Here is a 70,214-nt window from a genome sequence, read left to right on the forward strand (position 1 = left end):
CTGCCTAAAACCAAGGTGGCTTAACCTACATATAAACAATGCAGATTACACTATAGGTATCGGCTGTAACACATCTATGGTAATAACGATGATTGCGCAAAATCCGCACAATCAGTCCTGTTTCTTTTTACACAATAGCTGCAAGTTACTGCAATTTTGGGTGAAAAAGTCGGCGTTATGATTACACGAGACGGATCGTTTTAAATTAAACCTTCAGCTAATTACTCTTCGTTTAGGTAAACGATTCAGTGAACACATTGGATTAGAAAAACAGAGAAAACGAGGTTAAGTGTGGAAACATTTGTATGAGGCGCTGCGACGAGCCGTTTGTGGATCCTTTCTGTTGCCTAATGTGCTTTGCCATCCTGGTGAATTGTAGGTGCTCACTTGTCCCGTGGGGCATCTCTTTTATGCCCACGACGCCAAAATAAACGCAACAACATTTGCAAAGCATGTTCGCGGTTTCCAGCTAGAGCCGCGATAAACTAAAACAAATAATGTGGGATTTGTCGGCTTGCCAAGCAGGCTGGTAGAGCCAGAATAGGCACCAGCGTAGCCCCTTTTTGTTGGCACGCCGTGGAAAAAAACACCACCGTTACGCCGAAAACCCTTGCGATCCTTGCAGCAGCTGGGAGAAAAGCGATCCGATCAAAACAAACACAAAAGCAGCCCCCTTGCGCATTTACAACCCACCTTAAAGAGAAATAATTTCTTTAAAATACCTTATTACATCGGTAGGATCGTTCTCAAGCGTTCTTTACCATCCTCTTGCTCATCTCACAGCCTTCGGGACGCCATGTTGCAAGCTTATGACGTTAGGCTTCCTCACCCCTGACCCACATTTGAATAGAAACCAGCCCAGAGTGCAGCAGAGAAAACATCCCACTGTGGGAGGGTTTGGCCACTTTCTCAGCCCAGGACCCTTGGCAACTTCACCTGCAAGATGGCAGAGAGAGAGAGAAAGACAGAGGGAGGGGTATTCTGACTGTTTAGGCCTTCTTCTTCCAGCAGCACGACTCCACTGCTGAATGCAGCTCTACGCTGCAAAAAATGTCTGACTTGACAAGTTATGTTGTGCAATGTATTGGCCTGCTTCTCTGAATAGAATAGAAAAATGAAATAAAGCTTATTTTTTATGAGAGGGTGTGAGCGAAACCCGCAGGTTTCGACTGCAGTTTCATCAACATGCAATGAAAGTGTCAGTAGGCCATGACTCGAAATAAAGTGGCAACGTTGATCAGGTTTTCATTTTATGATTTAAAAAACATCAACATCAAGTTTATATCCCAAGCAAATCACATTATCTTGTATGATTTTACCGGGTTTAAATATTTGTTTTTAAAACTCGTTTCATGGATACAGATTATAAGTAATTTTATATTTTTTGCAGTGTGCGCTATGTTTCTCTGCGAGTTCAAGAGTATTCACTAGTAGACTGTGTATGTTCAATATGCAATTATTAAAAGCGTATATTGCATAGATAACTGAATCAACCCTGTTATTTCTGAAATCAGTTTATCAATTGGATTTAAGATGATAATTGCAACTTGAGACTTCAAATTTGAGTTCAAAGACTTAACACATGATTGATGGTCAGATGATTTATAGGTATCAGCAGAAAAGAGGGAGCCATCTCTGGTTTTGGTTCAAACATTGGGCACCAGATGTGCGGAAGTGTGACGATATGTTGGCTCCTCCTCTTAGCCCAGAGGACCCCGACCTGCCCTGAGCCAATAGAAAATCGGATACATGATGGGTTTCACCTACATACCATTTATTGGACACTTATCAGTGAGATTACTTTGATGATGCCACCTGGCTGCAGCTAATAATAGCTTTTCTTGCCCATCGCTTGCCCGCGGTGCTGAAGAGACACAGATGGATCCAGATAGTGTCTCAGTTTAATCTTCCTCGCTTTATGTTTATGGTTCACATTCCATGGATATCGAAGTTATGGCGTTGTGCCAAAGTGCTCTTCTGACACGCTGTGGTGGCCGCGGGAAGTGCATCCTCTGCGGGGGAGCTTGACCCACTGGGGAGAATAATCAAGGTGCTCAGACGCACTGCGTGTGTTTGAGTATTATAAACTCGACCTATAGCTAAGGATCCTTCACAAAAAAATAGCACTGGCTATAAGGCAAACATGTGATAAACCTCATAAGGATATAACGTAAATCAAATGTCTTATAGCCGATGTGAAATGGGAATTTATACAACAAAATCAGACGATTATTTCCTCTCGTGCAAACTTTAAATGACAAACGGTTAACATTCACTGCAGCAAAACAAATCTATTTAAATAAAATGTCAGGAATAATAAAGGCATCGACACACTTAGTGCATATTTCACCTTTAATTGTTTCCAAAAAGTAACCTAATAAATAGAATCGCAAAATGAAGATATTGACAATTAAAATGCACATGGACATGGTAGGAATTACAAAAAGTTGGCACAGTTAAGTTTCAATTATTGACAACCTTTCATTTTTATTTATTTAAATATGTAGTATAACATTCAAACACTCCATACGAGCTGTATAATGTGTAACTTCCATCTCAAGATATTTAGACTACACATTTAACAGAGACCTGAAATGCATTAGTTGCCGTTTGAGAACAACAATTGAAATAATAAGGTGTACAACTCTTGACTTCATGATGAAACATTTCCAACATCTTTCCTAGAAACCCAAAGCCTGAACTTGTCCTCCTGACAGCTGGCATGCATTCACAATGAACAACTCTAACAGGACTTTGATTAGTTAAATTGGCATGGATTTAAAACAACGTTCACTTTGACATCTATTCAACTTGTAAGTACAGATATAGAGAATTTCAAGCAAGATTCAACAAAAAAGAACATGTAAAAACACATAAAAATACAAAACAAAGTCATAAAACATTTGTACTCTGTACTCCCGCAGTGTAACCATGCATAGTGAGCTACATTATATTCGTCAACAAGTCGTGTAAATTATAAATATTGACTAAATATAATGAAGTTTTCTGCAGTAGCCTATCTTTAAAGTGATGCTGGGCTCGGGTGTGATCAAATAACTGCGTAAAAGCGGCTTTAACTATGAAGTAAGGTATCTTTTGATAACACCGGCAGACTCGTCCATCATCATCTCACCCTCCTCCTCCAACAGCAGGGTCTCCACACTCTGGTGAGGAGCGTGGCTCTGAGTACAGAGCACCCTCTGATGTACAGAATGGGGGTCAGAACAGCATTAATTCGGGGCAAAATGCGCAGAGGGTCGGTGCCTTCATTCTTAATTGTATAACAGATTAAACCAAATACATTACAGAGAAAAAAATGACATAATAGAGGAAGCCACGTCGCTAAGAAAAACAGTGCCACCACCAGTATGAGGTACACAGATGATCGCTTTCTGTCTCTCTCCACAGAGAGCGGTTCCCTCTCCAGCTGGAACCTGGCTATGATAAAGAGCCTAATATTCAGCCCTATCATTATAATCACTGTGAATATGTTCCCCACAAGTGTACCCATGCTCGTGACCGTTTTTCGCCACCCCAACTGCGACCAAGTTGTGCACAGCCACGATGAGGAAAGCATAAACCCAGTAGGCAAAGATGATCAGCAAAGTCCTGTTTCGGGCCATGCGCAGGGAGTATTTTAAAGGTGACACCACCGCGTGGTACCTGTCGGCCTGCGCGGCCAGGATGGCCATGTAAGACAGCCCTAGGAATGTGTTTACGATGTAATAGGTTCTCTTGGGCGTATCGTAAGTGTCTCTCACATCGAGAACACCAACATAATAATATGACACTCCGGAGCAGATGTCACTGAGGCAGGTGCTCAGCATGTACATGAAGCGGTTCTCGCTGCGCAGCGCCTTGTTCAGCAGTATGGAGAGTGACACAGACACGTTGAAGAAAATTATAGATGCAGCCAGGAAAATGCTGAAAAGGAACAACAACACATTGCCAAAGCTTGTGAGGGGCAGTACAGGAGACAACCCCTGGCTGCTGTTCGTCATCGGATCCAAGAAAACATGTGCAACAGACTGTCAGCAGAGCAGCTGTGTGACTGCACAGCTCAGGGGCTTTACCTCTGCTCTTACTTATGTAGCAGGGAAGACGTCGACCTGGGTGATGTTAATGTTCATGCAACAATGCAACAAGCTCCTGATACAAACACACAGAGGTCATTGACCTATAGTACAATTGGACTAAATTAATCTTTAAGCTCTTTTTCTTTGTGCATAGATATGTTTATCAGTTTCAAGTTTCCATTATCAACTGTTCTTACTGTCCTCATTTCAGTACTTTAAAATATATATAAAAACAGAACAGCCTCCCTTTGGGTCTGAGGACAGCAGCATCAAAATAGGCCTGTTAGCAAATCACTTTTGGCAATTTAAAAAACACGTTCTCTTTGTAAAGTCTATTGCTGCATGTGTATTCAAAACTTTTTTTAACTTCAGTTTAAGTTGTCGGACTACTCTTAATGTAAAGCACTCTGTCTTTATGAAAGCACTGCAGCCATATGAAATCTGTCAGAAACATTTATTAGGGGACAGCAGCCTCTAAAACGTTGTGCTTCTTCAAATATTAGGACACGATGAAGAAAGAAGAAAAAGATTAGAAACTTGCTATAATCTTTAAACTTTTTTTTTGCAGCGGTTTCAAAAGTTGGGGCTCTTAAAGTATAGGGTTTAATTTGTTGCAGTTTGGGCCATCAAGGAGAAATACCGAACTACCAGTTTTAATAAGAGGAGAACCTGTCTGTACACAAAGCTTGTCTAACAGTTGCTTAAACCCTAACAGGAATAATTGTGATTTAAATAGGGTTAAGTTGTTGACTGAAGTTTAGGCCTTTTTTGAAAGTGTAAATAAAACACAATATTTTTCAATTAGTAATCACCGCTGCTGGAGATCAATCTTGTCCAATGTTCAAAGTGTTTTCCTGCTGACAGACAGACTTCAGTGAGTCATATCTTTACACTCTACCTCTAGTCCTATTGTCGGGGGCAAGAAAGCATTTTGTTAAATGCGTGTTTGTGTTTAAGATGAATGCATCTCTACCACTCTATCAACTCTTTTAATTACACTGGTTTTCTTGTTTAAGTGTTTGTTTATAATTGATTGTGCTTAAACACAAACTTCATTGGACAATGCAGTGAACCTAAAGTATTTCTACATCATGATATTCACTGTGAGGGCCAATTTATCAAAAGTTTGAATATAACCATAGTTGGAATCCAAACATTAAACAAACTTTTAGAGAATAAGATTAGTGATCACTGCCAACAGCAGAGAGAAGGCTATATAATTGAGAACATGATTTACTGCTCCCTCTAGTGGTTCAATAACACATTGACTTTGGTCAGATATTGTCTGGTGAAAGTTTTTAAAGATCAAATGATTCAATGATTTACAAGCAGGCAGACGTTAATATAATCAAGCAATAAAAACAATCAAATTATTGTACAATCCAATGGGAATTTGATGAAGAGGCCTGATCAATGTTTATTTTATTTAAAACATTCACTAAACCTTTTTGCAAAGTGCACCTGGATTAAAATGCTGTGTCTGTTATGGGTTGAGTTCATGTTGTTATAATCCAAGCTATGTGTGTTATGATTGAAACTCGCACTTCATGTCCATGCAGAGTCATTTAGATGAAAGATGTGCACTCTGCTGTGACCGTTTGTTAATAACTGGAAATAGGGTTACAGATGGTAAAGCAGACATTTAAACAGAATAATTCTGCTGTGTGGTAGGAAGGAAAGGAAGGAAGGTTTATAAGAATTTAGACAATCCTGCAGAGTCGAGAAAAAAGCTGTAGTTTAGACATCTTGGCTAATTTTCAACTGCAGTCCCTGGGCAGTTGCATTGACAGATACAAAAGACACATTAAAACAGGAACAGCAATACTGTACATACTGTATATCAAAGCACATATCATAAAAACACATGAAAAACTTTAAAACAAGGACAACATGACAACAACTCAGTCACATATCATTGTAAAGCTTAGATTATAATCTATCTACCAGTCACATTTTCATTACACTGAGGACAACATCATTTGACCTTTGCCCCTAAAGCTGGAATAAGGCAAATTCTGAATACCTCTGAATATGCCTTTATAACTGACTTCATATTGATCTGATGTGCCTCTAGATATTTACATTATAAACTGTGCAGAAAGGGCTTAAAATCAGAATAAACGTAACTTTGTGCATTTTGTTTCTGGTCGAAAGTTCAGAACTTTGCATTGGATATAAGTGTTGACTGATTGTCCCATGTGTGAGCTGCTCTCACATGTCTTGATGAGCTCGTTTTGTTTCTTGTTGAAGAGCATCAATGTCTATTTAGAAACTAATTAAGTTTACTCTGAAGAGGTAGCAGTGGGGTCAAAATGTAACAAAAATGATCAAAGTATATTCTGAACCACGCAGACCTCAGACTTTAAAGCTGCAGGCCCCACCGAATTGCTATGGAAACCACAGGACGCACAAACAGTGCATCCTGTGACAGGTGATCATCTTATTTTTACCATTACCAAACACCCCAAGGCCTCATTTATTATGTCCATATGTCTGACATGCCTCTGTTCTGTTAACATGTCACTTGTTTATGAAGCCTCTGCCCTTTAGAGATTAGGTCGTTTGCTTAAATGCTGAACACCATTCATCTATAAATGTAATGAATGCTGGTCTTCTGGCGGAGCGCCAGGATGCTCCTCAACGCCACCGTCCCTCTGTCGGTGGATTTCGACACTCCAGAGGACTTCATCATTTTCATCTTCCATATTCTGTTCGCCACAAGCGCCGTGCTGGTCGCCGGCTCTGTGGTCATCGGGATATCCTCCAGCCGGTCTCTGCGAAGCCAGAACCGCTTTATATTCATGCTGAACACGAGCATCAGTGACACTCTGACCGGCTTCTCGGTCTACTACCTCGGCCTCTTCGACGTCCAAGAGGGCTATCCCTCAAGGAATGGGACATACTACATTTTGCCTTCATTTCTTGGTGTTAATGTGTTAACCTTCCTCTTCGCTCAGTTTGATCGGTACTTCGCAGTATGCCATCCATTTTTTTATAATCGCTTCATAACGAGGTCTGTTGTCCATGGCATTTGCGCGTTTTGTTGGATTTACACATACTCTATCCTCACGGTGCAAAACATGGTGCCTATTTCAGAGGCGGCTAAAATAAACGCATTTGGTGTCATGACTCTACAGATCATAGTTCTCATTAAAGTGTTGATGACAATTAAATTATACATCATAGCCAGGCATCACGTGGCAAGAGAGGTGCCCAGTGCAGAGAGAGACAACAAAAAGGAGTCACTGCGCATCATTGTGTTTGTGGTTATTTTCTTCTTGGCTCTGTGGTGTCCATCCTTTGTCAATATAATTGTCAGACAGTTGATTAGGAAAGGTCTGAGGTTTCGGAATGAAGCCACTAACCTGTTCGCCATCATGGCACGCCTGAACGCACTGGTGACCCCGGCTTTGTACATCTGGGGCAGCCCGGCGCTGCGGAAGGCCGTGTGGAGAGTAGTGTGGCGGAGGGTCTGTCCCTGCCAGGAGGGCAAGGTGAGAGTCGGTCTGAAGTAAACTCTATCTGTGATTTCAAATGTCATTATTTAGCTGTAATCTGCGCGTTACGCACCGCTTTAAATCGAATTACTATCTGTTTTGTTTGTCCATTGTTTGTGTGTGGATAACAAATATCATATTTTTTTTAAATAACAACAACTGTCGCTTTCTGTCCGTCCTCCACCCTGTCTCTGTTTTTCAGCATTGGCTTCAACGTTGATGGAGTGACGAACAAATGATGAAGCAGCCAGCATCAACTTCATCATAAAGTATCGTAAGGAGAATGAGTATAATGGCCAGATCACGCGGCTGACATGAAAATGACACGTGCACTTAATCACTTTTGAATGAATGTCAGTGTTCAATCATCGCGTTCTGAAAATGACTGAAACCAAACGTACTTGACAGCTTGTGATATCAAAGGTGAATATGGAGTGCGTGTGTTTGGGATTAGGTGCGGACAGTGTACCACTGCCGCATATTTCGAGGGCAACCCATTACCGTTTGGAGCTAAAACCACATATTGTGATATTTCATTTGGATGTCATTTTTCTCAGAAAGACTTTCAACAGAATAAACTTAAACAGCTGGATAACATTGTTTGTAACAACTGCCTCTATTGTTTTTCTTAAATTTAGAGGAATGTGTTATTTGTATTTTCTGGAAAACTCGTCTTTATCCAGGTGCTAACATTGCGGGTTATTGCAGCCTGTTATTTCCCTGTATCCAGTGTCATACTATCCTATCTTAACCTACTGTTCTTAAAATGTGTTTTTGGATGGTATTTTGATCATGCAACTTTATTTTGCGAATAAAATGGCTAGTTTATCACACGCAGTTAAACATGTTAAATGTCTAAACACTCCGACAATTGTTGTTATTGCTGTTCAATGATACCCGACCACGTTTGCAGCACGAGATGTGAAATTCAGCATACAATAGTTATCAGAAAGGAATTTTACAGATAATTGCCCATTCGACCAGCACAATGGCAGTGAATTTTGTTAACACAAGGGAATTGAATTTGAGCCACATGAAAAATGTTTAAAGATGTCAGACCCACTTCTTCCCTTCAGTCAGGTAGGCCTACATATCTTTGTGGAGGCCTCTGGATCACAACAAACAATGTAAATATGGTTGTTCTGAAATAATATGCTCAACTGTGATAAAGGCTCCAGACCCATATAGGGTACGCATACTTCTGCTTCCGTGCTCCGGGGGATCATTTGTAATGTCTACTGCTGCATGTGTCACGACCGCAGCCCAGGGTGCTGATCCGGGAGCTGTCCTGGGCACTCGTTTAGTTTGGCTTCTTTCGCAATGTTGGAACGGCTCACTGCAATTTAAAGTTTCGTTGGTTTATTTGGATTAGGGAGTGTTTAAACTTGACAGAGACTTTGTTTCAATTGCTCCATCTCCACATATTGCATACACACTTAAAATGTAACACATATTCAATGACCATATCAATGCAAAGTAAACCATTTATTGCTAATTATGTACATCAGAATTCAGACAGCGAAGAGAACGGGAAGCTGCAAGCCTTTCCACGACGGATATTTTACTTTTCAGGGCCCTGGTATTGTGTTTTTTTATACCAACCCTTTCTCCCATCAAACTTTTTGGAGGAAACGTCATGTCTCCTGGATTAGTTCAATATAATTAGGAAACGTTGTTGATTAACATGTCTGTCAAGTTGCAAAATATTGACACAGATTCGGTAAAAGGGAACGTATCTCATTTGTTTTCCACCAAAATATTCTCTGCTGCAATATACGATCTGCTCGTGCAACTGTAGCATTATTGCATGTTTGGTTTGAGTGCGGTAGGCTACATAAATGTTGCACTTCCTTAGCTCAAAAAAAAAACATTCTCAATCTCCAGGCCTGTGGTAATTCTCACCACAAGCGGGAAAACAAATGGATCACGTGGTTACAATTATTATTATTATTGTTATTGTTATTATTGTTATTATTGTTATTATTGTTATTATTATTATTATTATTATTATTATTATTATTATTATTATTATTATTATTATTATTATTGTTATTATTGTTATTATTATTATTATTGTTATTATTATTATTACACCTGTGTTGTTCCAGCTATGTGAAGTCAAAATATCTGCCGTGAAAGAGACACATTATGTAAACTCAACCCTGTAACTGCTTTTTTTTTTGCTCTTTCTAGTGACAATGTAAAATCTTTTAAACCTAAAACTATTTTCATTATAACGCAATACTTTCTGATTCAATGACAATTATATAAATTGATTAAAATTGCAAAAAGAAATAAAGGGCAATTAACGGGATCATAAAAGTATTTATCTTTTGGGATTTTTCTCACATTGTCTTCATCCGTAGTCTTTCTAAATGTCAACACTCCGGGAGGTCATGTCATATTAACCATTCCTAACAAAAACGGTCTCGTTTTAAATAAGTATACAACAAGTTGAGGACCTTTCCAGAAATACCAACTAAATGTTTCAACCTACATAAAAGTGTGCTCTGTAGTATTAAATGCAACACCTACATCAGTCATCTGAATTCTTTCATCAGTTTAGTGTTAAAACTTGTATCAAGGTGGTTTCTGTGCTATTCCAATTTTGGAAGCCTGGCTGATATTTGAACCCTTTTAACTAAACTCTTGAACTACATTCTAAATCTTTGTAAAAACACTAATTTTGAGAACAGTTTACCAAGGACAAGATCAGCAATGGGATTTCTTGCTTAAAGAATGTGTCAGAATGAGGACTTAATTCTACATGTAACAACCCTGATTTTTTAAATGCCTTAAAGCATAAATAGTAGTAGTTTAGTTGTTGTGGAGAGGCTATACTATACAGATGTGACACCCCAAATACACGTATCATGCTGGATCCAAAATTGTTAATTGTCTCATTAAAATGTTGCTCTCCTGGCTGCGCCACCACCGGGAAGATGACACGAATATGCGGGTAGTTTTCTCATTTCTGCCACTTTGGATTTAGTAACGTTACACAGACTACAGCCCCGGTTAACACCAGTGCCCAGTAAACACAGATGATCAGCCTCACATGAAGATTATAAAACAGCAGATGTTTTTTGACAGACTCTCAGAGTTTCAGCAGTTTGGTCGAATTTTGCGTATTATTGCGCACTGACTGACTGACGAGAAGTAATTGCAGTACACAATATAAAGAATCAACTATAATACAACAAATATGCCTGAACTACTACAACTAAAATATAAACATTAGATATTGTAGGGACCCAGTTTAGAGGTGAAATACTGCCTCCTATTTCTTTGGAGCAGGTGTCTCAGAAGTACACATTGAACCTTTAAACAGTTGTTCTGTAATTGTGGTAACATACAGTAACATTGTAAACTATGGTTGTGTGGTTGCAGTGAAGTCAGATCAATTACTATCACAATTTGACCACATCTTAGGCCAAACACAAAAGCATTACCTCTCAATATAATGCAGTGCAGTTCAACACCAACACTAACAACTTTGACCTCAATGCTAAAACATAGAGTTTAATCATCACTTTGTGTCAAAAAACAACACTGAACACCGTAAAAGTAACTTTATGGCAAAGCAGTTGTATTGGATTACATTAGATTGTACAGATGTACTTTTTAAACTGGCCACGAAGTGTAGTTTGGAGTTTTTCTGATTTTTGCCCTGAGGTCCCTATACAGGTTATTGCAGCAATGTGTATCATTTTATACTTTTTTCTTCCATGTTTGATAATATGCATTATCTGTTATTTTTCTTGATTATTTAGTATGTTTGTTTTCTGCAGCTGCTGTTATTATATGGCACATGGGGAAGGAGTTACTGACATTGGATCTGTATTTGTATTGTTTATTTTTATTTAATTATTACAAAGATTTGCACAATGTGTGTATACTGTTCATATACATGATTATAGAGTTTATCAATACACTGAATTTTCTTTTAGGTTTTATCCCATTGTGCCCAAAAATTGAACATGAATTTAAATATTTCAAAAGTTTAAGCCAAAACACTAATATGAAAAGTGAGATTAGGTCAAGCCAAAACACTAATATGAAAAGTGAGATTAGGTCATGCCTCATGGGGAAATACAGTTTTGGTGCACATGGGTAGACGCTTTACAATCAGCTATATAAGGATATTAAATTCAACGAGCGTTTTTGGAACAATGCTTCCCTCCAACATCACAGACTCTGGAGCAGTAGGTATACCTCTCTCGGTAAACTTTGACAGTCCTGTCGATTATCTCATTTTTATTTTTCAACTTTTATTCGCTACAACTGCTGTGCTGGTAGCCGGACCTGTAGTCATTACCATTTTGGCCACACGAGCTCTCCATCTTCAAAACAGGTTTATTTTCATGCTGAACACTTGTATTTGTGATACGCTGGTTGGGCTTTCAGTGTATTATCTCGGTCTGTTTGATGTTCAAGAAGGATTTCCTTCGAGAAATGGAACTTATAATATGCTACCTTCTCTTCTCGGGGTAAACATGATAACATTTTTATTTGCACAATTTGACCGTTATTTGGCCGTTTGTCATCCATTCATGTACACGCGCTATATAACCCGGCCAGCGATTATCTCTTTAAATGTGTGTTGTTGGCTTCACATTTATTCTCAGATGATCATTTTAATTTTCTTGCCACTTTCCGAAGCAAGACGGCTGTATGCTTTCAGTATTGTCAGTTTACAGATCATTGTGGTCACCAAAGTGATCATGACTATCAAACTGTATGTTGTTGTCAGGTACCAGCTGGACAGAGACCCTCCCAGCGCTGAGAGAGAAAGCAACAAGGAATCCTTAAAAATTATCATCTTTGTTGTCATAAGCTTCTTGCTGTTATGGGGCCCATCTTTTGTTAATATCGTCCTCAGACTGCTGTTTGGAAGAGGGCTAATATTTCGGAACGAGGCCACCAATCTTTTTGCTGTTATGGCTCGTCTCAACGCTGTGTGCACACCTGCGGTGTACCTGTGGGGGAGTCCGGCTCTGAGAGAAGCCACGGTGAGGACTGTCTGGGCCAGAGTGTTCCCAAGACGCAAGAGGCGGTAAGAGGCTAAATGGCCCTATATTGCAAAAAAGATGCCATTCCTTTCTCTCAACAGTAAATCTGCAATGAGCAGGGTTGAGTTGGCTCCTGTCCTGTGAAGGGAAATGACAAAGCAAAGCCTCTGATTCACTGACTTAGAAATGTGTTAACCGAGAACTTTTAGCATCTACTGCAAATATTTAACGATATTTGACTGTACACACATTACTAAAGGGGACCGGGAACAAATGCAAAACCTTAGATTCAATTTTCAATGTTGAATCATTGTACAGGTTGCGACAGGTTGTTGTGAACTTGAACTCCGTTCTGTGCTTTATTTAGGCCCTTTTTTCTGTTTGTTTTTACAGTTTAAGATCATTATAATGGGCCTTCTTAAAATATTTTCCTCTAAATAAAAAAGAATGAACACCATTTTTAAGTTAGTATGTGAATTTCTGAATTAACAAAAAACGCGATTTCACCGTACATTATGTAATGTTGTCTATTTATGAGGAGGTCCCTCACTAGTCGTTACACTTCAAGTCTCCTATGAAGGTGTTTGATAATGTAGTTAGGCCTAAATACAAGGGAATATGACATATTAATGATTTAACGAACACACCTTTCCTAGCATCCGAAGTGACCTGGGTATCTTATTAAGTTTAGATTCAGCTTATTATTATTATTATTATTATTATTATTATTATTATTATTATTATTATTATTAGATGTTTATTATATAGATATAGACTACAAAATCAAAATAATTGTTATAGGCCCCGATAATAATTGTGTCTTGCAGCATACGTTGCGTATGAAAACGTTAGAGCCTTGTTCACAATGTTACTGTAGATACTGTATTGATACAAAGAGTCCATGTGAATCCGTATAACAGCCTTACCATGTGATGACGGCCTTACTGTGCCTCGTGTTGTACCAGATGTTAGGGCGATTGACAGAGGTCAGCTCCTGTTGCTGATGTTATGTCTAATACACGACGAATAAAAGATAAATACGCTTACATTCATGTATAGCATAGTTAGGGGATAAGGGAGTAGCAATCTGATCATTTAAGAATAATATATACTGTTATACTGTCATTTTAAATAACTATAATAAGTATTCTAATCTGAGTCTGTTGATGCTTTTTAGAGGCAGCAATACCCACTTTTCTTCTCTGGCTTTAAATTGTGTGTAACCTGTGTTTCTGTTTTTAAATTGCGTTAAAACCTTGTTTTAATATATTAATATATATTATTTATGTGTGTCTAAGTATGTGTTTGTGAAGCACTTTGGTGCAAAAACCTGTTTGATTTGGAAGTGCTATATAAATGAAATAAACTTGAAACTCATTATCATGGGTTACAGTATATCATATATCAGTACAACTGAATATCTTTATATTGTTGCATCAGGATGAGGACCTATTGTTAAATGACAGCACAACAAATGTCAAGTAAAAGGCAAATTTGCTGCGTGTAAGAGAGCTTCAAAAATTAAACTAAATGATCTGGTTGGTGTTAAAATGGGAGTCTGTTTTATGTTCAGGAGGCAAATCCGCCTAGAAATGGAACTTATAATATTTCACCGGCACTTCTAGGGTCAATATATTGACGCTGGGTGCCATCCATTCATCTACAGTCGCTTCACAAGAAGACAGTTTGTGATTGTGGCGTTAACATCTCCTGCGGGGTTTACAACGTTGCTTACTTGATCGCCAGGAATTTGATGCCAGTTCCCAAAGCGATACAAATGTATGTGTTCAGCATCGTCGTCTTTCAGCTGATCTTGCTCACCAAAGTGGCCATGACTATCCAGCTGTATGTTGTTGCCACATTCCAGCTATCCAGAGACCCACCCAGTTGTCATAGGCTTCTTGGTGTTGTGGTACCCGTCTTGTGTTAATATACTCCTCAGATTTGTAGGACGCGGGTTGACGTTTAGGAACGAGGCCACCAATCTGTTCGCCATCATGGCTCGTTTCAACGCAGTGTGCACATCGTCTGTGTATATCTGGGGGAGCCCGGCTCTGAGAGAAGCCATGGTGAAGACTGTGTGGGCCAGTGTCTGCCCAAGATGCAGGAGGAGGTAACGGGGTCAGGATAAACACTGTGCACAACTGCATTCAAAATGTTCACCCTATTTATCTGCACATACTGTGATTTATATCTATTGATGCAGTCGTTGCTCATTTAAATGGTCTATAACCCCTTTTTTCAGAGTCGGGCCCTGTCATGGGAAGGGAGATACCAAAAAGTCATGGAAATAACAAGAACCCGAGGCCTCCATTCACGTTGTTGTAATTAACTGTGTTACACTTTGGCCATCTCGCTCTCTCTCTGAATCATTATGAACTACAAGCTGTCCACGCTGTGCGGTGATGTATCGCTCTATTTTTAAAGACAGTTTAATCACACAATATATATATATATATATATATATATATATATATATATATATATATATATATATATATATATATATATATATATATATATATATATATATATATATATATATATATATAATATAACAATCATGCAACTTCCTCTTTGGTGGTGTTTTTTTTGCAGTTATATTGTGTATTGTGTAATAGTTGTGTCTGGTTGTAGTTGCTGTTGGCCTTAAGTTGTTATACATTAACTACATTTATGTTTATTTGAGGGTAAATCAGCTTTTTGTATTCGGAGACCAAGTTACCACTGAGCACGAGAGATCAGAGTAGATGGCTTTCAAAGGTCCATGCATTTAAGGATTTGAGACGCAAACCCTACAAATTGACACTTTTGTACGATTTGGGCCTATTCAGTAATACCTTTTATGTTAAAGATGCCCGAGGGGAAGCCGGCGCAGTGACGCGTGTTGATAATTAAATTAATAACATAATAATCTGATATGTCCTAAATTAATTTTTCAACATTAAACAGAAGGAATGGAAAGAATATAACATGCCCCTATCCTGAAATGTATATTATCCAAATGAATACACTACACTTCTGTGAGGATCGGGTCGACAGAGGTTGGATATTATTAAGCTATAAATTCATGCAGTGGCCTTTAAAGTCCACAAACAATTAGAAATATCTAGATGGAAAACCCCACAGGCTCGTAGCAAAACACAGTAACTGAAAATAATTGTATTGTTAATATTTGAGATCTGTTTTGAAAATGTTTATTATGTCTTTTTATTTAACAGAAAAAGTAAATTGACATCAACATGGCTTCCACATTATAAAGCAATACAACTTTAAATGATAGAATACTTTGTCAGTCCCCATGCTGTGTGAAAGACAGATATACAGACCCCTAATACACTTCTGATACGAGTCTACTTTAATTCCCTATATGAAAAATGAATAAATAAATACAAGCCTATCTTTTTTTCATCTTCTTTAATCTAGAAGAAAAACCTTAAGAAGAAACAATAAATCTCTCAGAAACATTTTCACAAATAAATTACATTTCAGCAAAATAAATAAGCTATTTAAATTATATTAGCAATCAGTCCCTGACTGAGCCCAAACTCTCTGAACATAAGGAACAACTGATCAGAAACCTTATTATGGACACCAGCCCTCCCTCAATGAAGACTGGAGGTACAAGAGTTTTATGAAAATTATAGATATTAAAGAACATTGATGCAGGTAAGTGACAAAATGCAAGTCCAGTAAGTTTAATGTTATAATTCCAATATATGTAAACTATCAGCACAAAACTACTGTCAATTGTAAAAATCTATAGCTTCGATAAACTAATCACATTTTCTGGACGGCATATATAAATATATACACGCATATGTTTATGGTAAACACCTTGGGTGTCATTTGAGAAGAACACGGGGATGTGGACATGGCATCTCTAAAGCTAAAAGAGTCTTTGAAGTACATTTCTGATACCATAGCAGGTCATTTGCTTACATTAAACTTTAAGATCAAATTTAGTTGAAAATGAAGCATGTAGGATATGAAAAGTTCCAGATAGAGTCATGATGGCCACAAACCTTTTGAAACTTTTAACTTTTAAATCCAAAACATCATCTCATGGTTTGCAGGTTATGCCATTAAAATCCAAGACGAAGCATAATTGACTTTTTATTGACCAGCTGCCACTAATGGTGGACAATGTATTGCAACAGTCAATGATCCTACTTGTTCCTTTAATTTAATCTTTGCTCTTTCATTAGTAAGTTTGCAATATAGCTTGTGGCCAAACAGTAACACCAAGGTAAACAATACAACCTTAATACTTCGATATAACTTTAACGGCATTAGCATGGCTAGCTAACAAAGACTCATAAAGTTAGCACAAGTTATTTGCTGCTAAACGTTACATTACCAAACTTATTATTATTATTAAGGTTGTATTGTTTACCTTGGTGTTATTGGTGGAGGTCGTGTGGCAGGCATTGTAAGCTATACGTAGGCTACTTTATCCATTACCAAGAAGGACGATAAAACTTTACACTGCGCAATATAGTACAGTGGCATGTAAATGTTATTTATAGATAAGGAAGCGCGAAAAACACACATGATTTTCCATCTTAACACATGTGACAACACACAAGGAGGTGGGCTCGAGCCTGGAGCTCTGCAGCGGGTTGGAAGATGTAGTCCAAGTGAGACTAGGTCCCCTACACTGTGCTGCACTTAGCTTTACAAAGACTGTCTTTGTGGTTAATCTGGCCAGGGATAAATACATCTTTAAATTATTTGTCTTTTATAGCATTGCAATATGTTCATAAATAATTGTCATTTTCACTAAAGCATATTTGCCATACCTAATTTTTCATTATCTTTACTTTGTATCCACTTGTTTCCCAAACACAATATTGTGTCAACCCTGTTAATACAAACAGCTCTTTCCTGGATCAGGAGTATTGAAAACGTCAGTAGATATAAATACTACACTCCTTAAAGAACTTTGGGTGGTTAAGCTTCAGGGATGAACGGACAGGAAAATGTGTGCATGGTTTTTAAAGTTGTATAGATGTGTACCTCAGAAAGGCAATACAATATGTAGTGGAAACAAAGAAAATGTAACAAAGTTTAAATTCATGCAAATAAGATGGAATTTATTAACATTTTTACAGTGAGATGACATTCCTGGTATTCTGTATTGTATTAAAAGTTGAATAAATGCTGTCAGGGGATGTTTTTTTGGTTGTTTCTTTGCCCCATAGTGGCCATGCAACAGCTTGTACTATTTGACAAGGCAAAAGAGGTGCAGTTCAATCAGCACGTCCAATTTCCTGGTTTCAACGCTGACTAGTAACCGACAAATCATATGTACAAAAGTTCCTTTAGGCTGCTCAAATGAAAACAGACTCACTATCTTCAAAACTACTGGCTAGCTCAGTTTGCTTCAGCTGAGCACAGAATAAGCTTGCATGCCTCTGAGTTTGTCTGTCCTCGCCTGGTTCAACAGCTCTGGCAAAGAGTCCATCTAGACACGGTTAAAAGGTTTGCTCCACATGTGTGTTTAAGTGTGGTATAATCACATGGTCATTTTACTGGCTCACCACTAGTGCATGTGAATGTAACCACCACTGAAGTGTTTCCCTGTGAGGCTGAGAGTGTATTCAGGGCTGACAGGATATGCACTGATGAAAGAATGTTTATTGAGTGAGGAAGTGCATGAAGTTGTGGATGTGCGTCGTTTCTACCACAGTGTCCACGGGGGCTGCTTGAGTGGGAACGAGGCCAAAGAGGAAACATTGACAGGAATTGAAATGACAGCCCACGGCAGAGCTTGTCTCTGAAGAGATCGTCTGATCATCATCCTAGAATACATGGAAAAGGGGAAACATTAAAGTTTATATGAAAGATTCCTTTATAGTTACATCTCAATTATACAAGAATATAACAATATAAGAGTGTACAATTCTTTGGTGTTGGCTCCTTGACATTGCAGCAAAGCAGGACTGACTGATTGTTTGAGGGTCTGCATCTGTCTTCGATAAACATGTTGTAGGGTACACGCACATCCGAAAAAACGTTGACAATGCCCGACGAAGATCGGTTAGAACGAAATAGTGTACAATTAAAATAGCTGGGAGCTTCTAATACAATGTGCAGATCTTTTGTCTGATTCTTGCATCTGTCTTACCCGTCACGTCCCAGCAGGAATAGAGCAGGTATGCTTGGTTTGGCAGTGCTTCCATCAGTTATCATATCAAGGTACTGACTGTCATTGTCCACAGCATTATCAGCAATCAGAACAGCTTTGCCTCCTGCTTCCTCCACATGTCGGGCCTTTTGTACAAAGGAGCAACCTCTGGAGACAGAAACAGAAATAGAGAAACAAATGTGAGAAATTATTTACAAATGTGCCAGAAAACACAATCTGTAATGTACAAATGATGTGTTGTCACATATTTATTCAAACTTCATTGTCCCATGAAAGGCAGTTTGATTTGCAGTTAAACATTCTAAAAACATTTCTTCCCCCATAACTTAAGAATAATAAGAAGTAGAAGAGACATCATTACTTATGCTGCAAACCCTGTGTATTATATATATATATATATATATATATATATATATATATATATATATATATATATATATATATATATAAAAACTTCTAAAAATAAACCACAATTTTAATCATGGGTCCAACATAAATTTAAAATGTCATGCGCAACCAAACAGATTCACATTAAAAGCCTTTGAAACCTCTCACAAACAGGTAACAGCCCTTTCATTTGCAATTTATTTGGTATTGAACACATTAAATATGCTTCGCATTGCTACGTCTCCTATGATGACATTATAATTCTCCTTTTTTTATGAAATGATTTATTATTGAAGTTATTTTCTCAGTTTCTACAATTGCCTGTTGTTTGTGTTTAACCAAATAAAGGGTTGATCAAATAAAAAACATAAACATTTAGTGTTTGTGTCAGGAACGAGAGCAGGCGGCCGGCGAGGCCAGAGAAAGACTCCTGTGAACACGCTATGGGCCCAGAAATGTGGAAGCCTGAAGGTTTTGTTTATGGTGTATGCACCAGGAGAGCAACGTTGCTTGAAATTAATAGTTACCATTGAAATAACCTTAACAGCCATGATATGAATGGAGTATCATAGTGAGAATAAATGAGTCTTCTTAATAAACCTCAAAGTGTCCTCTTAAGGCTGTGATAGTACAGTCACATCCTCTATGCTTATCAATACAGGTGAAGCTGTAGATGCTGAGGCATGTGCACATACCCTCTCTCCACCAGGACTACTTGTCCTTGGATTATTTCTCTGTCCTCCAGGTCTGAGCAGCCATCTGCTGGGTTTGCTGGCACAAGGAAAATCTTATCATACGAGGACGTCTGAGGACCAAACGAGAGGAGAGGAATGTGATTAGATGGTGTACATGTGTGTCTGAGTGACAACACATGAAATTCAGAAAAGGTACTAACAAAATCTCCTCCAAAGTCTTTAGCAGGTGCTGCACTGAAGATGTACCCGATCTCCTCTGGACTGATGACCCGGAAATAAAGCAGTTCATTGATCCCAAGACCTAGGGCAGTACAACAGAAACATTTACACGATTAACATCAGTTAGCTTATCTCAAGAGATGTGACTGCATCGTCAGTAACGTTGGGGTCAGCAGCAGCAGGGTGATATGGGATGGGAATTAACAGGGAATATAAAATGCTACAAACAAAAGCCTTAGCAACTAAGCGTCTAAGACCCTCCAGCTAACGTTACTCCAACACCGACCAGCTAGCTAAATTAGCTGTTCACTAGCGTTTACAAATTGCCCCCGCCCCTTACTCACCTGACAGGCGACTGAACTGCATGAACACACTCCAGAGGTATAACACTAAAGCTGTCGTCCCAACAACCTTTGCCATGGTCAAGACATTTGTAGAGCTCCTCAACGTTACGTAGACAAGACTTCCGTGCAGCTTTATAATTGAGAGCGGTATGTGTCCATACTGCTAGCGGTCTGTGAATGAACAACAGATGCGCATGCGCATGCGTATCGCGCAAATGCGGATCAACCTGCTAGGGGACCGCGGGGCAAAAAAGAGCTGTTGGGCCCCGATGTTTCTACAACTGTTATAAATCTGTGCATGTGTAGCCTACAGTTTTTATATTCTACAGCAGAAGTTTTCCATTTTTTCCAGCCATGGACACCTTTCAAAATAGAGAATATACTGAGGAGCCCCTCATGTACGGACATACATTTATATGAATGATATTATATACGTAATACAAATAAACTTTCTTGGAATAATTTGTCAATTTGTTTATACTTTTATAGTCTTAGTTATGTGAAAGAAAAACACAAGAACAATGTATTAGAAAGATATCAGAGATGTATAAAACATATTTGCAGATTCTAAGAGTTAGATGTTAGATTAGAACATAATCTATTAACTGTAACATATTTACAAGTTAAGATATTATTAGTTGAAAAAAGTGCAATATAAATGTAATATGTGGGTTCAACACTTATGTGTAATATTCTAAGACTTCAATTAAATTATCATATTAAAAGTTCAAGCACTTGCAAATAAAATTTAATTTCTTCACATACAGTAGATCCATCCAAATATGTTTCCATTATTACATTACAGGTCATTTAGCAGACACTCTTATCCAGAGCGACTGACAGTGAACTAACTACAGGGACAGTCCCCCTGGAGAACTCAGGGTTAAGTACCTTGCTCAGTATTTCCAAATGAAAGGTACAACAACACAATACCAGTTGCAATGGATGTTTTTATTGAGCATCTGATTTATAGGATGTCTTGCTCCGCTTAGCATCTTTGTTCCTTCTTTTCTTCCTTCTCTTCTTGCAGTCCAAGTACTCAGATGGCAACTCTGGGCAACATTCTTTAGCTGTGTTTTTGCTTTTGCCCAGGTTCTTTTTCCCTGTTCTCACCTGCAATTAGTTAATGACAGATTTGGTTCTGAAATGATGACATGAAAATAAAATAAACAATGTTTTAATTCTTACAAAAAATATAATTTGTCTTTTTTAGGTGAGAGGCTATGAAAATTAAGAATGACTCTTATTACAATACTTTAAGAGTTACTCTTTGGTCACTTTCAGTGCCATGCAATAATACACACTGGAGCATGCTATTTCCCTGTAGAACGGTGTCATCTACTGCTCAAGCTTCTAGCCAAGTATGCTCTGCAGGTGTCTCTATAGGCTCACTGGGAAATATTATTTTGCCTGTTAATGAGCTATCAGCAAAAACACTGATTTTACTTTTGAAGATTTAAGAGTATCTAAACTAAAACAAGTATTGGGCTTTTGACATGGCCTCCAATTTCAGTGAATAATAGCTGGCAAAATGTACCTCCTAACCTGCAATGTTATAAACTATAGGAAGAAAAATTTAAATGTGGAATTTCAGTTAGCAAATGATGCCATAATCTTTGCTAGGTTTCAATGCATTTGTTTGTCTATAACAAATCTCGCTAGCAGGTGCAGCTATGCTAAACCTTTGCATCATTTTGCAGTTTGCAAGCTATTGTTGTTGCCTCAGAAGGTCTGTTTTCTTCACTCAAGCTTATCATTGTTGAATGATATTAATATGTGAAAACTTAAAATATTAGAATTATACTGTAGTTTACAGTTTAGAGTGTCTCATTGTTATCCTTACTGTCTTTTTTATTTTCTTATCTTGTTCTTATTCTTTAATATTGGACTACACAATAGATGCCAGGTATTTAATTGTAGGGTTTATTCATTATTACCAAGTAAAAAACTGTTTGATATTATAAATAGGATATAATTTAAGAGTAACTTGTTTACCAATAAATGTATTAGTGTGAATTAAAACAGGGACTAGCCATGATGATAAAATAAGACAATTACATTTATTTCTCGTGCATTGTAACCCACATAATAGTAATTTGTAACTAAAAGTACAAACATCTGATTTGTTTTCTGTTCATCTCATTTATAGGAACATACAGTACACACATTTCTTTGTCCAACCACATGTACATAAAGTACATAAATGTGGGCTGAGTGCATTACATTCAATGGGGATTTCTAATTCAAGTCAGTAGTTGTACACATAAAGGAAGAAGGAACATGTATGAGGAAGGAAGCACAAAGCGCTTTTGATAGCCATTTGTTTTGCACAGTGCCAAACCACCAAAATACACAGAAACACCAACACACTTATACAGAAATAAACTAAGAAACCAAGAAACATACCGTGTGAAACTGTATGAAGTGCAGACTGGACTAAACTCCTCCACTTATGATTCATGTTAAATGATGTCATATGTAATTTCCTTAGATTTTAACAAAAATCCTTAAATGGACAAAGCTGCTGAATCCTATTTTTACAAGATTTGGCATTTTTAGCTGGTAGATAAAATGTTATATTGAATCACAGAACTGTCTGTGTTGTAAGTTGGGAAGTAACAATGACTGCACCAATGTCTAAATGAGTCTTCATTTCCTATGGGCTCACATTTGCCCTCACATGATGATCACTGGTGGTTGCCAATTCCCAAATTGGGGATCAGCTGTTTTGTTAAGCAAGAAAGAATTTCTCTTCATTTCTTTTCATATTTCATAGTATAGCTATAAAGGTGTTTGCAAATGTTATTGTGTGATTATAAATACATCTAGAATATTAGAATATGTGAATAAATAATAAATATATGCATGAATAAATTAAAATAATTAATAACAGTGTTTGCTGATCTTCTGTCATAAAACGTAAAGACGCATTTCTGAGCTTCTGGTGAGTGCTGTGTTATCTCTTAGCTATCAGTGTGTGGAAACACATAGTGAAAAACAGTAGGTGAGGACATGAGACATGTAAGAACAAAGAAAGAGCAGGAGCAGACAGTGTTGTGTTCGAATAATATCAGCAGGTTACATTTTTCCAGGGAGTCCACTGGCTCCATGCTGAGAGCACCAGCGAGTCTCTGGAGCGAACCCTCAGCTTGCTGACCCTCTTTGGTATCAGAGCAGATGAAGAACGTCCAGTCTAAAGTCAGATAGGTCACACAATAAGAAGAACAAAAACAATGCAGAGAATAATGACAGACATGGAGGGATCACCAGATTTGTGTGTACCTTGCCATCATCTTTTAACACATATTCAATTTCGTGCTCCAGACTGAAGAAGCTGTGAGGAGTTGACCAGCTGGATGGAGCATCAATGGTCACGTTCAGGTTTTCATTCCCCTCCTGACACTTGACAATCTTGGGATAATCGGGTTGAACTGGAAAGAAGAACAATTACAGTAAAAAACAAACAAACATGAGTCATAGTGTATCAGTAAGGAATCATTCAAGTATGTGAATTAACAAATATTTTTGCTGAAATGATCACGTTTATTTACAAAAAGGATTCACTACAAAGCGTTGGCATTACTGCTTATGTTCGCCTTGTTCTTTTTTTGTACTTTTAAATATTGTAATTTCATCATTGGAACCAAACACAAATTATTGTATTAAACTGTTTGATTTCCATCCTTCAAGACCCATTTCTCAATAATTGAATGATCTATTTTTGTAATTTTGTCATGTCATTTCTTCCCAAATATGCTTTTTACTTCAATTATTGATAACCTTCTGTTGAATGCCTTTTGATAGATCAGTTTCACTCAGTTTACCGATGTCTCGGAGATAAAATCTCTTGGTTCTCCTGAGGAAGGAGAGGTTAACGATGGCTTCAGCGGTGAGTTCAAGCATGGTGGTTTCCTCAGCGTAGGGGGAGAGGGAGTGGGGCAACTCAAACTGGAATCTCCCATCCACAAGCTGATCACTGCTGACCCAATGACACAACTTCCTACCTTCACGGCTACAGAGGCAAGCAGTAAAAAAAAAACATAGTGAAATATCTCCCTGAGAAAGGTATAATTGTGTTTGCTTGTTGGTCTATCTTTATACACAATCTGCAATATATTTGACCTCTTTACTGTAACAGGTTTTTTTTAATTTACCAGTCATGTCCCAGTCCAAGGCGCACTCCTGTTTGTCCACTGTGGGTCCATTCACAGCTGAAGTTACAGTCATAAGACTTTGCCCGACAGCTGATAGAGAGAGAATCTATAAAGATACACAATGTGAGTAAATTCAAGTTTAATGGAAAATGAAGAGAAAATATCACTAAATATAACACATTTATGTTGGAAGTGTATCATAGAAGGTTTCAGTATTTGTCAACTCTCATCCAGAGACTGACCCACCCAGTGAGACATGCAGAGACTTTCAAGATTTTCAGATATTTTGGATGTAATACAAGTTCCTCTATTTGACATTTATAGTATCGGTAAGTGAGTTGTACAATGAAAGCGGAAAACAAAACCAGAGCATCTCACCAAAGTCGTCTTCCTCCTCAGCCTCCAGCAGCAGATAGGTTGAGGACAACATATCTTCTCCTCTCCAGCAGCTGTAATTTCCCAACATGGGTGTATCTACCTCTGACACGGACAGCTTTAGACCGTTCTGCTTGACATTGCCCTCGATATCGACATCCTCCATCTCTGGAACATGAAACTTCCCTGTCACAGCTCCTTCGGACAGCTTTAGACCGTTCTGCTGGACATCCTCCATCTCTGGAACATGAAACTTCCACGTGACAGCTCCTTCGGTCTCAGTGCGACAGGTCAGAGTGACTGGACTTTTATCATTCCTCTTTGCCACCACAACTACACAAACATAGATACAGACAGACAGGTACACAGACAGAGACATGCACAGACACACATTTATTAACAAGTCAAGATGAACAGATTTACAACCATCGAAGACCTCGAAAGATTTATGATAGAAAAATACATGGAATACGTACAATTATCTGGAAAGTGGTTGAGTCCATGTGCTCCGTTGAGACTGATGAACAGAAGCCCACTTATCCACAGTGACAAAGTCTTCTGAAGAATTGTGTGACAGCAAGAGGAGAAGATTGTTAAAAAAATATCTATCATTTGCATCAGAACCTAAGTTATCGCCTAAATTATTATTATTATTATTATTTCCTATTTCATTTTCAATAAAAAAAAAAAAATTAAAAATCTGTTCATGAGACATTGTAATTGGTTGAATACTTTTAGTTGAGAAGATCTGTTATGATAATGCAAAACCAATAGCAAAGTTAGTCATTTACTCCCTATTCTATCATTTTCCATATACAATCTACTGCTGCATTAACTACTTAGATAATAAATATAATTTAAAAACAAGTATAGGTTGCATGTTTAATTACAATAGTTATTTCTTACCATTTGGATGAAGTTACGCTGAAGTGATGCTATAAAGAAAATCAAGAGCAGTAACTCAGTGGTAGAAATCCTGAGGATTGTATGATCCAACTGACCGCTGCATCCTTTTTATATCGTTGCCTACAGCATGCATCATCACCGTCATTTCACCTTTCGAAGTGAGAGAGAGACTACGTGACATAGTAAACTTTTAAAAACAGTGCATTTCCTCTATATTGATTTGCATGTCACATTTTTGTGAACAGAGTTCTGCGAGTTTTGAATAAGGGATGGAGAGATGGAGATAAGAAGTGTCAAGTGTGGGTGTATAGTGAGGTGGGGGGTTGCCCTCAGCCTTTAATATAGATAGATAGAGAGAAATAGATGAAGAAGACACACACACACACACACACACACAGACACACACACACACACACACACACGCACACACACACACATACAGACACACACACACACACACACACACACACGCACACATACACACACACACACACACACATACATACACACACACACACATACACACACACACACACACACACACTCGATTACACATTAATTTTCTTTACAAAAACAATCCTTTGTTTTTGAGACAAACCCTATCACATTTGAGATTCTTCTCCAGGAGTCTAGGAGAATAGTCTAATGTATTTAATAATCAATTAGTTGTTTCAAGTCATTTGGTCATTTTTAACTTCAAATGCCAAAATAAAATCATTGGTGGCTGCTTCCCAAGTGTAAATATTCATAGTTTTTGTTTACGATAAGTCTTTTTAAAGTGTTGGTCTCACAAAGCAAGCTATTTGAATATCAATATCAATAACATTTGCATTATTGATAATATTTCCATAATCCTAGAAATAGCCCAGCATTACCCTGGCAAAAAAAAATAGTTTTCCCCTCCTTTCAAAGGTTCCCCCCCCCCCCATAATGCAGTCATTGTTAAGACATATGATGTTCAAGAGCATGCACACACACTTACACAGAGAGAGGGAGGATTTTCCCTACACATTCGTCATATGGGGCAATCCAATTTTGTTTGACCAAATGTCAAGTTATTTTACACTCAAAAAACACTTTTTGTTCTGGTGTGTATCCTCACAGAGACGTACATCATCTGACCACATCATGTGTTAAACAGTGTGTGAAGTATTTCCATAGTACTTCCTTGCAATTCACATTTGCTGGAAGGCTGCGTTCAGTATTTTGAATAGTCGGTAGCTGAGTACATATTATAATTCATAGAATCTACAGCATGACACGCATAGTGTAAGCATATTATGACCTAAAATTCTGCGAAACCTGTTTTGTCAGTTGAACAGAAATAGTTTCATGTTTCAGTTCCTTAAAAGCTTAAATTCTATTATTCATATATTTGTTGTAGAGAACAATTTAATTTACTCAAAGAACCTCTCTCCTTGTCTGTATTCACTGTATTTAACTACAGTGACTGTGAAGATTTCAATATTATTGATAATATACTATATAAACCTGTAAGAAGGTCCGGCTATTTGAAATGTTTACATCCAAAAATAGATTATCCCAGTCTTACAAATGAATGCAGAGCAGGTTCATATGAATGGAGGACAGAAAGTGTCTTACAGGTGTCTCAATGCTGGCGTAAAGACCTGGTCTGGACTTCATGAGAATTGACCAGGAAGAGAAAACTAATGTGTATTTGTGGTAAGCAGCTTAATTAAATACGTTGTTGGAACTTACAATTTAGTTTAGTTTTAAATAAAATTAGTAATGTACATGTTTATATATCGTCATTTTCAGGTTTTGTTCAGTGTAGCTGTCAGTACATTTTTTCACATAGCTTCAAATTTAAAGATAGTTCTGAGTCACCAAATATCTTTTTTCCTCTGAATCAGATTAGTATGAAAAAAAGCCATAAAGTCCCGTGTCAATGTGTTACTTGCATAATATGAATCCCCAAATTGAAGAAATGTTTTTTCTTCTCTTACACAATATGTAGCACTAAGCCAAACTGTGAAGTCACTACAGTTCAGATAACGGAACAACTAATCGAGGCTGCTCAAGATAGTTCAACACGTCTCCACATCCACCCAACAAAACAGATTTGAGATACGAGTATCTCAGTGACTTCTTTAAGAAGCCTTTCATGCATGAAACCCACATCAGAGTTGAACTTTTAACTTAAAAAATACAGAGCATCACAAATATATTGCTAGCTGATATTCAGGGCCCTACCTCATGTGTGAATGCTCACCTTAGTGCCGATATAAAACCTCTTAAACGTAGAAACTTTCAAACCTTTTGAAAACTTTGTTTCTGCCAGAGGTTCAGTCATTTATAGATTTGCAGAAAAGCCAGAAGGTCTTGACCCAGAAAGTTTGTGGCACCTTAGATGAAAAATTAACTCCAGCTCCTGTTTCCTGAAGACACAGAGTTCTGACACGTTCAGACGGTACACGAGAGAAGCTTTGTTTTCTGGTTGCTACAGATGTAATGTTATATCTCTCAATTTTGATAAAGAATTAGCTATATTGCTACTTTAGCCACACCTGTGATTTGATATACAGTATGTAAATAGGAGAGAGGTAGCTTATTTGAATCAGAATACAAAAAGATTTGAGAGATTTATAAGAACAATATAATCAAAGACATTTGAGCTACGAGAATGGGCCATTGTGAAGAGGAGAGGCGACACACAGCAGCTACTGTACTTTACCTATCAGCGTTAAAAGCAGACCGCTCTATATTACAGTCCGTCTACACTGGATGTTTCCATCGTGTATTTTGGACATAATGGAACAGAAATGTTTCAAAATGAACCAACAAATCTACGAGGCCTCTCCATTGTCTTGCACTTCATGTTTAAATGCAACATGAACGCTCTCATGAAGCTTCTTTTGTTTTTCCTCAACACTCATAAAGAATACACGATAGCGTGTTGGACTGTGAAGGCTGTAAAATGCTTCTGAGTCCACACAGCAGTGCTGCTGTATTCACAGGTAGTGAAGGCCTACAGACAACATGTGCGGCTTTCACTGCACAGTAAACGATGAAAGATTTCAATGTGTAGTTATTACTAATGATTTGCATTACCTAACCCCCTGTGAGTTGGAATATAATAGTTAACATGCTTTTCTTTCAAAAAATTTTATTCCATGATTAATTTCACTGATACATGTTTGATGTGTGGGCATCACAATGCGGCCGGGCAGCATGTGAAAGAGAGAGGTTTGCACATTCCACTGAATTAAATAATTTTGTATGTACTGCAGAACGAGGCAAAAACAAAAGGGTAAGTAACAGTTGCCACAGAGTCAATTTGACTTGTTTTATCCCAATTGTCATGGTTACAATTAAAAAGCAACTTTAGTTTGTAGCCACAGAGCAATTACAGAGATGAACAATTACAAAATGTTGCTGTGTCAAAGTACAGTGTGTCAAGAGGGGCCTTGAAATGTGTGCTGGTGTTTGTTAGTTGGCCTCGTCCTTTGAAGCCTCGTCAAAGTTTTCAACAAGATCTGAAAAAGGGAAATGGAGGGTAAAGAGGGGGGGCGGACAGAAAACAGTGACCGATAAAGCTAAACATTTAGCACACCAATAAAACTTAATTACTAAATATAACCAAAAATATCAGTCCTCTGAATTAATCCATAAATTGTAAATGTGTTTACCTGGAACCTCATCATCCTCCTCCTCCTCCTCTTCAACAGCAACCATAGGGGCTTTGTTCTCTCCAGCTATGAGGGGGAAGAAGACCAAACAGCAAATCATTAATAGACAGCACACAAACTACAGATACATGCAAACAGATCAGGACTGAGTGTTGGTGTACCTGGTTTGGGCAGGTTCTCTGCTAATCTCCTGAGGCTGGTAAGACTGTCGGCTCCCAGCTGGTTTAGGATTCCTGGGAGCATCTCTGTGAGCTGCTTGTTCTCAGCGTGCCCTGTGATCGTAAAGGTGTTGGCAGCCAAGGACGCCTGAACCTTTGGGTTATTGAAGTGGATCACTGTCCCCTGGTTTGTGAACATATTCACCTACAGTGGAAAAAAGGAATAGAGTTTGAGGTCAGTGTCAAAGAGGATGATGCAACAAAGTGTAACATAACATGTAAATATGTTGATATATTTTCTTTGCTAATTGATTAACTAATTGCTTCAGCATTAAAAAAAAAATACAGCACTGAAGGTTGAGTCAGCGGTTCTGGAGAAAGATTGTTGCTAATTATCCAAACAAATACCCCATTCCAGATTTACCATCCTCTCACGGCTTTTCTCTTTACTCGGTCAGAGCCACTTTGTTTGTTTATCATTAACAGAGCCTGGGCTTTGAATGCATCTTTTTTACAAGCGCACACAGAACCGACTGGACCGTGAAGAAATATTTGCTGAATGACAAAAAGTGTTTCGGATTAGAATCGTTGAAGAACAGGATAATTTTTTTAAGATACATTTTTGTCAAATTTGGCATCTTTTATCTTGTTATACGAGTTACTCGATTTAATTTAAGCGGAGAACCCTTTCCTAAGAGCATCAATGTCATGAAGAAGAGCTGTCTGCATACATAGCACTTCAGAAAGAATTTGCTGTACCTCTTCAATGCCAGAGATGTTGTTGACTCCCAGTTTCTTGAGGGAGAACTGCAGCTTCTTGTCATCTGCTGTTGCCGTTCTGTGCACCACCTTCTTCTTTCTGCGTGCCGACCCCTTCAGAGCACAACAATGAGCCATTATATATGAACAAATAACCCAATGACAAAACTTCTAACAAAATGATTTTCTTCAAGTTATTTACCAGCATGTGTTCCAACTCACCTTGCCACCTATGCGGACCTGCGCCTGCAGTTTGGCGAGCTTCTCCTGGTTCATTATCGACTCCTTCATCTGACAGAAGGAACAGCACATACACATCATCAAATGTAATATTTAATCACAAAAGTAATTTCGTAGAAAAAAACTGATTCCCACAAGACACAGATCTGGGAAACATATAAAAGCACCAACAGTCATTACAAATGAACTCCAATAATTTCACACAAATTGTCTTTCTTGATTGTGTTTGCAATACCAGTTCTCTACTCACACCACTAGTTTAAACTTGAAATGAGAATCAGAAATAAAGAAATATGCAAAATGGTGCATTTAATGACTAACAAATTGACACTTGAAGTAGGTCCCTAAATGTGTGATTTCAACAGTTCATTGGATACTTTTGCAATTACAATAAAGTGCAAAACTCTCCTGTCGTTTTGCATTTTGGCACAGCAAATGAACAAGAATGCACAGCTGCCAGAAGCCCCGAAATAGCTGCACACTTTTTAGTCTCGACTCAAGTTCTGCATGAATCAGACAGAGGTGATCAGCTAAAGTTCGAGGCTAACTTAGGCTGGCAACGTTCAGCTAGCTTACTTTACAAGCTTACTTGTACCCAGTGTGCCCTAACGAGAATATGTGATGTGGGCTCATGTTGGTCTTACAGCCACCGAGACTGGGGAGCTTATTATTTCAACCCAGGTTCTCAGAAAGTATGACAACTGAACTGTGGGCTCGTTAGCTCGCCGAGCTAAACAGCTAACTTGGGCCTCTTCAAACTGATGCTTGGATCCAAGTATGATTGAGCTTTTTCCTCCACAGCGCGTAATGTGACACACGGGGCTGTTCTCTCAACAAAGTCAAATGTATATGAGGCTGAGACAGCTTATAAAGACTTCAGAGACGTGAACTAACCTGGGAGTGTGTAAACACGCGGGTCACACAGTCGATAGAAGCTCAGAGAAAGGAGTGAAGACCGGAAGTGGCGTACGGAGATGGATAAGATGCCGGATGTGCGCGCAGTTTTTGCAACATTTGAGCTAATATATTAATGTAATAAAAAACAACAACCAGTAATTTCCCCCTAAATTATCTAATCTATCCGGTAAAGTCTGAGATCGTAGATATCACGTCTAACAATGACCTGCTTTCTAAAATTGACTAAAAGTAGTGAGCTCTTCAAACTTTTGAAAGAAATATCAATTTTATTTTTACAACAGTCGTTATATATACTCAAAAAAAATATACTCAATTTTAAATACTAAGCTCACCGTCAGGGCCTTTTAAAATAGTCCAAACAATAAGAAAATGTAATTTAGTGAACAATAAAGATATGCCGTTCATAACGGAAGTTGTCACGTTGTAATCATGGCGTCCTCCGGTGCACCGAGAGGCAACGTGATAACTCCTTAAAATGAGCAACTTTTGGTTTACTTGGACAACCAACATCAGTATCATCTAATTTCAACAAATCATAATTAAAAAGTAAGTCTGCACACCTGTACATGTTCGTTGAAGCGTGAGAATCATCAGAATGCAGTTTAGTAGAAGATGCTAGGCGGCTAACGCGCCGTGTGCTAGCTCCCTTGTGCTGCGCTGAACACGTTGGCTCGGTTATCTTTTCTAACAAGCTGCTTTTTGCAACGTGTACTCGTAACCATTATGTGATGGTTAACTCTAGACATTTTTTTCTTTTTCTCGCCTTCTTTATGCTCAATAATCCACTTCAGTGAAGAAGTCGGCTGTCTCAAACCAGTAAAGCCGTTAGATTAGCCTTCACTAGTTTGTACATCGTTGTGCTGTTGCTAAAAAGTTTGAAGGTGAATTATGTTGCCATGCAGTCCATGTTGTTGATTTTAAAACCCTCATTTTGCTGTAGATCAAGACAATCTTGACTAAGCTAGAAACCCGAGCCTATCCACGTTTTTTCCAATTACAAGCATTAAGGTGGTAAAAGGAATAAAAACACGTTTCCCTCTCCTCATGGCAGCATCTTAGTGTTTGTTTGTAGAAGCTATATCATATTTAAACTGAGTTTAATAATCTAATTTTTGTATTATTAACTAAGTTTATAATACATTGGTCTGGATTTAAACATTGTTGGGCATTAGTTTGTATAAAAGTACCTACCAGCAGGTTCCAAGTGTCATATCTCTTTTTAAATGTTTAAACAAATATATTTTGTGTATTTTAACCAGACCGATTATTTTTGTGATCAGAACAGAAATGGCTTCATTTAAACCTACCAAAATCCAAGTCTATCCTAAACTTGGAGAGAAAGTCACACAAGACACGCTGTACTGGAAAAACTACAAGGCGAGTCTCCTTCCACTGTATATTGTCATAATATTACTGTGAGCAAGAAAAGCACATCCTCAATGTTGTTTCTCAATATTAACAATGTTCATTTGTTTCTCCTCTCACAGGCTCCGGTCCAGATAAAAGAATTTGGAGCAATCTCAAACATAGACTTCTCCCCGGTGGCTCCACATAACTTCGCTGTGACAGCATTTACAAGAGTATGTTCGCTTCTCTTGTATGAATTCAGCTTAGTTGCGTTTATTCAAATTGATGAGTGTTCACCTCCATAAAGCGATTCTGATTCCGGTTAGCCCTAGTCTGAATAATTAAGCGTTGGTATGTATTTTCTCATTCTAACTGTGGTTTCTGCACAGATCCACATCTATGGGCCCTTCTCCCAGGAGCCTGTGAAGACATTTACACGGTTTAAGGACACTGCATACTGTGGCAGGTTCAGGGCCGATGGTCAGCTGCTCGTGGCGGGATGTGAGGACTCTGTGGTCCGGCTGTTTGACGTCAGCGGCAAAGTGGCACTCAGGATGTTCAAAGGGCACACAAAGTAGGTATCCCACGTCTCACTGTCTGATAGTTTTCGTTGTGCTGTCTTGCCTGTTACAAAGCAGTCTTGATTTGAACATTGGACTTGTTGAATGATGAAATCTTGAGTGATCCATCGACTGAATTTCATGATGATCTCATGTAATTCTGACGACCTTTTAAACTGACTTAATAACATCTGGTCATGAAAGTGAGCTGACATTAATCTATGGCTCTCGTTTTATTTCTGCTCAGGGCTGTACATGTCGCAGACTTCACCTCAGACCGTTACCAGATCCTCACGGGGTCGGACGACTACACCTGTCGACTTTGGGACATCCCAAATGCCACTGAGCTCAACACCTACCAAGAACACACAGATTACATTCGCTGTGGCGTCACGAGCAAACTCAACAGGGATCTCTTCATTACTGGTAAGATGGAGGCAAAATGGTTGGAGGAAAAGTAAAAGCGAGGACAGTAAATTCACATTAGCATCAATGTTTGGTGCGTGCCAGTTAAATGTTAAGAAACAGAACATGGTACTTATGTAAGGGATAATGTACATCCCTGTCGGGGTTTATTTTGTAATGTTGCGCGCTTCGCTGCACATTATCCCGCTTATTTCACAGCTACTTACTTAAGAAATGAATCATTTGACACAAAATATTGATTTATAAATTGTCGACCTATCGCAGCCCCACATTCTATCCAGCTGGCAATCTAGTACGTGTTATCCTTTGAACACATGCTGAAAAGTGGTTTTGGATTTCCCCTTTGAATTACCACCACAATCTCTGAGTCTCGTAAACACGCCCTCCAAGAGAAGCGATCTCAGCTGTGGCCAACAACCGGCCGCAGGAGGTCACCGTGTCTTCTGGGGTTCTTGTGTATTAAAGCACTTGTTGAATGATGATCTCTTGAGTGATCCATCGACTGAATTACGTGATGATCTCAAGTATTCTGACAACTTTTAAACTATCTTACAAAGTGTTTTGGTCATCAAAGCTTCCATAGCCAAGTCTGTTATAAAGAAATAACAGACTGTAGAACGTCAAAATTGACTCAGAATCAAGTATTCAACAAAGCAGTGTAGTTAAGCTACATAAGTGACTTGTACACCTAGAATAATTAATATGCAAAATAAGATGGTAACCACAGACAAATAATCTAATCAAACTCTAAATTGTGCTCTTGAGCTGTTGCCACTGCAGACGGAAGGATGAGGACCAGGAGGAGGGAGTTTGGTCTGTTTGTGAGACTAACAATTGATGTTTTTATCCAAGGATCTTATGACCACACACTGAAACTGTTTGATGCCAGAGCGGATAAGAGTGTGATGACGATGGACCACGGCCAGCCAGTGGAGAGTCTGCTTCTCTATCCTTCTGAGGGACTCCTCGTCTCTGCAGGTAGTCGGCCGTTATAATGTTCAGTCAGCTCGTCCAGAACATCTGCCCACTTGTTGACGAAACATAAATTCTGTAACTAGTGTTCAAATGTTTGAATTTAAGGCTCCCTTGGAAAATGAGATGGGCTAGGCCATGTTGAACCAGGAAGATACAAGCTTTCATGCTTGGTTGTGACTTAAATCAGGACAAGAAAACCTAAATTGTTTTCCTACACTTTCCTGAAAACTCGTACACGCATGCTACATTGTATTTACTAATGTTTACACGGGACATAAACATCTTCTCACTCTCTTTAGGTGGGCGCCATGTGAAAGTGTGGGATCTGCTAAAAGGAGGCCAGCCTCTGGTGTCGCTGAAGAACCATCACAAAACTGTCACCTGTTTGTGTCTCAGCAGCAGCGGGCAGAGACTGCTGTCAGCTTCTCTGGACAGGTACGGGGACAGCTGTATTTACAGCAGCATACAAAGGAAACCTCTTCTAAGCTGTGGAAATTAGGACCCTTGCATACTTATTTCATGAGTTATTGTTATCTGAACCTGAGCTAAAGCAACACTTTTGTTTGTCTTTCAGGCATGTAAAGGTGTACAACACCACCAACTATAAAGTGGTCCACAACTTTGACTACGCTGCCTCCATCCTCAGTCTGGCTTTGGCTGTAAGAAACTAACTTCAACCCTTCATCACGTTCTATTATTAGTTTTTCATGTTTGAAGATGAATTCAGTGTAGAAAGGTGCATTTATGATCAACGAAGACAGGAAACACCGTATTGGCTTTTATCTGAGGTGCACCGTCAGAGGGAGCTGTGAGACTGCGAGGGGATGCTTTCTGTTTCTGCAGCAGCCGACATAAATATCTAGTATTTTGCCAGAGATTTAAATCGATAGGAGATGAAACGGTTCATCCTCTCCTCTAGTGTTAGCTTGACAGTTTAGGTTTTCCAGAACACAATGTGAAACCCCATACAGTGATCTGACAAGGTTTCCACTTTGGGTTGTCAGTGCTTTTGGATTTCCCCTTTCCATTAGCACCACAATCTCTGATTCTCATAAACACGCTCTCCAAGAGAAGCTGTCTCAGCTGTATCCAACATCTGGCCGCAGGAGGTCCCAGTGTCTTCTGGAGTTGTGTATTAAAGCACTTGTTGAATGATGATCTTTTGAGTGATCCATCGACTGAATTACGTGATGATCTCAAGAATTCTGACAACATTCAAAACTATTTCACAGACTTATAAACCTATTTGTAAGAGTGAACGATGTACATTTGTTCTTTTATTTCTGCTCAGGGCTGGAATCCTTGAGTAAAAGTATAAATGTCTTTCTCCTCAGCCGGACGATGAATCCATTGTTGTGGGTATGACCAATAGTATCCTCAGTATCAAACACAGGAAAAGCCTTGAAGAGTCTAAAGAAATCTCCAGCCAGCAGAGGCGACGGCCCTCGTATCGTGTTATTGTGAAGGGGAAGAACTTCGTCCCTAAACAGGTAAGTTTGGTTAACGTGCAGTAGCTGCAGTCAACAGTGTGACGCATGATGTGGTCTGTTGAGTGACGATTCGCTGACTGAATCACACAAAAGACCGTGGCTAATGCCTTTATTTCTGCACACGGAGTTATTATCTAAGACTTTTCTTTCTTACCGTTGTTTATTCATTTCTTGGTTCTCTCTTTCCAGGATGATTATCTCGTCAGCAAGCCAGTGAAACAGCATTTGGCCAAATACGACAAGCAGCTCAAGCAATTTAATGTAACAAAGGCTTTGGATGCAGCTCTGGAGGTATACATTTTATAACTTAAGGAAAAATTCTAATTTCAATTTGCAATACAAAGCAGAGACTGTTACTCATTTCCTGTTGACGCAAACATCCCACACTTTTACTTTGATCAATAAATTAAATTGTATTTCTAGACTTGGACAAGACTGAGAAAGCCAGAAATCACAGTTGCTGTTATGAAGGAGCTGGATCGAAGGGGGACTTTGAAGAACGCTCTGGCAGGAAGGGACGAACAGGGGCTCGCTCGGTTGCTCAACTTCCTTATCGGGTAAGACGCAGATGGAATAATAATAATGCATTGTTAGACTCCTTGAATTTGGTAGCGTGTACATGAAATGGTGCAGAAATATTTTGCAACGTGAAAAAACTTTTTCTGTTTCTTCTCCAGGAACTTGGTTGACCCAAGGTTTGCTCCTGTCCTCGTAACGGTGGCAGAGATGATCCTGGACATCTATCTGTCAGTGATCGGCCAGTCGTCAGTCGTGGACCGACAGCTGCTGCGTCTGCAGGAGCTGCTGGAGAGGGAGATCAACTACCAACAAGACCTTCTGGAGGTGCTGGGCATGTTGGACACTATGTTCGCCTCCTCCCTCCCCAGGAAGGAGGTGCCGTGCCCTAGCATCAGCAGGGCTAATGGCCTAGCTCAGAGAGAAGCTAGTGCATCGAGACAACTGCTTCAGGCCACCTGAGGCTTGGGCGGACAGACTGCGTTAGAGTGCCTTCACAACTCTAAAAACCTCTTTTTGAAAACATCTGAGACTCATTTACTGACATGACGTGCTACAATGACACCAAACATTTTGGTACAGGTTTTAAGAGACTGACGAACCATGAGCTCACTCTGGTGTTTTAACTCAGCGTGACTGAAAACACAACAGGCAACCAAGAGAACATACATTTACTGTATGAAGAATCTCTGAATGTGTGACTGGAAAGTGATGTTTTTTATTTGAAGTCTTATAATTACACTTTCAAATGTAAATGTGCGTGCTTGTGTGTTTTGAATGGTTTAACTGTTAATGTCTGCTTTGTGTTTTCATATTTGGCACTGGCAAATGTTTTATAAGCAGATATGAATAAATCTTTGTAATATTGGAGCTGACTAACAATAATTGAGTTCAAATAGTTTGAGAAATCTGCTGAAGTCTCTGATACAGATTTCAACATGTAGGTATTATAACCCTTTTTCTTTGCACTCCTCACCATGTCATTGCCTTCCACCAGAGGGCACTGTAACCTCAAAGAAACAGTTAACTTTCACATATTAGGAGAAGGAATTAGCATTTCACCAGACGAAGACAGAAAGCACCAACACTGACGGAGGAGGATGCTCAGGCAGTGGAGGCTGCAGCTCACACTGGAAACAGCAGCAGCACCGTCTGAACGCCATTTCTCAACTTTTCTTGCTGAAGTCAGGTTTGTTCTGCCGGAGTTTGAGCTCCTTTTGAAGGTACGTCAATCATGTTGAACCTTTCTACTAGCTGTCGACTTTGTTCATGTCCGTTTCTTGTGTTGTTGACAGTTTGCTAACATGTCAACCCTGGTCGACTGTACCTGATGAAGAGCTGCCAAATAGGTCAACATTAAACTGAGTTACATTTATTTGAATCATTAAGAAAAAAAACGTTTCTAAAGCTAAAAGGTCGTGTTTGTGGTATTTAATAATACATATGCAATTTTCTGGTTCCGGTCAGCCCTAGTCTGAATAATTAAGCGTTGGTATGTATTTTCTCATTCTAACTGGTTTCTGCACAGATCCACATCTATGGGCCCTTCTCCCAGGAGCCTGTGAAGACGTTTACACGGTTTAAGGACACTGCATACTGTGGCAGGTTCAGGGCCGATGGTCAGCTGCTCGTGGCGGGATGTGAGGACTCTGTGGTCCGGCTGTTTGACGTCAGCGGCAAAGTGGCACTCAGGATGTTCAAAGGGCACACAAAGTAGGTATCCCACGTCTCACTGTCTGATAGTTTTCGTTGTGCTGTCTTGCCTGTTACAAAGCAGTCTTGATTTGAACATTGGACTTGTTGAATGATGAAATCTTGAGTGATCCATCGACTGAATTTCATGATGATCTCAGTAATTCTGACGACCTTTTAAACTGACTTAATAACATCTGGTCATGAAAGTGAGCTGACATTAATCTATGGCTGTCGTTTTATTTCTGCTCAGGGCTGTACATGTCGCAGACTTCACCTCAGACCGTTACCAGATCCTCACGGGGTCGGACGACTACACCTGTCGACTTTGGGACATCCCAAATGCCACTGAGCTCAACACCTACCAAGAACACACAGATTACATTCGCTGTGGCGTCACGAGCAAACTCAACAGGGATCTCTTCATTACTGGTAAGATGGAGGCAAATTTTTTGGAGGAAAAGTAAAAGCGAGGACAGTAAATTCACATTAGCATCAATGTTTGGTGCGTGCCAGTTAAATGTTAAGAAACAGAACATGGTACTTATGTAAGGGATAATGTACATCCCTGTCGGGGTTTATTTTGTAATGATGCGCGCTTCGCTGCACATTATCCCGCTTATTTCACAGCTACTTACTTAAGAAATGAATCATTTGACACAAAATATTGATTTATAAATTGTCGACCTATCGCAGCCCCACATTCTATCCAGCTGGCAATCTAGTACGTGTTATCCTTTGAACACATGCTGAAAAGTGACTTTGTATTTCCCCTTTGAATTACCACCACAATCTCTGAGTCTCGTAAACACGCCCTCCAAGAGAAGCGATCTCAGCTGTGGCCAACAACCGGCCGCAGGAGGTCACCGTGTCTTCTGGGGTTCTTGTGTATTAAAGCACTTGTTGAATGATGATCTCTTGAGTGATCCATCGACTGAATTACGTGATGATCTCAAGTATTCTGACAACTTTTTACTATTACAACTATTTTACAAAGTGTTTTGGTCATCAAAGCTTCCATAGCCAAGTCTGTTATAAAGAAATAACAGACTGTAGAACGTCAAAATTGACTCAGAATCAAGTATTCAACAAAGCCGTGTAGTAAAGGTACATAAGTGACTTGTACACCTAGAATAATTAATATGCAAAATCAGATGGTAACCACAGACAATAATCTAATCAAACTAATCAAGGAGGGAGTTTGGTCTGTTTGTGAGACTAACAATTGATGTTTTTATCCAAGGATCTTATGACCACACACTGAAACTGTTTGATGCCAGAGCGGATAAGAGTGTGATGACGATGGACCACGGCCAGCCAGTGGAGAGTCTGCTTCTCTATCCTTCTGAGGGACTCCTCGTCTCTGCAGGTAGTCGGCCGTTATAATGTTCAGTCAGCTCGTCCAGAACATCTGCCCACTTGTTGACGAAACATAAATTCTGTAACTAGTGTTTAAATGTTTGAATTTAAGGCTCCCTTGGAAAATGAGATGGGCTAGGCCATGTTGAACCAGGAAGATACAAGCTTTCATGCTTGGTTGTGACTTAAATCAGGACAAGAAAACCTAAATTGTTTTCCTACACTTTCCTGAAAACTCGTACACGCATGCTACATTGTATTTACTAATGTTTACACGGGACATAAACATCTTCTCACTCTCTTTAGGTGGGCGCCATGTGAAAGTGTGGGATCTGCTAAAAGGAGGCCAGCCTCTGGTGTCGCTGAAGAACCATCACAAAACTGTCACCTGTTTGTGTCTCAGCAGCAGCGGGCAGAGACTGCTGTCAGCTTCTCTGGACAGGTACGGGGACAGCTGTATTTACAGCAGCATACAAAGGAAACCTCTTCTAAGCTGTGGAAATCAGGACCCTTGCATACTTATTTCATGAGTTATTGTTATCTGAACCTGAGCTAAACCAACACTTTTGTTTGTCTTTCAGGCATGTAAAGGTGTACAACACCACCAACTATAAAGTGGTCCACAACTTTGACTACGCTGCCTCCATCCTCAGTCTGGCTTTGGCTGTAAGAAACTAACTTCAACCCTTCATCACGTTCTATTATTAGTTTTTCATGTTTGAAGATGAATTCAGTGTAGAAAGGTGCATTTATGATCAACGAAGACAGGAAACACCTTATTGGCTTTTATCTGAGGTGCACCGTCAGAGGGAGCTGTGAGACTGCGAGGGGATGCATTTCTGTTTCTGCAGCAGCCGACATAAATATCTAGTATTTTGCCAGAGATTTAAATCGATAGGAGATGAAACGGTTCATCCTCTCCTCTCAGTGTTAGCTTGATAGTTTAGGTTTTCCAGAACACAATGTGAAACCCCATACAGTGATCTGACAAGGTTTCCACTTTGGGTTGTCAGTGCTTTTGGATTTCCCCTTTCCATTAGCACCACAATCTCTGATTCTCATAAACACGCTCTCCAAGAGAAGCTGTCTCAGCTGTATCCAACATCTGGCCGCAGGAGGTCCCAGTGTCTTCTGGAGTTGTGTATTAAAGCACTTGTTGAATGATGATCTTTTGAGTGATCCATCGACTGAATTACGTGATGATCTCAAGAATTCTGACAACATTCAAAACTATTTCACAGACTTATAAACCTATTTGTAAGAGTGAACGATGTACATTTGTTCTTTTATTTCTGCTCGGGGCTGGAATCCTTGAGTAAAAGTATAAATGTCTTTCTCCTCAGCCGGACGATGAATCCATTGTTGTGGGTATGACCAATAGTATCCTCAGTATCAAACACAGGAAAAGCCTTGAAGAGTCTAAAGAAATCTCCAGCCAGCAGAGGCGACGGCCCTCGTATCGTGTTATTGTGAAGGGGAAGAACTTCGTCCCTAAACAGGTAAGTTTGGTTAACGTGCAGTAGCTGCAGTCAACAGTGTGACGCATGATGTGGTCTGTTGAGTGACGATTCGCTGACTGAATCACACAAAAGACCGTGGCTAATGCCTTCATTTCTGCACACGGAGTTATTATCTAAGACTTTTCTTTCTTACCGTTGTTTATTCATTTCTTGGTTCTCTCTTTCCAGGATGATTATCTCGTCAGCAAGCCAGTGAAACAGCATTTGGCCAAATACGACAAGCAGCTCAAGCAATTTAATGTAACAAAGGCTTTGGATGCAGCTCTGGAGGTATACATTTTATAACTTAAGGAAAACTTATAATTTGCAATACAAAGCAGAGACTGTTACTCATTTCCTGTTGACGCAAACATCCCACACTTTTACTTTGATCAATAAATTAAATTGTATTTCTAGACTTGGACAAGACTGAGAAAGCCAGAAATCACAGTTGCTGTTATGAAGGAGCTGGATCGAAGGGGGACTTTGAAGAACGCTCTGGCAGGAAGGGACGAACAGGGGCTCGCTCGGTTGCTCAACTTCCTTATCGGGTAAGACGCAGATAGAACTTTTTTACTTAAGTAGACTTCACCAAGCGCTGAAAATAATGCATTGTTAGACTCCTTGAATTTGGTAGCGCGTACATGAAATGGTGCAGAAATATTTTGCAACGTGAAAAACCTTTTTCTGTTTCTTCTCCAGGAACTTGGTTGACCCAAGGTTTGCTCCTGTCCTCGTAACGGTGGCAGAGATGATCCTGGACATCTATCTGTCAGTGATCGGCCAGTCGTCAGTCGTGGACCGACAGCTGCTGCGTCTGCAGGAGCTGCTGGAGAGGGAGATCAACTACCAGCAAGACCTTCTGGAGGTGCTGGGCATGTTGGACACTATGTTCGCCTCCTCCCTCCCCAGGAAGGAGGTGCCGTGCCCTAGCATCAGCAGGGCTAATGGCCTAGCTCAGAGAGAAGCTAGTGCATCGAGACAACTGCTTCAGGCCACCTGAGGCTTGGGCGGACAGACTGCGTTAGAGTGCCTTCACAACTCTAAAAACCTCTTTTTGAAAACATCTGAGACTCATTTACTGACATGACGTGCTACAATGACACCAAACATTTTGGTACAGGTTTTAAGAGACTGACGAACCATGAGCTCACTCTGGTGTTTTAACTCAGCGTGACTGAAAACACAACAGGCAACCAAGAGAACATACATTTACTGTATGAAGAATCTCTGAATGTGTGACTGGAAAGTGATGTTTTTTATTTGAAGTCTTATAATTACACTTTCAAATGTAAATGTGCGTGCTTGTGTGTTTTGAATGGTTTAACTGTTAATGTCTGCTTTGTGTTTTCATATTTGGCACTGGCAAATGTTTTATAAGCAGATATGAATAAATCTTTGTAATATTGGAGCTGACTAACAATAATTGAGTTCAAATAGTTTGAGAAATCTGCTGAAGTCTCTGATACAGATTTCAACATGTAGGTATTATAACCCTTTTTCTTTGCACTCCTCACCATGTCATTGCCTTCCACCAGAGGGCACTGTAACCTCAAAGAAACAGTTAACTTTCACATATTAGGAGAAGGAATTAGCATTTCACCAGACGAAGACAGAAAGCACCAACACTGACGGAGGAGGATGCTCAGGCAGTGGAGGCTGCAGCTCACACTGGAAACAGCAGCAGCACCGTCTGAACGCCATTTCTCAACTTTTCTTGCTGAAGTCAGGTTTGTTCTGCCGGAGTTTGAGCTCCTTTTGAAGGTACGTCAATCATGTTGAACCTTTCTACTAGCTGTCGACTTTGTTCATGTCCGTTTCTTGTGTTGTTGACAGTTTGCTAACATGTCAACCCTGGTCGACTGTACCTGATGAAGAGCTGCCAAATAGGTCAACATTAAACTGAGTTACATTTATTTGAATCATTAAGAAAAAAAACGTTTCTAAAGCTAAAAGGTCGTGTTTGTGGTATTTAATAATACATATGCAATTTTCTGGTTCCGGTCAGCCCTAGTCTGAATAATTAAGCGTTGGTATGTATTTTCTCATTCTAACTGTGGTTTCTGCACAGATCCACATCTATGGGCCCTTCTCCCAGGAGCCTGTGAAGACATTTACACGGTTTAAGGACACTGCATACTGTGGCAGGTTCAGGGCCGATGGTCAGCTGCTCGTGGCGGGATGTGAGGACTCTGTGGTCCGGCTGTTTGACGTCAGCGGCAAAGTGGCACTCAGGATGTTCAAAGGGCACACAAAGTAGGTATCCCACGTCTCACTGTCTGATAGTTTTCCGTTGTGCTGTCTTGCCTGTTACAAAGCAGTCTTGATTTGAACATTGGACTTGTTGAATGATGAAATCTTGAGTGAGCCATCGACTGAATTTCATGATGATCTCAGTAATTCTGACGACCTTTTAAACTGACTTAATAACATCTGGTCATGAAAGTGAGCTGACATTAATCTATGGCTCTCGTTTTATTTCTGCTCAGGGCTGTACATGTCGCAGACTTCACCTCAGACCGTTACCAGATCCTCACGGGGTCGGACGACTACACCTGTCGACTTTGGGACATCCCAAATGCCACTGAGCTCAACACCTACCAAGAACACACAGATTACATTCGCTGTGGCGTCACGAGCAAACTCAACAGGGATCTCTTCATTACTGGTAAGATGGAGGCAAAAATGGTGGAGGAAAAGTAAAAGCGAGGACAGTAAATTCACATTGGCATCAATGTTTGGTGCGTGCCAGTTAAATGTTAAGAAACAGAACATTGTACTTATGTAAGGGATAATGTACATCCCTGTCGGGGTTTATTTTGTAATGATGCGCGCTTCGCTGCACATTATTCCCGCTTATTTCACAGCTACTTACTTAAGAAATGAATCATTTGACACAAAATATTGATTTATAAATTGTCGACCTATCGCAGCCCCACATTCTATCCAGCTGGCAATCTAGTACGTGTTATCCTTTGAACACATGCTGAAAAGTGACTTTGTATTTCCCCTTTGAATTACCACCACAATCTCTGAGTCTCGTAAACACGCCCTCCAAGAGAAGCGATCTCAGCTGTGGCCAACAACCGGCCGCAGGAGGTCACCGTGTCTTCTGGGGTTCTTGTGTATTAAAGCACTTGTTGAATGATGATCTCTTGAGTGATCCATCGACTGAATTACGTGATGATCTCAAGTATTCTGACAACTTTTTACTATTACAACTATTTTACAAAGTGTTTTGGTCATCAAAGCTTCCATAGCCAAGTCTGTTATAAAGAAATAACAGACTGTAGAACGTCAAAATTGACTCAGAATCAAGTATTCAACAAAGCCGTGTAGTAAAGGTACATAAGTGACTTGTACACCTAGAATAATTAATATGCAAAATAAGATGGTAACCACAGACAAAATAATCTAATCAAACTCTAAATTGTGCTCTTGAGCTGTTGCCACTGCAGACGGAAGGATGAGGACCAGGAGGAGGGAGTTTGGTCTGTTTGTGAGACTAACAATTGATGTTTTTATCCAAGGATCTTATGACCACACACTGAAACTGTTTGATGCCAGAGCGGATAAGAGTGTGATGACGATGGACCACGGCCAGCCAGTGGAGAGTCTGCTTCTCTAGCCTTCTGAGGGACTCCTCGTCTCTGCAGGTAGTCGGCCGTTATAATGTTCAGTCAGCTCGTCCAGAACATCTGCCCACTTGTTGACGAAACATAAATTCTGTAACTAGTGTTTAAATGTTTGAATTTAAGGCTCCCTTGGAAAATGAGATGGGCTAGGCCATGTTGAACCAGGAAGATACAAGCTTTCATGCTTGGTTGTGACTTAAATCAGGACAAGAAAACCTAAATTGTTTTCCTACACTTTCCTGAAAACTCGTACACGCATGCTACATTGTATTTACTAATGTTTACACGGGACATAAACATCTTCTCACTCTCTTTAGGTGGGCGCCATGTGAAAGTGTGGGATCTGCTAAAAGGAGGCCAGCCTCTGGTGTCGCTGAAGAACCATCACAAAACTGTCACCTGTTTGTGTCTCAGCAGCAGCGGGCAGAGACTGCTGTCAGCTTCTCTGGACAGGTACGGGGACAGCTGTATTTACAGCAGCATACAAAGGAAACCTCTTCTAAGCTGTGGAAATCAGGACCCTTGCATACTTATTTCATGAGTTATTGTTATCTGAACCTGAGCTAAACCAACACTTTTGTTTGTCTTTCAGGCATGTAAAGGTGTACAACACCACCAACTATAAAGTGGTCCACAACTTTGACTACGCTGCCTCCATCCTCAGTCTGGCTTTGGCTGTAAGAAACTAACTTCAACCCTTCATCACGTTCTATTATTAGTTTTTCATGTTTGAAGATGAATTCAGTGTAGAAAGGTGCATTTATGATCAACGAAGACAGGAAACACCGTATTGGCTTTTATCTGAGGTGCACCGTCAGAGGGAGCTGTGAGACTGCGAGGGGATGCATTCTGTTTCTGCAGCAGCCGACATAAATATCTAGTATTTTGCCAGAGATTTAAATCGATAGGAGATGAAACGGTTCATCCTCTCCTCTCAGTGTTAGCTTGATAGTTTAGGTTTTCCAGAACACAATGTGAAACCCCATACAGTGATCTGACAAGGTTTCCACTTTGGGTTGTCAGTGCTTTTGGATTTCCCCTTTCCATTAGCACCACAATCTCTGATTCTCATAAACACGCTCTCCAAGAGAAGCTGTCTCAGCTGTATCCAACATCTGGCCGCAGGAGGTCCCAGTGTCTTCTGGAGTTGTGTATTAAAGCACTTGTTGAATGATGATCTTTTGAGTGATCCATCGACTGAATTACGTGATGATCTCAAGAATTCTGACAACATTCAAAACTATTTCACAGACTATAAACCTATTTGTAAGAGTGAACGATGTACATTTGTTCTTTTATTTCTGCTCAGGGCTGGAATCCTTTGAGTAAAAGTATAAATGTCTTTCTCCTCAGCCGGACGATGAATCCATTGTTGTGGGTATGACCAATAGTATCCTCAGTATCAAACACAGGAAAAGCCTTGAAGAGTCTAAAGAAATCTCCAGCCAGCAGAGGCGACGGCCCTCGTATCGTGTTATTGTGAAGGGGAAGAACTTCGTCCCTAAACAGGTAAGTTTAGAAATAAAAATAAATGACTTTATTTCTGCACACGGAGTTATTATCTAAGACTTTTCTTTCTTACCGTTGTTTATTCATTTCTTGGTTCTCTCTTTCCAGGATGATTATCTCGTCAGCAAGCCAGTGAAACAGCATTTGGCCAAATACGACAAGCAGCTCAAGCAATTTAATGTAACAAAGGCTTTGGATGCAGCTCTGGAGGTATACATTTTATAACTTAAGGAAAAATTCTAATTTCAATTTGCAATACAAAGCAGAGACTGTTACTCATTTCCTGTTGACGCAAACATCCCACACTTTTACTTTGATCAATAAATTAAATTGTATTTCTAGACTTGGACAAGACTGAGAAAGCCAGAAATCACAGTTGCTGTTATGAAGGAGCTGGATCGAAGGGGGACTTTGAAGAACGCTCTGGCAGGAAGGGACGAACAGGGGCTCGCTCGGTTGCTCAACTTCCTTATCGGGTAAGACGCAGATGGAATAATAATAATGCATTGTTAGACTCCTTGAATTTGGTAGCGTGTACATGAAATGGTGCAGAAATATTTTGCAACGTGAAAAACCTTTTTCTGTTTCTTCTCCAGGAACTTGGTTGACCCAAGGTTTGCTCCTGTCCTCGTAACGGTGGCAGAGATGATCCTGGACATCTATCTGTCAGTGATCGGCCAGTCGCCAGTCGTGGACCGACAGCTGCTGCGTCTGCAGGAGCTGCTGGAGAGGGAGATCAACTACCAACAAGACCTTCTGGAGGTGCTGGGCATGTTGGACACTATGTTCGCCTCCTCCCTCCCCAGGAAGGAGGTGCCGTGCCCTAGCATCAGCAGGGCTAATGGCCTAGCTCAGAGAGAAGCTAGTGCATCGAGACAACTGCTTCAGGCCACCTGAGGCTTGGGCGGACAGACTGCGTTAGAGTGCCTTCACAACTCTAAAAACCTCTTTTTGAAAACATCTGAGACTCATTTACTGACATGACGTGCTACAATGACACCAAACATTTTGGTACAGGTTTTAAGAGACTGACGAACCATGAGCTCACTCTGGTGTTTTAACTCAGCGTGACTGAAAACACAACAGGCAACCAAGAGAACATACATTTACTGTATGAAGAATCTCTGAATGTGTGACTGGAAAGTGATGTTTTTTATTTGAAGTCTTATAATTACACTTTCAAATGTAAATGTGCGCGCTTGTGTGTTTTGAATGGTTTAACTGTTAATGTCTGCTTTGTGTTTTCATATTTGGCACTGGCAAATGTTTTATACGCAGATATGAATAAATCTTTGTAATATTGGAGCTGACTAACAATAATTGAGTTCAAATAGTTTGAGAAATCTGCTGAAGTCTCTGATACAGATTTCAACATGTAGGTATTATAACCCTTTTTCTTTGCACTCCTCACCATGTCATTGCCTTCCACCAGAGGGCACTGTAACCTCAAAGAAACAGTTAACTTTCACATATTAGGAGAAGGAATTAGCATTTCACCAGACGAAGACAGAAAGCACCAACACTGACGGAGGAGGATGCTCAGGCAGTGGAGGCTGCAGCTCACACTGGAAACAGCAGCAGCACCGTCTGAACGCCATTTCTCAACTTGTAGCGTTTAACACCGACACTTGAATTAGCAGTTAGCAAAAGGAGGATGTATCCGACTTAGGTGGGCTTTTCTTGCTGAAGTCAGGTTTGTTCTGCCGGAGTTTGAGCTCCTTTTGAAGGTACGTCAATCATGTTGAACCTTTCTACTAGCTGTCGACTTTGTTCATGTCCGTTTCTTGTGTTGACAGTTTGCTAACATGTCAACCCTGGTCGACTGTACCTGATGAAGAGCTGCCAAATAGGTCAACATTAAACTGAGTTACATTTATTTGAATCATTAAGAAAAAACGTTTCTAAAGCTAAAAGGTCGTGTTTGTGGTATTTAATAATACATATGCAATTGAGTGCCATCAATATCCCAACTGTGATGAGCAGTTTTTCCGTCATAAAGCTAGCGCATAAGTCCTCGATTCATGCTTTATCATCGCTCACAGTAATATTGTGTCCATGATTAAGAATATATAGTTGTAAATACAACATAGTGCGACAGCACAGGGAACAATTTTGTTTTTAGAAAAATGGTTATGTTAAGTACTTGCTGTTGTGTCCAGTTTAGGAAGTGGCCACTGATGAAGAACAGATCTGAACCCTGCAGCTCTGAAACTCAATCGATTTCCTACTTTAGCTCGCTCACACGCACGCTCACGCATGCAGGAGTAGGTTGGCTACACACTGCCTGCAAATCAGATTGGGGGCATATTTGGGGTTCTGGTACTGTACGCACACCAAGGTAGAAAACATCATCACAACAATCATTATTCACATACTTGAGATCAAAAGAGGATCCTGTCCCATCGGGGGACCTCTGACTCTGCTTGGCACAGATGATGTTTGATAATCTCTTCAGAGAAACAGGCAGAATAACCGAAGAAGTAATGAGTCACGTGGCTACACTGAGTGTGAGATTTCCCCTTTGGCCCTCAAATGTCTGTTGAATGTCCGTCTTTGCCTGCAGTTGCTGTGCAGATGGAGCTGAGCAGGAGGAAAGTACCTCTGTATGTGAGTATTTTCTCCAGTTTTCAGTCAAGAATGAGTACTCCAATTAATCTCAAGAGTTGGTTATCCTTCTGGAAAATCTCTGCAAATTGAGTTTGGAATGCAGTGAGAGATCAGCATCCTTTCTATAAAAATCAAGTCTGTGGAAGATATTTTGTTCTTATGACCAACCAATTATATTGAATGAAAATGTATCTGAAATGATTCAACTGTTTTCTATGTATGCATCACTACAGTACATGTCATTTAATTAAATTCATAAAGACACGGTATGTACAAGTTTTCTTTAATGAGATTAGGTTTGATGAGGGCGCCATGATGACAGGAGACCTATGTTTTGGACTTTCAAACAGAGACTCATATTCTTTGAAAGGAACGGCGCCACATTTTGCTGTTGGATTATTTGAGTAATGAATCAGTTTCATAGGGAAAATCCATCAGCACAACAGTGACAATAGCAGCCTGTGTGTGTATAACTAGCAAATCAGTAACTCTAATTCATTCAGTGATGTTTTTTATTTTACTTGGAGTTGGAAAGAAACTTGTATTTGCTATCAGTTAGATTTTTGATCTGGTCCTGTTACACCTTTGAATGGATCTGTGTTCTGTGAGGTAAAGCTGTAGTCAAACAGGGCAAGACTGCAGTCAAATATTTGTTTATTGGCTTCAGAATGTGATCTTAACAAAGTATGCGAACATCAATAAGAGCTAATGCTTCTCTTAAGATCAAAGTGAGGAATACTTTACTCGCAATGTATTCAGTCAATTCAATCCTTTCTAATGTGACATGTTTTTAATGCTGTTTCACTTTTACTCAAGGTTACTAAAAGGTTACCAAGCGTGTGTGCACGCACTCTCTTGTCCTTTTCATGTATTGAAACCCCTTCTCCTTAGACACTGTGCTTGTTTTCTATAGTGGTCCACACATAAATAAATGAATGAACATGACTTGGACTCGAGTCATAAATGTCATGATTTTAAACTTGACTTGACAAAATCAAAGAAAGACTTGTAACATCAGTGACTTGTGACTTAACTTGTGCTTGAGCCTTTTGACTTGAAAATACTTGATACCTTCCAAGCCCAAAGATTAAAATGTTTGCTATTTAAAAAAGTAATCACTTCATTTCCTGAATCAAAGTTAACGCTTTCCATTCCCAGCAAGTTGACACTTAATTTCCCGGATAAAATGATACCAAAGATATTTATTTCGCTTGCGTACAAAAACTATGCCGTGGTCAACAACAAAAAAGTGAGCAGTATGCGAAACATGCAGGTAGAAAATTACAAACGGACGCATAATGACTTGTTTAGGACTCAAAACTCAAAGTTTTGGACTTGGGACTTGACGACTTGTCAGTTTGACTTGGGACTCGAGTGCAAAGACTTGAGGCTGAATTGTAACTTGCAAAACAATGACTTAAAACTAAAGAAAGTTGACCAATGTTTTCAAAAGAAGAGTCTACAGCCATGCAATTGACTGAGGCTTGTAGCAAAATGCTAAACATCAGCGTGCTAAAATGCTCACAATGACAATGCTAACATTCTTAGCCTGTTAGCATGCTAACATTTGCTACCTGGCCGTAAACGTTAAGCACAGCTGAATTGAATGGAAATTAGTTTGAAGTTTTTTATTTATTTGTGGTCAAAATATGTTCAATCACACAGAGGTGAGGAATCTCTCTGTCAAAGACTAGGGATCAAGAAATGGATAAATGAACCTGAAAGTGGGATTAGGAGAGACAGTCATGGAGTCAAGATTACTTACAGTGCCTCCTGAAGTAAAGAGAAAAGCCTCTCAATTTTATAGCATGAGAAAGTAGGTCAGCTGTTGAGGTATGAGGCTAATAGATAGACTCTCATGAGAAAAAGAGCAAGACAATTTAAACCCCCCCTCCCCCCCTTACATCATTCAACACTAATATGAGATGTTCATTGCATTTCAAGTCAAGCCTTGTAATTTACTTTTTTTTTTGTGTACCTTCTTTCCTTCAACCTGTCTGCTCTACTCCTGCCTCAGTCAGTGGTTTGATATGTTTCCCAGAATAACCCACACAGTGTGTCTTGTGGTTGCCTTGCTGTCTGGTCTATTGAGGACACTGTATCTGGACACATTGATATCTTCCAAAACAGATTTCTTCCCCTGCAACTGGTGGATGTTGGTAGAAAGTGGCAGCTCTATGATGGATGATGGCATGATGATGGCCCTGGAAGATTTATTTATTCTAAAGGGACTGAATCTGAAAGCGTATGTTTAGTCTAGATATTAAATTGCAAGAAATGTGCCTTCAAACTCAGTCACATTTAGATATCTACATACTGCACCCATTTTTCCACAGTAAAAAAAGTTTCAAACAACAAACATGGGCCCAGAAATGTTTAAAGCTGCAAAAATCAATATTTTTATATCAACAATGGGTTAAATTGCTCTGTTTAGTGAGAAAAGGGTTACTCATTATGACAAATCCACAGATAATTATCATTCAACACAGGTTTTCCTCAGCCCAACAAAGCTTTTTTTAGCCTCTTTCAGCTAATTGTTTTGGTTTTATGGCCCGCGACTTTTCTGTTTGGGTAAGAATAATTTTGGTACTAGTATCAAAACTCAGGTACTGCATTAGCTCATGTATCGAAACACTTAAAATGATACCCTGTCCTAAATAAATGAATGGCCTAGAATTTGAACAGCTCAACCTGGGCCTCTTAAAGGTACTTAAATGTAACTTTTAGAAAATCCTTGTTATTAATGACACAGGTGGCCGTTAAGTGAACTGCAGTCAGCGTTCTGTTGCTGACGCGTATTCTCGGACTCCATAGATGCAAACGAGCATCTACCAAAACAGTGATGTGACATAACATTACAATCATATATCGTATTTTGAATGGCATTACTATCTGTAATGGAAGCTTAGCTTAAGTTACTGTTAGCTAGTTGGCCGCCCCTACCTTGCATCGCTCTTGGCTAGTAGAAAGAAATCGTTAGTTATACACATTTGCTTTTTACGTTATTGTTGTCTAAAATCAACACCATTTGAGGATGTAGAGTCTAGTGAGGCTGTCATAACTCACACCGACATCTGACCTGCACAAAGGATTTTAAAGGCTACTAATCAGCCTACATATCAGTGTGACTGTTCTGCCCTATTTCACTTTCTTCAGGTCAGAAGTCTAAAGTGTTCTGGCCTGTTGGGATCAGGGCAGGTCTTTGCGGTAGACACTAAGACATTCCTGTTTTTATTAGGGGGAATGTTTTATTGTACCCTGAAGAGGCATGCTGTCAAGGGATTTGGTGTACTTTACAGAAATATATAACACTGCATCAGAATAGAGGCTTACTTTTAAATCAGTCTGTATCTTTAGGAATAGAAATATGTTTTGCTCTCTAACATCTTTCTTTGTTTTTTCCCCCCATCTCAACCTCTCTCACTTTTCTTTATCTCAGGGCCAGGCTAAGGTATTTGCATTGCTGGAGGGTTTGGACTCGGTGCCTGAGGATGCAGAGGTCTACGTTGTTTTGGAGGGATCCACACTGGTCCATGTCACCAGGGCTCAGAGTGATGTAATGCTCTGCTTTATAGTGCCGGGTATGTTCATGTGCATGCCTGTATGATGCATACTATACTAGTGCTTTGTTATTGTATGTATTTTGGGGGTAATTTGCTATGTTTTTTTTTTTTTTTTTATCAAAAAGGGAGAATTGATTTTAGAAAACCATGTTCAGATATTAAACTGCACACCATGACAATCCCACAATTTCATCCAGTTTATGATATACTCAGGAACAGCATATCACTTTTTTGATCTTCACACACACACACACACACACACACACACACACACAACACACACACACACACACACACACACACACACAAACACACACACACTTGTACATACACAGTCTGTGACTTGAGGTCTGGAAAGGCACAGAATCTTATCAGCTTCCTCTCAGGAGGGAAGCAGCTCCATAAACAATATGTCAACATTACTGAGCCTCTGTGTAGGTTGACACAGAAAACAGGCAGTCCTGCAGGCTTGAGCACTCTCTACAATAACTGAACTATGAAAAGCAAGTCTCCTTCTCCATACAAAAACCCACAAAAAAACCTTTTCAGCATACTAAATGAGATTCTGAGGATACACTAAAGCACTTAGGCACTGGGCTGAAATAAATGAGGCATATTTTAAGGACCGTACCGGTGATTTGCATTCACATATATGAATACACACTGTATACTTTTAATTATTTTTCATTCATTTATTATCACAGACTTGAGTATTTTAGATGGCTTTATTTGCCTCCAGCTGGCCATCATTCTAGGCTCCTTTTTATTACACTGACATTTTCTGCTGTATTTTGGTTGCATGAGAAGGCAGTTGCATGTAGTGCCTTATCATAGAATTAGGAAGGAGGCTACATGCGTCTCATATTTTATATAACTTCTCTTTTTCAAATACAGAGATCTGTCTGTCCTGAGCAAAGTCTGCCTTTTGCTGTGCTGTGTCTCTCTTTAGGACATAACCTGGCTGAAGTGGTCTCTGTCCAGGCCTACCTGTGCTCTGAAACCACACCCCTCACTTGGGTGGGCGGAGCTTCTCTGGAGTATGTCCAAGATGATGCTCAGGTAAGGAAGATGTACAAATATGATCCTATACATTGCACGTAGATTGTTGTGCACAGATTCTTCATGCTGTGAAAAGAAATGTCCACTGAGAATGAAATGATTTCACTTTTACATTAAGAGTGTTAAGTGAATCACTGAACTGAAAACATTGTTTTGCGTTGAAAGCAAGAAGAATGATTTCACCTTCGGCGATGGCAGTGGCTTTGACATTACTGTTTTCTGGCGTTGCACACCAGTTATCGCAGATTGATTTTATTCATGACCGCTTTATTCTCAGGACCTGGCAGAGCACCTGGTAATCCACGGACATTGCCTGAGCTCCACGGATCACAAGGAGCTGAGCAGCGTCTTCAACTTGGGCCAGGAGAGCTCTCGCTGGGCTATGGATCGCCACGTAGCTCTGGCCATGGCCAATCTGGATATCCCCCAAAACTGGAATGTGCTGGGGAGCCACAGCGGAGACGGTGAGAGAACGTTATCGTATATTGCTGAACAGGCTCTCCTGCACAGATATGTTGATCAAAAGCACATCGTTGTTTTTATTACAAAACAATGTCTGTACAGTTGACATTAGATAGATAATACATGCAAATTGACAGACGAGGAAGGTTAAGGAATGTTTTAATTGGAAGAAATTGATTTAAAGACAGATGCAGTTTTGTCTAAAGAGGGATTTACTATATGAATACAAATTCCCAAAGGCATTTAGTGAGCAGAGATTCAGGTTTTGTCATAACCTCATCTCTCAGCATTACACTGAAAACTTGGAGCCAGTGCAACCCAAGGAAGGTGAACTCTTCAACTCCCTCCACCATCATTCTAATTTTCCATGCGTACTGGGCTGAAATCGGAAGTGAACATGGTCACATGTGTGCTTCTGTTGAATTCATCAAAGCGAATTAAGCAGCATGTAATTAGTTAATAGAGCCTTTCCTTCTGGAAGTAGCTCTAGGCAGAGCCTAATAAATCTGTGTGTGTGTGTGTGTGTGTGTGTGTGTGTGTGTGTGTGTGTGTGTGTGTGTGTGTGTGTGTGTGTGTGTGTGTTGACCACCATGTTTACTAGATGCCACCATCTGTTTCTATGATCTGAGTGTTTGTGTAGGGCCACCTACATAAATAATAAACTAGATTTAGCATTAACATAGTTAAGGCAGTCTGTTTCATTGCAACGTCTCCCTCCAAATGTCTGCAGTTAATTTGATAACACTGCTTACGACATCATTCTACTGCCGATGCTGTATGCGACTGAATTATCAATCTCCAGTTTTCCATTGGTGCGTACCGTTTGTTTATAGTGCATTCTGCATTTTAAAGGACTGGAAAAACTTAATTCTGTCACAACATAATGATTCTTCATTGGAGCTCGGAAACATTTTGTTCTCTGTGTACTTTAAACAAATTAGCATTGAAACTTTTAATATGCCTGGTAAAAGTGTTGAAATGCGTCTTTATAGCTCAACAAGGCCTGCAGCTGGATGGGTTTTAGATGCAGAATAATCTTGGACAAACAAAAAAATAATAACTTTTAATAATTAAAGTGGAGCCTTTTAGATTTGTAAAATAAATCTGGGTTTAGCTTTGTCAGTTCCTGTCTGTTTAAATACTTAAAGTAACCCCACTTTGTGTAGAAAACACAATGAATCTGTTTTAAAAGTAAATTAAAGTGTTTTTCTTGCACCAGTTTGACACATTGATTGCCCACTACAGTGTGTAGGTGAACATGGCTTTTATTATCTTTCATCATTATGGTTCCTCACATTTTAGCCACTATAATAGAAAAGCAAACATAAAGATAATCTTTAAATAAGTACAATAAATAGTATTGAATAGTATTATTGCATATGTAATGATCCCAGAAGAATTCCTAAGAAGCTATGACATATAGTGCAACACTTTGCAGTAAAACAGCCCCCTGCAGCAAATATCAACTGTGATGAATGTTTGGATTTTGATGAGACTCACATGTTTGCAGTGTGTCTGATGCACAACCAGTTCAGACAGAATGTTTCTGGTCTCTTTGTACCTCCTGTAATGTGCATTGAAAACTCAGTTATGCATATGGTGATCGTCAGACACTCCTTATGGTTAATCAAGTTATGTGACAATGTGACTCACTTCTGCAGTTGCTTTTGTAATTGTGACTTGTTGTTGTCGAAGTCTGAATTCCTGGTGAATCACAAATGCGACTGCACTGTTATGGGTGAAAGTCCCAAAAATCGTGATGCCGTATAACCACAAAACAAACTGCATTACAAACAGTGGTTACAGTAAACACGCACTTCCACTTACATTACAGGTCATTTAGAAGACGCTCTTATCCAGAGCGACGCACAGTGAACTCACTACAGGGACAGTCTCCCTGGAGCAACTCAGGGTTAAGCACCTTGCTCAGGGGCACAATGGTGGCAGCCCTGATATTGAACTCACTGTTTGGAAGCCAGGTCACTCGGCCTTCACCACTTACAAATCATACATGCAATCATTTTATAATCAAACAAAAACACTAACCATCTATTGTAACATATTATTAATTAAATATACTTTATGGTGTCACTAAAGCATTCACAGACCTCAACATCAAACACATTCAATACTTTAAGTCAAAAATAAATGTTCAGAGATAAAGATATTTTAAGATTATGGTGAATATGGTGAAAATGTTCAACAGTACATTTCCAATCTGACCAGCTGCTGATTTGATGCAGGCGGGTGCCTGGATACAGATCTTGCAATGAGCAATGAGTGGCGGACACAGACATAAGAAGCTGCCACCTCTTTGTTGAGAAGCTTTTATTGCTTTAAAGTGTGTCAGTGGAGCAGAGAGATCCAGTGCTGTGCAAGAGAAGAAATCAATCATTGACATTTAGGTTAATTATCATGAGCAGGAAGTTATCAGGAGGAGATTCTTCACAGTTTCCTTTATCTCACATTTCACCACTGGCTTATTTGTTATTGTCTTACTGTTAATCTCATACAGACTTTTATCTTTGCAGTTATAGTGTTTATTTTATTATATTGCTACCCTCATCTCCAGAGCACAGCCTCAGGGAGTCTCCCCTCCACCTGGCCGTGCGATGGGGTCTGTATCGGCTTGCAGAGCTGCTGCTTTGTCAGCCGGGGGGTCTGATGGCTGTCAGTCTGCCAAACGAAGAGGGAGTCACACCGCTGCAGCTGGCACAGAAAGCAGGCAACACGGAGCTCCTGGAGCTGCTCACACAGTAAGGTTATATTGCAGGGACTCGAATGAATCACTGTTTTGCTGTTACATGCGTTCAGTGCAGCGCTTTCCCAAACACAGTAAGGGAACGCTTTCTTAGATTGTAGAATTGTAGAAACACCCTAGTTATCCATTGCTATTATTTAGGGTTGCAGAGGGCTGAAGCCAATCTCAGCTGACATTGGGTGAGAGGCGGAGTACACTCTTTAAAGGTCACAAGTCAATCCCGGGGCTGACGCATAGAGAACATGCAGACTCCACACATTGTATTCATAGAGCTCTCTAATACTGCAAAGACTTCGGTGGAAGTTAGGGCTGGGCAATATGGAGAAAATCAAATATCACCGTATGTTTGACCAGATGGTGGTACTGTGCTGATCTTGAAGGTTTGACTATTGGTGCAAAAATATTTACACAATGAGATTTTGATAAATAATCATCAGGAATGTGGATATAATGATAAAGTAGGTAAAGGCAAATAATAGAACAGCCTGGTAACTTCAGAAAATGGTATTACTTTACTGTAATGCAGCCTATAACACCAGGAAAAGACAACACTTATTTCATATTACAATATCCAAAATCTGAGACAATGTCTAGTCTCATATCCCTATATTGATATATTGCCAGGGCCCTAGTTAAAGTACATTTTATGAACACATAAAATGCTAAACACCTGTGATTATTACCTGTCAAAGTCAGGAATGCTTGTGCTTGATCCATAAATCACAGCTTTATAGGCCTGCTTACATGGCCTGACAAACGAAAAGACCATCATCTGTCATGAGTGACAGCGCTTTGGACATTTGTTTATATATCCTAACGCCTTTCTATCTACATTTTCAATGCTAAAAACAATGTTCTCTCAAATTATCAACCCTAATGTGTTTTAAAGTTGTGATTAAACTACAAACTGTTGTGCTGCAGGCCACCCAACCCTCTAGCCACGCCTCCAGCAGGTCTGTCCCAGGTGTGGGCAGATCGGTCCCGCTTGCTGAGGTTCTGCCACGATATGGGGAACCTGACTCTGACCGTCAGACAAAGCCTGAGGTGGAGCTCGGAGGAGAGCCGGCACGCTGACATCCTGCTCCTCAGAGACCGGCTCAGAGATGAGGACTTCCTCAGAGAGGTGAGTTATCAGTGTTGAATGGTGCTGGTAAAAGGTTCTGTAGGCAAACACAGGGTTTAAACTGACCACTGTCAGTAATGACATGCAGAGAAAGCTGTAAATATAGTCAAAATGATTGGGCCTTTCCCGGGGGACCTTTCACACGCTGTGAACACTAACAATTCTAAACTGCAGCTAATGCGCCTGCAAGTAACATCAAATAAAGTCAGTTGGAAATGGTGTTATTACTAAACATCACCTTTCCTCCCACAGATCAAAGCTCTCAGGAGGGAACGCGTGGAGAGCATTTTAGGGAAGGAAGAGCTGGTGGATGATCCTACAGATACAGGTATCTGACTCTTCTTAATCTGTCTGCTTTGTGGGATTTGAGACGCCTGGTTGAACTAAACCTTCAACTTCAACTTTCAACGTATGTTGCAATGGTCTGCCGTTGTCAATGAGGTCAATGAGGCTCGATACTGTGGCTTGAATCAGGCTGCAGTATTGGTTGACATTGACTGCCCTCCTGTGGGGTTTTGCGGTATTGCAAAGTCTGTGAAAGAAAACAAAGGTAAGAAAAAAGAGAAGGTGAAAGTGAAAGATTATTTTTGAGGAATCTGGCTGTTGCAAACACATCAAAGGGAATTCTAATATCTTTTGATTAACAGTGAATACGGTTATATAAAAGCAAGCGAACATTTGTAATCTTTCATTTCAAATGTATATGTTTAGAAGTAGTGCTGAAACTTTTAGTTACATCATAGATTCATCAAGTAGTTGATTGACAGGAAATGAATGAACAGCCATTTCGATAACATAACTCGAGTGATCTGCTGGTTGTAGCTTCTCAAAGGTGTATTTTCTACTTTTCTCAGCTTTTATTATTTCACATTTAGTATATTTTGGTTTTGAACTGTTGATTGGACACAACAAGCTATTTAGATATGTCAACTTTGCCCCCCCCTGCGCTTTTATTTAATTTATTTTAACAATTTTCTGAGATTTTACATACAAACGCTTAATCAAAGATATATTCCAAAAGAAACATCAACAGAAAATTGGATGATGGAAATGATGATAAATCACAGCCCTATCCAGCATACTGTTTTTATTCCTGTTTATGTGCCAGTACATTTTCATGGGTCTATTCAGGCAATACAAATAGAAAAGTTACAGGATGAAATTTGGAAGGTCACAGCCTCTTTTACAAGGTTGTTTCCCTTTAGCTTCTGGATCTCTGTCCCTCCCTCTGCTGTGGAGCCAGCTGGCATCACTGTATCAGAATTAAGTGAATGTGTTTTACGGTATCCCACTGAGGCTCAGAAAGACCTTTGTCAGATTCAGCTTGTTATTTAGTCTTCTCCTATACTTCACATCTTCTCCTTTCTCACCCATTTGCTGTTTGAGTCTCCTCCTCTTGTGTATTGTTTTGACTCTGACTTTCTCTCCCAGCCTTTATATCCTTAATGGGTCGCTGCCACTTCCCTCGCCTACATTTATATGGCTTTATATTTTTTACATGACCCCAGGCTTCGCATCAAACCACCCAAACACTCATTTCTAAACTTTGCTTCTTTGTTTCTGCTACGCAATCATACACTGTGTCCTTTGATCTGGGATGCACATGGTAGTTTAATGAAAAGAAAAGGAGATCAAGGCCACACGGTAAACGGATCTCCCCAGGTTATGCACAGAAAAAAAAGACTTTACATGCTACATACGTCGTTAAAAACTGACAAACATCTGTGCTTACTTGAGCCTCTTTTTGAAGTTTAATGGCTGATGTATGTCTGCGTCTGAGTATGTTTTCTCTTCTTTCAGCACTGTATCCTGATATCAACGGAGCCGCTGTCGAGGAAACTGTGAGAATTTGATCATAATATTTCACATACACAGAGAGCTAAGGACAACAATATAATTGATATATATTTTACTCGTACTGTAAATCTCACGTGTGTTCAAACAGCTTTATCTGATGAGACGAGTCACATATGAACACAAGTTACCTGTCCTTCAGGGCTACGTTTGTGCCTTTTAACTATTAAACAGGTGTTGCTTAAAAGCAATCCTGGATATCTCATTTCAAATTTTAAAACTCTCAAAGCTCCATTCAATCTCCAGAAACATCTGCATGAGCCGGTGGCACTGACGGCCCCTCAATGCTCCACATTGTTTCAGTCTGATTGTTAAGGTGTTGGAGTTTGCTCCTTGCACACACCGCTGAATAACTGACTTTGTGAGCGGTCAAGTGTGTATGCCATGTTTTGAGAGGTGTGGCGTGTGCACATGATTCTCATCATCCAATAGGTTTTATGTGATACAGATGGTTACCTAATTGATCTTTCTCTGTCACACACACCTAGGCTCTCACCAAACACTTGTGTTTTTGTGCTTTAGTTCTACTTTCGCCTGCTATTTGCTGAAAGCTTCTCCGTTTCTTCAGGACTATGAGGAGCCGCTGATGTTTTTCCCGAATGAAGAGGACGAGGAAGACAATCCGTCACAGTTTGACTCTGGTAAAGATTTTATTTTTAACATCTTTTTACGCTTCCCTCGGTGCAAGGTTACTTTCTCAGAAGCCTGTTTTTAGATATGGTTTTAATTTTAGAGCTTGCGGTGCCTCGGCTGTAGGTCATGTTTTGAGCAGACTGAAACTGATCATTGTTGTTTTAGGTGGCGTTATATTCATAGGTTTCATAAGTTATCCAAGTAGCTTCTAATCATTAAATGAGTCCAACGGCAGGAAACATTTCCTTTCCTGAACAGAACTTGGAACTCTAATCCCTCGACTGGCTGTCCACCATCCCCACAAACTGTACGCTCACATTTCAGCCCCCTGGCTTCTCTTGCTCCCCCTCTCTCTGGAGTTTTTGGAGTCGTGTCACTCTGTGTTTACAGAGACTGTGGCACTTTGAAGGAATCCTGTTAATGCAACAATCCTGAGTCACCGGATTACTGCCAGCCGTGACAGAGGGACAGAAATGAATCCTAACTCTGTGGCTGAAGGTGGCTTCTCTCTGATCTGCTTCTGCACGGACAGGGAAGGATTTGAGAGTGGGAACATCCTGCGGGTTAATAATTGGCTTGTATTGCTGCAGAGCAGACTGATGCCTCAGTGTAAGAATGTTGTGGTTACAAGCTGAGGCTTCAGGCTTTATAACACTTGGCACTGGACATCTGCAATCTGAACTTCCTGTGGCGGGTGTTGTTTTCCATGCTATATGGTTTAACCATTTTGTTCTCTGGGTGTATTTGTGAATGTGTGTGTTTGTTGGCTGGCTGAGGATTTTCCCATTTTCTGGTCTTTGAAGACCGCCTGCCTGTGACCTCGATTGGTCCCTTCAAACGCTTTTTGTGGTTCAGACGAATAAGGCTGTTCACTTGAATCCTGTTTTCTCTTCAGTTTCCCCTCGGTGCCATGTTAAAAGAAATAAATAATAATAGCTCAGACTGAAAATGACTCAGGTTTTTTATTTTTATTTTTTACATGTAATTCTTCCGGGATCACAATGCTTGTTTGACCCTTGAGGAATTTCAATTCCTCATTAGACATTCCTGAGCTGTCGGGCATAACGAGTGACCTGCAGGTTTTTATTTTTTTTAACAAAGAAGTGAAGCATATAGTGCGACTCCAGTCTGTTTTTATCATTGAGCTAATGCGTCATCAAATAGACAGACTGAGCTTCTATAGCCAGGTCTTCGGCGAGGGATGAGGAATTTTGAGCGTAGCTGTCATGTTCCCCCTGTCTTCTTGATGTCAGCCCTTTCCCCTCTCCATTTCAAATTACTGTAACTTCATTCGCATGACCGTAATTAAATACGGTATTGCCACAGCAGGTTGTACAAGGTTTACAACCTAAGTGTTATAGTTCAAAACTTTTTAGTCTCTGTAATGAGTCTCTTGTCTAGAGAGATTCTCTTGTCTTCCATGCTTCTGGCTCTGCCCTCCTAATGCCCCCAAAATTCAAACACCCCACCCAAAACACACACTTGCCCCCAAATACCTTCATACACACACACAAACAGACAGGCTCATGCACCCATGCCCCCGCGTCCCATCCTCCCAGGTCAACGTTTTAATGTGAGTTTAGTGAACAAACAGCAAATGCCACTTCATCCCGGGAAGCTCTGCTCTCCACCGCTGAAGAAAGGAAGGAGGTCCGTGTGTGTGTGTGTTTTCAGTGTTTGTGTGCACTTGCGTGTTTGAGAGGGAGAATGCATTTGGGAAGAGTCCTCTGAAGGGGGCAAGGGCTATGGGGAAGTGAAAAAAAAGTATGAATGGGCGTTGCCAGGGCTTTGGTGAATGCAGTTTTCCAGCTTGTTGAGATCCCCAGGGAGAGGAGAGTGGAGGAGTGTGAGAATGGTGTGTGTGTGTGTGTGTGTGTGTGTGTATGTGTGTGTAATAGTGGAAAAGAGAGAGAGAGAAAAAAAAGCAAGAGAAAGGGATTTATGATATGGATAGTTTGGCAGGGTGACAACAGACGATGAGTGCAACGCCTGGAACGCTAACAAGAGTCTCCGACCCCGGCTGAGGGATCTAATTGGAGAACGGAAAAAAGGATTAAACCTCACACAGACCCCACAAAGGCAGCATTAATGTTCACTAGTACAGTGCCAACACCCCTCCCCATGCACACACACACCCTCACACCCACACACACACACACAGACACACACACAGACACACACACACACACACAGACACACACACACCCACACACACACACACACACACACACACAGACACACACAGAAACTACTCTCTATAGTCTCAGTGTACCTCTGTTTTCCCTCCTCTGCCTACAAAACCCCTCTCACCCTAACCCTTCCTTCATTTATGTGCATTTATAAACCCAGGGTTGGCATCTCTCCATGGTGCCGTTGTCTGCTTTGTCTCTTAAACCTTCTTCGCCATCACTTTCTGTCACTTTTATCACCTCTAGCCAAACTTACTTTTATCTATGCTGCTGCAAATGGAGCACTGTACTCCTGCAAGTTGGCAAAAGGAGGAAAAGGGGGAGAAAAAAACCAGGCATGGAAGAAGAAAACAGCAGCGGCTCTCACCGCTGTCTCCATGGTGAGGCTGCTGACCTGGCAGACTGCGCCCCCCCCACGCTCCGAACCCCTTTACCCCTCAGCTTGGCATTGACATGCTAAAATACAGAGAAAGAGACAGGGAGAATGGAGTGTTCCAGAAGGACTCTCTTCAGATGGGGCATCAGCCATATTTGGGGTGCATGGCTTGTACCTCGGAGTGTAGCATATCTCTGAGGCAATCATGAAGTCACAGGGTTAATGATTTCTCCCGTGTCTGAGACTCACCTCCGCTAAGCTGTCTGCCCTCCTGTTTGTCTTCGTTATAGGTTCTGAAGTCACTCCTATGTTTGACTTTGTCTCTTTATGTTTCTCTCCCTCCTTCAGTCACTCTTTCCGGCAGTCTATACACTCCTCCCCCCTGCTCCTGTCAGCATGTGTTGAGCTCTCTCCCTCTCCCCCCGTACTGTGTGTGGTAGATGAGTGACTGAGGGGGACAGAGGGGGACTCAGAGACCCAAAAGGTTGGCACAGATTTACAAAGAGCAGTCAGAAAGATGGGACAAAGTTGTAGATAACGATAAAGCTTGAGAAAAGGAGCAGAGGGAGAAGTCAGAGTACGGTCCCGGCTCTGTCGGATAGTTGGTGCAGAGTTGTCGAGGGGGGAAGGGGAGGACTTTAGGGGGAGGGGTGGCTGGGGGAGACAGAGGGGAACATGCTGGCTCACTGCTGAAGTGTCAGAGTGTCTACAGCGGGGCTCTGGGAACAGGAGAGTGAACACTGCAGAGAGTGAACGCTGTCTATTCAGCCACTGGGAAATGGATGTAAACTGAGGCGCTGTTCATTTATTTATTAAACACTTTGGGCTGTTTGGATGTAGATTTGTCGTGAAGATAGCAAACCATGGATTCTGACTCAGACTCTCCTTTCAACTACTCCTGGCCCTCTTTTCCTAAGATGAGGATGCGCAAGAAGACGGGCAAAAAAGGTAACACTGAGTGGTACTGTAATCTATATATGTGGAAGTAATGTATTCATTTATAGAAGCAAAGTTTGTCTCTCCTGCCGCACTCACTGTTATGTTACTCTCGGTTGACACGGTCACTTTCTCACAGATTTTCTTGGAACACAGTTACAGTGTTGACAAAGTGTTTCTTGCTGCAGTGTTTGACAGACGAGAGATGCGTGTGGATTAGAAAGAAAGCTGCTCACTTGTGTGCACACAGACTTTGCAGTTTTTCTATTTTCAATTGCATCTCTTTTCGTAAAGCTACATCATGTTACAGATGGCAAATGGAAGACTTCACCACAAACTACCCTCCTGGCGCTGTTCACTGTGGGACAATACAGTTAAAATTAGACTGTTCCCATAACACAGTCATATTCACAGGCCTCCTCTGCAGCATCAGAGTGAGATAACTGCATGTTTGCCGGTGATGTAACCTGATATCTGACAGTATGTTGGGGAATGTCAGATGTCCACTCGAAGCTGATTGAGTGTTTTGGGGTCTTTCGACATCCTGAGTCCACACTGTTGTGTGCATATATGAACCCCGCTGAGGAGTCGTGGTTCACGTGAGTGCTGGGGTCCATAAAGTGCAAATAGGAGGTCCAATGCTGAATATGTGCTTTCATATACTCCTCCTGTGCTCAGACACCTGCACTTCATAAGCATAATCAGTTTTTGTTTATGTCACTGAAGTGTCATTCGGAGCTGAAGTATTTGCCACAGTTTATTGTCAATTTAAGAGAAACTTAACCAAAATCAATTTAATCCTGGCACTTAAACTGGGAACACACTAGAGAGCTAAAGTGTATGCTTAAAATAGTGCTAGATTAAACCAGAATAGTTAAACAGTCCAGTGCTGTGTGTGTTTTAGAGAGAGAGAGAGAGAGAGAGAGAGAGGGAGAGACACTCAGAGGAAGATCAAGTTACTGCCATTTCTGTGTCATGGCTCAAGTCCAGTCTTTTCCCCATTTTTCACCATAAACCTCTGCAAGATTATCCATGTTATTGCTTCTTAATTGTGATTGACATCTGCACATTTTACACACACTGCCTGTCTGTGCAATGCAGCTGAAGAGCAGTGACAGCGGCACTATGTAAACTTCTCGTAAACTGAGCGTATATTCTTCAAGTGGATTTAGAAATGTTCAGAAGTCAATGTTCAAATGTGAAGTAAAACCGCTCTGGTGTAAAAATGCACCTGCAAAGTGTAATGTGATTTCAGGTGTGCCGAGCCACAAGTTTATTTCTTCACTCTTGAGGACTGATCGCTGCTCACTCTGAGTTTACCTCTTCCTGGATCTCTCGGGCCGGGTGACACACTGAAATGTAAACACAACGGAGAACGCACAATGTGATGCTTGGACTGGGATGTTTGACCGCAGGTGTCATAGCTCAGAGTGGGTTTGTGGATCTTGGTGGACAAGTGTTTTAATGATTTAAACGGCCCTCCATCAAATAATGAGCTCTCCCCTCTTATAAGGTAATAACACTCTTTGTTTTGATTCTTTTAGACTCTGCTTGTTATTTTACTCTGCTCCTAATATCTCCCAGCTCTCTCCAACGTAGTGCGGTGCTTATAAAGCGACTTACATCATAAAAGAAAGGATTTCATAGACAAATGACCCCTTTATACTCATAATAAACAAGCTTAGGTGTTTATGCAATTAACAATTATGATTCTCGGTTTGTCTTGAACATTTTGTTTTGCACACCAGCAGCCTCCAAAGAGAGTAAACCTTGAGAAAGAGCCCTTGTGACGGCCCTGCCTCCCCCCTCTCCATCCTGCCTTCCTCGATCTCGCTCTCCCAGGGGTGTGCATGGGTTGAAGGGTCACTCTCTGTGTTTAACTGCCCTGGTCTGGAAATCTGGCACTGACTGCTGTCTTTGTCTGGGTCTCTGTAAAGCTCGAGCTCTCTCTTTTTCTCTCTGCTGCTACTCCGGGCGCTGCTACTGTATAGGGTTGGCTCTCACTCAGGGACATGCTCTGAATATCACATCACTCCAAATATACGTTCTGTGAGCAAAATCCTATAGAAATAGCCCCACGCACTGCTCGGCATTCCTTAAAACCTTCTCTGACATGCCAACCTGCGGACAGCAATCTTCGTCTCAGCGATAAAGACAGCTTCTCCGGCAGAAAGATTGATTTTGTGCGGCTCTAACTTGTTAGAAATATGATCTCCATGGTCCTCTGTTATTCCCCCAGTTAACTTATGTTAAACACAGATCGCAGCGCCTGACAGTAATGTTCACTGAGGCAGTGTTTATGGGTCAGAGGTGTGTGAACGATCTGGCCTGTGGCAGCCAGCCGTGGCTTTGGACCTGGCCCAGAACCTTAACTATTAGGCCTGACTGTCAGGTTCCTTAAGTGGGCCTATATGAAACGATATCTGCTTTCAAACAGTGGTTTGACCCACATCCAGAATCGGACCCCGTCTCTTGATTTGATGTTGCCGTAAAACTAATCCTACTATGCGTAGTAGGTCGAACGTGACTTTGTGGAGGTATCACGTATCTGGATTCATGTTCATATACAGTATAATGTTTTCACGTGCAACTAAGACGATCCAGACGGAAGAACGGGTTGTGAAGTTTAGATTTTCTAACATTTTGCTCATTTCAGGCTGTCGTAACTTACAATACATTTAAGTTCTGGGAGATGTGATGCAGTTGAAGAGATACTTCATTACTTAAGGAGTGATGTGGAGCTCTATATATATCCTGCAGTGGTTCTACTTCAGTCCATATCTTTACATTTGTTGTGGACGAAACAGGACTCATCTGGTGTCCTCATCAATGTCTGCTTGAGTCCCTGTTGCCTCTCAGATTTATTGGACTCACTGCCTACAGGAAGCACAGCCAATTGTTGGCCTGATTTACTCTCTGCTACAAATGCTGGACTTCTTTGCTCTTCATCTGCGTTGCTGGCAGCTTGGAAACTATATATAAACTATGGATTCTTTTTTTTAAAAGAAGACTGTTGAGTCTGAGTTAAATACCTGCTTGATTGAGTTTAGGTGAAACCAGCGGTGCCAAAAACACATTTCTGCACCACCGGCATTGTTTTAGACACGGCTTGGCCAGAGTAAGGTGAGGCTGTCATTAGGAACTTAATACTATAACTGAGCTAATGAGGCTGCCCGTCCTGATTAGTGTGACACATTCTGCACGGTTTCCACCGGTTGATAATGTGGTTACAAGTTTTTTCCAGTGACTGCTTCGCAGATTGTGAAATCTCCTTTTCTTTGCGGCTATTCTCGTGCATAATGTTGTCATATCTGTGAAACACTTGATCGTATCACAATCTTTTTTAGTTTATTTTTGAATGCACGCAACATAATACACATAACATGACAGTATAACCTTACAAAAAAAGAGGGAAAAAAGTAAAGAGACAATATATATATAATAATAATTACAATAAGTAGTACCGATACATTTAGATACTGAAATATGCAATAACAGGTCCAGCCTATATATATATATATATATATATATATATATAGTGGAACTATATAAAACCCTATATATATATATATATATATATATATATATATATATATATATATATATATATATATATATATATATATATATATATATATATAGGGTTTTATATAGTTCCACTCTTCACTGGAGCAATTGTATCCCATTTCATGTTGTTTTGTTTTACTTTGTATTGGTTTGTAGCATTTACTTTTCCCAAAATGTTTAGTTAGTAAAACTTTCAATGTGCTTAATTAGAAACTCCAATGGAGCGCTGAGGGGGACGTGGTAGATGTATGGGTAGCTTGTGGGTAAGTTCTTCATCTCTGGTGATGTAGTTTTAGTCCTCTGCTTAAAAGATCAATGGTAAGAGTATAAAGTTGGTATCTGTTCCTCAGAATCAAAGAGCAGGGGCTTCTTTCTAGACCAGATCCTGCCAATGTTCAGCAATCACACAGCGAGACATTCATCATGGACGGGACAGAGACAGATTTCTCCACTGATGGTAGAATAGTTGCAGTAAAACAAATTGGGAGTCAAAAAAAGTCAGTTGACCAGAATGTTGGTTCACATTGGATTTAAGTTATTTTGACAACATTCAAAATCCGACTTTCACAAATAACTTCATAATGCACCGACCGCACAGTGAGTGTGTTGCTGAGGTTGGACAACGTTGGAAAACTCAAACAATGTCATGTACTGTAACACACAGTGGAAACTACTGTGCAACTGGAAGTTCACAGGAGCTTGGGTTTGAGCCTTTGAGTTTAAAAGTTCATTCTTGAAACAAAACAGTTTCACCTCAAGGTCCATTTAGTAGCTGTTTTTGAGCTTTCGATCCTATCACATGATCTTCATCAGAACATGGAGCTTCACAAGTTGTTATTGAAATATAGATGTTTAAATGTTCACTTTTTCTAAGCACTTAAACAACTTTTCGTCGTTGGTTGATGTTTGCAAAGAAGACAAAGAATCTCACCTTACGATGCAATTAGTTTCTGTTCTGGAGCATTTGATCAAATCACATCCAAAACCTTCATTTTCAGTAGTTATTCCCACCAGTTTAAATCTTATATTCAATTCAACTTTGTATTTTATTCAGGACACTGCATCATGAGCATTCAATTGAACAGAATATGTACCTATACATATACTGTATAGAGTACAGACACATGCAGAATATACAGTGTGGGCACCAAATGCTTTATATACCATATGTATGGAATTGTGTGTATATTGTAATGTTTTAATTCATGCTTTGACATTTACATGTAATTGAGTTGGTTTATTATATGTAAAAGTGTTATTTTTTCTAATTTCACCTCCACATTGGCTCCATTGTTTCAGTGTATATTTTGTTAAGTTACGTTTCATTACATTGTGCAAATAAGCTTAAAGAATACTTATCTGTACTGCATGAATGTCTCATCAAAGGCTTGTTGTAGTGAGAACGTTCAGCCTACCTGTAGGTTGTTTTCTAACCTGAAATACTTTCCAAGAAGTTGTGTTGTGAAGAAGCTGTGTTTCGTACAGAGCAGCGTCCCAGAGGGGCTGTGTGTGTGTGTGTGTGTGTGTGTGTGTGTGTGTGTGTGTTTAGAGTAGGAGTGTTTTCCCCTGTTTAACAGCACAAGCAGGCTACTGCTCACAGTGACTCTACTGTGTTGAAAGGGTTCCTCTCAATGCTACTGTGTGCTCACCGGGAGTTATTTCCACTTACCCGCTGTATCGAAGGCAGGGTGGGGAAGAAACATGCCTACAGATGCCCGCTCTCAACTCCATGCACACCCATTCACATGTGTGTGCAAAGAGCCGTTCAGACAGACGCACACACTCATAAGGGACAATGTCATGCAGTGCCCAGGATGTCTACGTCACTTCCTGTGTTTGTGAGAAGTTATTCAGAGTTGCTGTGGAAACCAAATATAATATTGAAAAATCTCTCTCTCTCTCTCTCTCTCTCTCTCTCTCTCTCTCTCTCGCTCTCTCTCTCTCTCTCTCTCTCGCTCTCTCTCTCTCTCTCTCTCTCTCTCTCTCTCTCTCTCTCTCTCTCTCTCTCTCTCTCTCTCTCTCTCTTTGTGGCTCCCTCCCTCTGTGTAGAGAAAAGCCAGTCCATAAGGGAGAGCCCGGCCCGGTCCCCGACTCTGGCTGCAGCTGCCAGACTGTCAGCGATGATACACGGCAAAGACAGAGTGTATGCTAACGCCATGCTGGTGGACCAGGTGAGTTGGCTTGAAATTAGTGTTTTGTTCTAAGTAGCGTAAGTACAAATATGTACATCAGTTATATAGTTTATAACATTAAGTGGCTTGTGATGTAAAATGTTCCATTACTGGAGCTACAAATGGTTCCTTTACTTTCTCCCTTTTATGTTCCAGGTGGATGAAGCTGACATTAAATACCGCTCTCCGGGGGAGAAAGAGGGGAGCCCTGCGCCACATATTGGCAGCCCATGCTGGGACTCCTTCTCCATGACTCCCGATGACTCAGGGAACTGTTCCCAGAACCAGCACCCGTCCTCACCCCAAAATGAGAAGAGGGGAATCCAAGGCCTGGAGAATCACAAGGAGCCATCCCCTCGTATGT

At 40.1% G+C, this 70,214-nt stretch overlaps 9 protein-coding genes and 1 pseudogene across 10 annotated transcripts in view; 6 read left to right on the plus strand and 4 right to left on the minus strand.

Annotated features, from left to right (window-relative positions):
• hic2 (hypermethylated in cancer 2) overlaps positions 1-988 on the minus strand; it is a 12,902-nt gene extending 11,914 nt beyond the window's left edge. Inside the window, exon 1 of the mRNA XM_029439926.1 lies at positions 723-988. The gene's annotated coding sequence lies outside the window, so the exon portion shown is untranslated. The remainder of the gene's footprint in view (positions 1-722) is intronic.
• A 5,718-nt stretch (positions 989-6,706) lies between these two features.
• LOC115013777 (G-protein coupled receptor 183-like) lies at positions 6,707-7,591 on the plus strand. The gene has a single exon (XM_029440280.1). The coding sequence runs from the start codon at positions 6,707-6,709 to the stop codon at positions 7,589-7,591; it is 885 nt and encodes a 294-aa protein (XP_029296140.1).
• A 4,154-nt stretch (positions 7,592-11,745) lies between these two features.
• LOC115013785 (olfactory receptor 4F17-like) lies at positions 11,746-12,633 on the plus strand. Its single transcript, XM_029440287.1, has one exon. It carries the CDS (start codon positions 11,746-11,748, stop codon positions 12,631-12,633), a length of 888 nt encoding a protein of 295 aa, XP_029296147.1.
• A 5,021-nt stretch (positions 12,634-17,654) lies between these two features.
• Positions 17,655-20,627, minus strand: LOC115014116 (protease-associated domain-containing protein 1-like). Its single transcript, XM_029440771.1, has 5 exons — positions 20,382-20,627; positions 20,019-20,119; positions 19,819-19,928; positions 18,716-18,883; positions 17,655-18,389 (listed from the first exon to the last, which is right to left on the minus strand). Exons 1-5 carry the CDS (start codon positions 20,455-20,457, stop codon positions 18,269-18,271), a joined length of 576 nt encoding a protein of 191 aa, XP_029296631.1. The 5' UTR covers positions 20,458-20,627; the 3' UTR covers positions 17,655-18,268.
• Positions 20,628-22,416: 1,789 nt separating this feature from the next.
• il12b2 (interleukin 12B 2) lies at positions 22,417-26,240 on the minus strand. The gene is made up of 7 exons (XM_029438879.1): positions 25,817-26,240; positions 25,387-25,468; positions 24,914-25,243; positions 24,536-24,641; positions 24,206-24,393; positions 23,664-23,812; positions 22,417-23,574 (listed from the first exon to the last, which is right to left on the minus strand). The coding sequence occupies exons 1-7, from the start codon at positions 25,817-25,819 to the stop codon at positions 23,452-23,454; spliced, it is 981 nt and encodes a 326-aa protein (XP_029294739.1). The 5' UTR covers positions 25,820-26,240; the 3' UTR covers positions 22,417-23,451.
• Positions 26,241-28,926: 2,686 nt separating this feature from the next.
• Positions 28,927-31,609, minus strand: LOC115013781 (transcription factor BTF3-like). Its single transcript, XM_029440284.1, has 6 exons — positions 31,518-31,609; positions 30,606-30,674; positions 30,384-30,497; positions 29,628-29,829; positions 29,467-29,532; positions 28,927-29,313 (listed from the first exon to the last, which is right to left on the minus strand). Exons 2-6 carry the CDS (start codon positions 30,672-30,674, stop codon positions 29,267-29,269), a joined length of 498 nt encoding a protein of 165 aa, XP_029296144.1. The 5' UTR covers positions 31,518-31,609; the 3' UTR covers positions 28,927-29,266.
• Positions 31,610-31,930: 321 nt separating this feature from the next.
• Positions 31,931-37,725, plus strand: LOC115013778 (U3 small nucleolar RNA-associated protein 15 homolog). Of its 2 annotated transcripts, none has more exons than XM_029440281.1 (12): positions 31,931-32,087; positions 32,822-32,918; positions 33,029-33,121; positions 33,278-33,462; positions 33,696-33,874; positions 34,727-34,852; positions 35,149-35,284; positions 35,424-35,508; positions 36,184-36,339; positions 36,529-36,630; positions 36,763-36,896; positions 37,017-37,725. In XM_029440281.1, the coding sequence occupies exons 2-12, from the start codon at positions 32,829-32,831 to the stop codon at positions 37,315-37,317; spliced, it is 1,587 nt and encodes a 528-aa protein (XP_029296141.1). In that variant the 5' UTR covers positions 31,931-32,087; positions 32,822-32,828; the 3' UTR covers positions 37,318-37,725. The 2 variants fall into 2 exon arrangements, with proteins under 2 accessions (XP_029296141.1, XP_029296142.1); XM_029440282.1 differs by lacking the exon at positions 31,931-32,087 and adding an exon at positions 32,230-32,422.
• Positions 37,726-37,940: 215 nt separating this feature from the next.
• Positions 37,941-42,816, plus strand: LOC115013779 (U3 small nucleolar RNA-associated protein 15 homolog). Its single transcript, XM_029440283.1, has 10 exons — positions 37,941-38,078; positions 38,384-38,568; positions 38,801-38,979; positions 39,791-39,916; positions 40,213-40,348; positions 40,488-40,572; positions 41,250-41,405; positions 41,595-41,696; positions 41,823-41,956; positions 42,108-42,816. The coding sequence occupies exons 1-10, from the start codon at positions 37,956-37,958 to the stop codon at positions 42,406-42,408; spliced, it is 1,527 nt and encodes a 508-aa protein (XP_029296143.1). The 5' UTR covers positions 37,941-37,955; the 3' UTR covers positions 42,409-42,816.
• Positions 42,817-43,008: 192 nt separating this feature from the next.
• LOC115013780 (U3 small nucleolar RNA-associated protein 15 homolog) lies at positions 43,009-47,852 on the plus strand (annotated as a pseudogene).
• Positions 47,853-63,872: 16,020 nt separating this feature from the next.
• The window catches only part of LOC115013791 (rho guanine nucleotide exchange factor 28-like), a 22,149-nt gene continuing 15,807 nt past the window's right edge, over positions 63,873-70,214 (plus strand). The window contains 3 exon segments of the mRNA XM_029440298.1: positions 63,873-64,124; positions 69,729-69,850; positions 70,007-70,214. The exon segment at positions 70,007-70,214 is cut by the window's right edge and continues 169 nt beyond it. Coding sequence (XP_029296158.1) covers positions 64,040-64,124; positions 69,729-69,850; positions 70,007-70,214 — 415 coding nt within the window. The 5' untranslated portion in view covers positions 63,873-64,039.

This window comes from Cottoperca gobio, chromosome 9 (assembly GCF_900634415.1).
Source record: "Cottoperca gobio chromosome 9, fCotGob3.1, whole genome shotgun sequence".
NCBI classification, from domain to species: domain Eukaryota; kingdom Metazoa; phylum Chordata; class Actinopteri; order Perciformes; family Bovichtidae; genus Cottoperca; species Cottoperca gobio.

Excerpts from the sequence above, each read along its gene's own strand:
- LOC115013779 (XM_029440283.1), top strand. The coding sequence starts at position 37,956 with ATGCTCAGGCAGTGGAGGCTGCAGCTCACACTGGAAACAGCAGCAGCA. Across the intron at positions 41,406-41,594 it reads AGAACTTCGTCCCTAAACAG|GATGATTATCTCGTCAGCAA; the intron begins GTAAGTTTGGTT and ends CTCTCTTTCCAG. Across the intron at positions 41,697-41,822 it reads CTTTGGATGCAGCTCTGGAG|ACTTGGACAAGACTGAGAAA; the intron begins GTATACATTTTA and ends TTGTATTTCTAG.
- LOC115013778 (XM_029440281.1), top strand. The coding sequence starts at position 32,829 with ATGGCTTCATTTAAACCTACCAAAATCCAAGTCTATCCTAAACTTGGA. Across the intron at positions 35,285-35,423 it reads CTGTCAGCTTCTCTGGACAG|GCATGTAAAGGTGTACAACA; the intron begins GTACGGGGACAG and ends TTTGTCTTTCAG. Across the intron at positions 35,509-36,183 it reads TCCTCAGTCTGGCTTTGGCT|CCGGACGATGAATCCATTGT; the intron begins GTAAGAAACTAA and ends CTTTCTCCTCAG.
- LOC115013785 (XM_029440287.1), top strand. The coding sequence starts at position 11,746 with ATGCTTCCCTCCAACATCACAGACTCTGGAGCAGTAGGTATACCTCTC.
- LOC115013781 (XM_029440284.1), bottom strand. The coding sequence starts at position 30,674 with ATGAAGGAGTCGATAATGAACCAGGAGAAGCTCGCCAAACTGCAGGCG. Across the intron at positions 29,830-30,383 it reads ACATCTCTGGCATTGAAGAG|GTGAATATGTTCACAAACCA; the intron begins GTACAGCAAATT and ends TTTCCACTGTAG. Across the intron at positions 29,314-29,466 it reads GGAGGATGATGAGGTTCCAG|ATCTTGTTGAAAACTTTGAC; the intron begins GTAAACACATTT and ends TCCCTTTTTCAG.
- LOC115014116 (XM_029440771.1), bottom strand. The coding sequence starts at position 20,457 with ATGGCAAAGGTTGTTGGGACGACAGCTTTAGTGTTATACCTCTGGAGT. Across the intron at positions 19,929-20,018 it reads AAGACTTTGGAGGAGATTTT|ACGTCCTCGTATGATAAGAT; the intron begins GTTAGTACCTTT and ends TTTGGTCCTCAG. Across the intron at positions 18,884-19,818 it reads GTAGTCCTGGTGGAGAGAGG|AGGTTGCTCCTTTGTACAAA; the intron begins GTATGTGCACAT and ends TTCTGTCTCCAG.
- LOC115013777 (XM_029440280.1), top strand. The coding sequence starts at position 6,707 with ATGCTCCTCAACGCCACCGTCCCTCTGTCGGTGGATTTCGACACTCCA.
- il12b2 (XM_029438879.1), bottom strand. Across the intron at positions 23,813-24,205 it reads ATTTTATCTCCGAGACATCG|TTCAACCCGATTATCCCAAG; the intron begins GTAAACTGAGTG and ends TCTTCTTTCCAG. Across the intron at positions 23,575-23,663 it reads TGTTAAAAGATGATGGCAAG|ACTGGACGTTCTTCATCTGC; the intron begins GTACACACAAAT and ends ATCTGACTTTAG.